Source organism: Centroberyx gerrardi, chromosome 4, assembly GCF_048128805.1.
Source record: "Centroberyx gerrardi isolate f3 chromosome 4, fCenGer3.hap1.cur.20231027, whole genome shotgun sequence".
Lineage (NCBI taxonomy): Eukaryota > Metazoa > Chordata > Actinopteri > Beryciformes > Berycidae > Centroberyx > Centroberyx gerrardi.
In genome coordinates this window covers 26,868,243-26,940,331 of record NC_136000.1, presented here as the reverse complement: position 1 = coordinate 26,940,331, position 72,089 = coordinate 26,868,243, and the positions used below count along the sequence as shown (strand labels likewise).

Sequence of the window (72,089 nt, the reverse complement as noted above, 5' to 3'; positions counted from 1 at the left end):
TTACAGATAAACTGCTGGATGTTGCTGGTCACATGGTGTGTGTAGCATGCGGATTGCAACAGGTTTCAGCTGTAAAGTGAAGTTGTGTGTGTGTGGAAGTGTAGGGAAATAGTGAAATCGATTGAAGTAAAAGATATAAAGCGGCATCCTTCGACTTCCATGGCATGCTGAAGTCATATATATATCGTTGGGTGAAAACCTTGTGTCTCCATAATGTTTCAGTAACTCGTTTTATGCAGTTTTGAGTTCATTCAATGGGGTTTTGAAAGGGTTTCATAAGACCAAGGGTGGTAGAATTTTCTGTAACCATAAAGGAGCATGAAATCCTTCAAGGGAGGTTAAAACATGAAAATCAGCAAGATTGGAGTTACGGGTTTTTCACATGACAGCAATGATATGCTTCCTTCTGGGCCTTGGTCGGAACCAGAGAGAGAGGGAGGGAGAGAGAGAGAGCGAGAAAGAGAGATAATTATGTGTAGATCTAGTCCTTAGAGAGATCTTGGTCTCTCTCTCTCTCTCTCTCTCTCTCTCTCTCCCTCCTGATAGAGGACACACGGGCATGCCATCATGAGGAGGGGACATCTTGATGTGATGAGTGATTGGCCTGTCATACCTTAGAGGGAGCAGAGGGCAATCATAGCGGCCCGAGCCTTATCAGCAAGGGAACAAGGAAGAGAAAGAAAGATAACAGGGTGCCATAGAGGGGGGACAGCACAGAGTGACATCTGAGCAGCATTGGTGTGTGTGTGTGTCTGTGTGTGTGTGTGCGCACCATACGTAAGCGCGTGTGTGTCATATTAAGCGGGCGATGTTGCTGGCAGCTGTCGGGCTTGTTTGAACAGCAATCACAATCAGCGGCGGCAGCAGCAGCAGAGCGTGTGGTTGTGACAGTCGTTGGTGGGGAGAGACGGCGCCATCGCCCTCCCCCTCCGCTTCTCCCGCACCTCCTGCACCTCCAGCTCCTCCTCTCACCTCCTGCTCCTCCTTCCCCCCCTTCTCCATCTCTCCCCCCCCCCCCACCCCCCCCTCCCTGTCTTTTATAATGCCACGGATGAGACGGGATCTAGGCCGGCTCTCTCTGTTTACTGCCACACATGACTGATATTAGCCGGAGATCTCTTTAAATCCGAACTCAAAGAGCGCCGTTGTAAACAAGGTGTTCCTGCCTGCTCCGCCTTGTATGGCAGGCAGTCTGGAATACTCTGTTCACACAGTGTTCCTCTGTACTGCTGCCAGTGTAGCAGTGATGATGGTGACATACAGTAGATGAGATTAGATGGGACTTTGATGGGACTTAGATGGGAAGTTGCAGCAATAAATAGTAGGATACAGCAAAGAAAAGTAGGAAAAATGGGGCGGTACACAACAGAACACAACCAAAAATTTGATGCATGATGAAGTAAAATTAGATGAATTTACAGGATATATGCAGGGTGTGCAAAATGACAGCAGTGGAATATACTGAGGCAAAGAAAATGAAAACAAATCTATAAATAAATAAATAAATAATGTACGATTTGAAAATAAAAAATATCAAATATCAAACTATAGAAAATAGAAACTATAGAAAATAGATGAAAATGTAGATATATATATGTAGAACAAATGAAAAAATATGAGTGTATGGAAAAGAAATATAGGAATTTTCAGTATAAATACAGGTGTGTGATGTTAGTACATGCAGATATACAAGTTTCTGCAGAGAAGAGCGCCACCTAGCCGCCTTAAATGCAAATTCCCTCCTCCAGATGCTCTATATTATTCTTTCCATCCACCACATCTACCCCAACACCCCTCCCACACACACACACCCACACACACACCCCAACCCCCCGTCTTCCTACACCTGGTCCTCACTTTCCCTCCTCCACCCTTCCACCTCCTCCCCCAATTCTCACATCTCCCCATCCCCCCCTGTCCACCTCTCGCTACACCTCTCCTTCACTTTCTCCCTCCCTTCCTCCATCCACACACACACACACACCCATTCCCCTCCATCTGTTTCAGCTTCCTATTCTTCAGCTTCCTTTCCGCCGACAGTGTTACCTCGTCCTCCATCTCCCCCCCCACCCCCCACCCCCCCACCCCCCCCCCCCCCCACACACACACACACTCATCTACTTATGGAGCAGAGCAGGCTAAATCCATTGTTTGATGTGGCCTTTTCATTCGTCGGATGCTGACGAGAGGGGAAGCAGAGAAGAGGAGAGAGGAGAAGGCGGAGGGGTGGAGGAGGGGATGGAGGAGGGAGTGGGGGTTCACTTGAGGATGAGAGAGAGAGAGAGAGAGAAAAGAGAAAGATTAGGAGGGAGGGGGAGTTCAGGAGCAACAGGCTTGTATAGCTGCACTGACAGTGATTCACCAGCACACCGCTAGCTAGGCGCACTATTAGATTTATTCTAATGAGAAAATCAAACACCATTTCAATTTATCGTACCGCATGATATGGTTTTGGGAAATTTCATGTGAAAACTTCCTTTCCACATTTATTTTTTAAGTGGAAATCTGCAAATTTGTGAGATCAGCTGTCAGTCAAACAGTGTGTCCAGCACTGTGACGTCTTTCTCCTTGGATTTTCTGTTGATGCAGTTTGAGTTTCTCTTTTCTTTGTCTGTTCAGCCATGATGGCTATCACTGCTCATGATAACTACCCAGTTCTTCTTCTGTTGATTCTAAACAAATTGGAAACGTAAAACGGCAGAAGAACAGTCCTACCAGACTCCGGGTGTTTCGAACAGCAAATGTAGAAGCTTTCATGAACTGGATATAGGTTGAATCACTGTTGTGTTATAGCAATCAGTGATAGAGAATAGCACAATCAACTTTTATTTATATAAATATATTTTGACATGATGGACACATGGTTTTCTGACATTTCACACGTGAAAACCTGTTATTAAAATATATTTTTTGGTGAGGACATATTTTAGATTTTTTTTTTTCAAGTTAATCGCTCAGCTTTTCAGGGTTCAACTGAAAGGTGAATAAATTAAAGAAATCCTGGACTGACAGATGGTAGAATCATAATTATCGCTCGTCAGAGATGGAAAACAACAAACGACGCCGAATATAACTCTCACTTTCTACTCGGCGAAACCGAGGACCGGCAAACTGAACGGCCATCTTCTATTTAGAGCGAGATTGACGTGTGACAGCTGATTCTCCAACCCATATATGAATCTCCTCATCTGGTCTGACATTTGATTCCCAGCTGTGGCACTTTTTGGGCGTTATTATCCCTGTGAGTCCGTGGCCCCTTCTCCTCCGAGAAACAAAGGGCAGGGCCGAAGAAGCCAAAAATGTTTTCTTTTTCAAAAACAGAAGGAAAAAAACAAAGAAGAGGTAGTTTAAAATCGAGCGCTGTTGAGCTCCAGCTGCTCTGTCTCTGTGACACACAGGTTGTGAGTCACAAGATGTAGAATAAAGGATCCTCTGACATGCGAGCTGTCAGGTTCTCTCCCCGACGAGTTTACGGGAGTACGGCGCTCACAAAGAGCCGTCAAAGTAAAGGGAAATAAGATTATTTAAAAGCTGAAACAGTGGGGAGAAAAAAAGAAAACAGACAGGATCTGTATACGCACGATGCACATGACTGGCTGCTTGTATTGTATGCTATGGAAGCCCATTCCCGCCACTCAGTAAAATAAAAAACTACTTAATTGTGTTTTTTTCTCGTAATTGTGACTTTATCTCTCAGAATTCTGACTTTATTTCAATTTTAAGTCAGAATTCTGAGAAAAAAAGTCACAATTACGAGAAAAAAAACTCACAATTGAGTCATTTTTTATTTTATTGAGTGGCGGAAATGGGCTTCCATAGTATGTATATGTGAGAGTGCATGCAAGTCTCACCCCCCCCCCCCCCACACACCACCACACACACACACACACACACACACACATACACACTCCCCCAACCCCCAGTCATGACTCCTAGTCTAAAAAAAACTTTTAGCTGATTAGAACGCTTTAATCTAATTTCTTTCTCATTCCCACAAGTTATTAGGGGCCGATGGAATAATGACAGTATCAACTAACACATATCTATCAGACGTTGACTTACATTTGATCTAAAATGCTTGTTCTGCACGATTACGTGCATCTTCAGACGGATAATAATGTGTGGAAACAATCTAATCTAATTTAATAACCTGTTGATTAAACAACCTATTTCATTAATCCTGTGCTTATGTGTGTGTGGTGTAAAATCCATGTACGAACACTCCTTCTAGACACAGATGCAGATACATGTATGTGCTGTTAATCTAGCGTTTGCACATACTTATGTATATATATCTGGGCGTATTAGTTGGTGTATATGCTTCATTAATGCAGTGTTTGTACAGTTCAGCATGGGTTAATCTGTGTGAATGTAGTTGCATCGCATTCTCACCATGCAGCGTTATATGTGCAAATTAAATTATGCATTTCTTTACTGCTCACAGTCATGTTTTGGCTGTTAATTATGTGCAGAAAAGACATTGTTTGTTGATCAATTTACATTTCAACGCTTCAGAATCCACAATGCACATACAATGCTGTACATGTATATACAACATACAGAGCAGAATAGCACACACTGTTTCATGTGTGCATTGATGCTTCAGTTAACATTCCTATGTGCCAGGCAATTGGAAGAATGTGCAGAAAAAGCTCTATACAGTATAGACGTATGCAGCATTGTTCGCTTACATACATCTACTTACATCTAGACCAGTCGATCTATAGAAAAAGCCGTACACGTAATCCTGCAGACATTTACGTACAGATTTATTTGCACTTCTTTCTGTTTTGTGTGTGAATGACTATGTTTTTCCCCCAGTTAACTATTCACATTTTCCTCTCCAAGGTCGACGCAGAAGTCTTTTCTTCCCTCGCTCGTCCACCTGTGCACTGTGAGTAACGCTGCCGGCACGTCGGCCACCTGCCATCCCCCGCGCTCCCCGCGCGTCTCTCCGACAGGAATGTTTTCGTTCGCATGTGTGAGGGTTCGAGTCGTTTCTTTTCCTGAATGCGAGATGTTTCTTTGCACATTTCTCCATGTGTGAAGTGTGTTACGAATCAATAGGCAGGTGTGAAACCCGGCATGCTGCACGGTGATCTTACTGCCTTATGATATGGACGAGTTGTTTGTGTGATTGTGTGTTTTTCCATGCATTTCTCCCAGTGGTTCAGTGCATGTGTGTTCTGGTACGTATGATGTGTGTGTGATGTGTGTTTTCCTAAATTTGTGTGTGTGTGTGTGTGTCTTTGCATGCATGTAGGTGCGCGCGCATCTGTGATGTGCGTTTCCTAAGTTTGCGTGTGTGCCTCTATGTGCATTTGTGTGTATGTGTGTGTGTTCATAATCCAAGGCCATTCAATAGCGCCACATGGATCCATCCCATATCCTGGTTGCCGTGGTTACCGGGGCCACTTATCACAGAGGGTCCCGGCAGATCAAACAGGTGTGCATCCTGACGATGCCTCTCCTCGACGACTGTTGCTAGGAACCTTTGTTGCACACAACACACAGGTGCTTGTCACCGCCGGTGAAAACAGCAGGAGCACAAAAACATTGTCTTGATGCCCCAGACTGAACTGGCGTGTGTCCGTGTGTGTGTGGTGTGTATGTGTGTGTGTGTGTGTGTGTTCTTGTACTTCTTGCCTTGTGAGGACCGGTTTTATGCAAAGTGAGGTCATTCATCTTCTTAGTTGTTTAGTGTTAGGAATTGTGTGTGTGTGTGTGTGTGTGCGGCTACATATGTACGTGTGTTGAGGCAAGGCGATCAATGAGATAGAGAAGCAGAGATTTTATGAGCGGAGGCAGAAGGAGGCAAGAGGAGAGGGAAGGAAAGGAGAGGACAGATTAAGGTAAGAACAGCAGAGAAGAGGGAGGGAGGGAAGAAAGGAGAGGAGACCACTGAAGGGGAGAGGTTTCAGTGTAGATGAGATGAAAGGAGAGAAAACGTGAGGAAAGCACAAGAGAGAAAATTAGAAGAGAAGAGATGAAAGGAGAAGGGAGAAGGAAAGGAAAGAAAGGAAAGGAAAGGAAAGGAACCGACAGGAGAAAAGTGATTGAGGACATCGGCCCGGAGAGAGAGAGCCAGAAACGGAAAGGATTGTACATCAGACAGTGAGCGCAGCGAGGGTCCTTTGACTCGCAGAGCCTGCCAGGCGCACACCTCCACCCCCCGCCACGACCCCCCTCCCCCCCTCCATCCACCCCTCTGCCCTCCATCGCTCTCCCTCCGTCCATTTCCCCCCTCCTCCTTCGCTCCCCTACCTCTCCCCGTGTGTCTGCGTCGACCGCTCTGCCGCCACCCTCACCCTTTGGCCTCGTGCCCCGTTGTTCGCCACAGCTCCCCCCCCCCCCCCCCCCCCCTCCTCCTCTACACGGTGCACCTGTTGTTCTATTCGTCTTTCTATCCCGCTCTCCGTCTTCAGCCTGCGCCCATTTGAGGCGTTCCGCTGTCCCCACGGCGGGGCGAAAGCGCGTGCCGCGAAACCTGGGAAAGTCTTGTCATCAAATGGGACGACCCCCCACCCACCTACCCACCCCTTCTCCACTGTATCCCATCTAATTAATCTGAAAGGACATAAAGCTAAAAAAAAAAAAGTGTCCCTACTTCTTATACCTCCTTTGTATCCGTCTTCCATCGATGTGATTCAGCCTAATCACACAGATTGCAGGCGTCTTGCTCATCTTACAGTCGACTTTTAGGGAGAGGTGAGGGGAAACCGCTAATTGTGCGCTATACCGTTTGCCTTCCATCACTTCTCAGTTCATTAGCCGTCTCTCTATTCTTCTGTCACTGTCGTCTCATTTTCGGCGTCGCTTTCTTCACGCGTTTCCTCTCTATACGTCCCTATATCTCTCCCTCACCTTTTTCCATATGTCGCTCCATAGCAGCTTTCCTATTTCTCTCCTCCGCCTCGCACCTCTCCTACACCGCTTCCCTCACCTCTTTTCCCCACAGTGGCACCCCCCCTCCTCCTCCTCCTCCTCCTCCTCCTCCTCTTCCTCCTCCTCCTCCCCCTCTCCGCTGTTCTTTCAACCCGCGCTCTTTCTCCCCTCCTAACCCAATAACCTCGGCTCTCCGAGAGCCTCCCCTCGCTCTCCGCCTCACCTCCCCCTGCTGCTGCACCCCCCACCCCCACCCACCTCCACCACCACCCACCACCCTCCACCACCCCCCACATCTCTGTCTGCGTCTCCCCCTGCGGCGAGCCCTCGTCTCAGGCCGCTGTGTGCAGGATGCTCCCTCAGTGAGAGGTCAGCGGTCTGGCTGTTTTCTCTGTTCTCCCCCTGAGCGATCCTCTAACCCGTGACTGGAGATCACAGACTCTATCACTCACTCTTGAACCGGCTAACAAAGGGCTAAATAAATATATATATATTTTCTCTCTCTCTCTCTCTCTCTCTCTCTCGCTCTCGCTCTCTCTCTCTCTCTGTATGTATGTAGATTGTAACTGTTTTGGACAGCTGTGTTCTGTTCTCCGTTTAATATTTTCTACCTTGGGGTGTTTGGTCGCTGGCAAAGATAGTTCATAGCTATGCTCACATAGTTTTAATCCTGTTTTTAAAGGTACGTGTAGCATTTAAACATAAATATATGATTGCCAAATTAATTGTGATGCCTTGGTAGAATTACTGTAAACAAATGAGATCATGGTGGAGATGACTGGTAGCCTCTGTCTCACACCAGTTGTATTGTTAGTGCTAGTGTTTCTCAAAATCAAGACCACATTTCCCATAAACCCTGTTGCTTTCCTGTCGCTACTTGTCCCTCCTCCCCTCCTGGAGCTTTACTGAAGAGGATAAACATATTGGAAGTGATTTTTCCCATCATCCATTCCTTCCACCATCTGCCATTGCGAAAAACTCTGAAAGCTTTAGCTCCGTTTGCTCTGGAAGAACGGTGCCCTCTTCCTGTTTTGTGCCATAAAGCGATCCAGCAGATTTCCCGCCAAATCCGACCCGGTGGCTCAGAATGTAAAATGCAGTGTAGAGGAGATGCTCTTGTTTGTTTACAGTAATTATACTACGTCTCAAAATGAATGCGGTAATAATTTATTGATGTTAAAATGCTACATGTAGCACCTTGAAAATATACAAATGGAGAACTGGATGTGACTTAAGACCTTAGCTTTAAGTTGGTGATACATATAGATACATGCTGATATATGATATATGATATGGTTCGATAATGTCAGCAATGGATGCAGAATTCTGAAGCTGCACTAACCATTTCTGTTTATCTTTAATATAGAATATAAATGACACTATTTACATTATGACTTTACTGTTTAGGTTTCAACTGGATTTAACATTACAGGGAAAAGTTGGGATGAATTAATGATAGTATAGGGAGACAATGCTCTCTAAATTCTATATAATTAATCATTCTTTTGCAAACCAATTTGAATTTACTTTGATTTCATTTGTGAAGACCTGGAAATATTATCACTTAGCATTTCCATCAAAGCTGTAGCGCGCAGTGACTTAATTGTCCAACCATTTATTTAACAGCTATTTTTCTCAATTTATTTTTGCTCATTTAATCACAATATAAATTATCTTCAGAATTGCAAATCATAATCTATGCCCGTGGCCAGAGAACAGAGAAATCTGTTCTGTCGCCGGGCGAATAATGAAAATGTGTCATCTTGGACGAGGAAGGCAGACACACACTGCTCTTCAGAGAATTCCATTTTCTAATTCTCTGACAGACGCAGAGGGGGAGCAGAACACATGTACCTCCCCCTCACATACACCAATTACCGCAATGAGCAAATGAAAGGCTGTGTCCCATCGGGGCCACCGTAGGGGGTACAGAGTGAGGGGAATGTAGAGAGAGAGAGAGAGAGAGAGGAGGAGGAGAAAGAGAGGTGTACATAATTGCCCCCCCCCCACCAACCTCCCTCCCCCCCATACATTACCAACAATCATCATTTGCTGTCACCGTTGCTGCTGATAATCCCAGAGCGGTTTTACAGCAGATGCTCTCTCTCTCTCTCTCTCTCTCTCTCTCTCTCTCTCTCTCTCTCTTTCTCATTCTCTCCCCTTGTTTTTTCTACCGTGCCCTCGGTTTCTTGTCTCCATTTCTCCATCATGCCATTTTCTCTGCTCCTCCTCCTCCTTCTCGTCAACTGTCACTTTGCTCAGTGACATTTTCACTGACTTCGCTTTTACAATAATAGCAGTCAAAATATGTAGAAAGAGTCTGGCGGGTCAATCAGTGTGATCTCCTGCTTCACAACAGCCAAATGAAAGACAGTGGCTGACTGGTTCTTAAAAACAGTGTGTAAATAAGAGCTTAAAACTGTTCTAACTAACTCACTAGAAGTACTTTTACTACTAGTGCAACAGCTATTATTATTATTATTATTATTAGTAAAAGCTATCATTATTATTATTATTATTAGTCGTAGTAGTAGTAAGTGGTATCTTTATCGCGCCAAAAAACAATTTAAAAACTTTTTTGCAGTTAAAAAAAACATAAAGTGAAAAAAAATCGACCGTCTGTAAAACTGCACTTTAGCTAGGATTTTCACGGTAGTTTCGATGGTAGTTATTATTAGTGTTATTATTAGTGTTTACAGCACAGCGCTCCTCTAAAGAGGGCGGCTAGGGAAGGCAGTGAGCTTACACTTGAAACTATCTCGCCTCATCTAGACCGGCGGGTCTCCCTCCGCGCGTCTCTCCGCCTGTCTCTCCGCTCGGTCGGTGTCCGTGTCACAAAGCCCGGCTGATGGCGTGTTCCGGCGGCGCGGCTGCAGCGCGCCGCCTCTCACGGGCTAATTGAAGTCAACCGCAGGCCACCGCTAATGATCGGCCCTACGGCGGCCCCGGACGGCCTGTCATCCATCTGTCTGCTGCTGCGGCGGCGCGGCGTGGTATTTAGAGAGGAGAAGAAGAAGAAGCTTGAGAGGAAATGAGAGAAAGCCACCGAGCGAGAGAGAGGGAAAAAAAAGAGAGACACGGGAAGAGGAGAGGGGGATGGTGGGGGCGAGGTGTTAGGGCGGCAGACGAGTGACCCAGGTGATGAAACGACCGCCACGCTGTGCAGGAAGTAGCCACGTCCGGCTCTGCTCACTTCCACTCAGTGGCCATTACCCCCCCCTCCCCCCATACCCCCCATCCCAGGCTTCAATCCACTAACACAGAATCAATAAAAAGGTAGGGGTGGGAGGTGGGAGGTGGGAGTCAGGGGCTGAACAGGCAGCGGGGTAGGGTGGGGGTGGGGGGACAGGAACTGTGGATGAGGAGAGGGGGAGATAAAAGGAGGCGGATGGAGAGAGGAGGGGAGGATGAGGACAGTGTGTGGGGGGGTGGATGGTGGAAAACCGTGGATGAAGAAAGGGATGAAGGAGAGAGGAGAGGAGTGAACATGCGGACGGCAGTATAGCAGGAACGGATGGATGTGGATGGGTGGAGGGGAAGGGAGAGGACAGTCAAAAGTTTAGACATGCGCATTTTTCTTTATTTTTACTATTTTCCACATTTTAGAATAACAGTAAAGACACCAAACCTATATGAAATAACACAAATGGAATTATGCAGCGACCATAAAAGTGTTAAACAAATCAAAACCATCTTATATTTTAGATTCTTTAAAGTAGCCGCCCTTTGCCTTGATGGAAAGGCAAAGGCTTTGGAAAGAAATTCATACAAGGATCAACTTCACTATTTATATTTGTCTAAGAAACAAATTCCAAGCATTTAAGCAGAAGCCTTTAGATCAAAATGGCTTTAAGAGAATGAAAAACACAGTACATTCAGTCAGGTGTGTCCAGACTGTTGACTGGTAGTGTGTGTGTTGTTTTACTCCTGAAGCGCAGCCTCTAATGCCCAATTTGCGTCCCTCCTCCTCCCCCGCCTGCGCTCTGCACCCGTTCTCCTGGAAGCCTGCCTCTGCCACGCTTGGCCTCGTGGCATTTGGGTATGCGAGTGGCGGGAGCCCCGTGGTCAGCTCCGCGGGTTACGAGTAATGTAACACTAGCACGGAGCCTGTGGTCAGCTCTGCCAATCACAGCTAATGCACCGTATTATTAACATGAGAGTCGACCCCGGCCGAGCCGCAAGACAGCGGCGAAAAAAAACACCGTGAATCATGGGCTGCTGCCTGTTTTTGAACCGTGGAATTATTTATTTCGGACAGTGAAATGTAAATAAGTCAGTTTTTTCCTCAGTGTTAGATTTGCATTAGTGTGTGTTGGATCTGGCCTCTACTGCCGCTCTGTCAACACTTGATGATTTAAAGAATGTGAAAAAAAAAACACATTTTTCTAACAGACAACTGAGATAAATGCATATTTCTTGTGAAATCAGACATCCTTGCAGCCACTATGGCTTCCTCAAATTGTTTATTGAAAAATAATATACTGAAAAGAAGAGATAAAAATCCTTGTCGGTGAGAAAATGTTACGTTTTACCACAAAGAATAACTGCTTGTTACCGGCTGCTTCAATTGATTTGCTATTTGGGGAAGGTAACAAATGTGTATCATTTCATAAAAGAACATGAATCCAAAAGTAGGAAAGTAGGAAAGATTATATATGTTGTATATGTTTGTGTATCCAAAGCAGGGTTGGGGCCATGAATTGAATTGAGAATGCATGGCAAATTCCAATTCCTGGAGTTGGAATTGGAATTGAAATTGCACCCAGTGCTAAGGAAACAGAATTGGAATTGAATTGGAATTTCAGGAAGCTGAATTTAATTCAATGAAATTCTGTAAAATTACAGATTTTTTTTGTTTTTTCTTACCACATATCTGAGATCACACGTAATTCCACTTCTAAGAGAGACTGTCTTGACTTCATTGACTGTCTTGACTTCAAACATTATAAATCAAACATTATGATCAAATACATTTTGATCATAATGATACGATTACATGCTGTGCATCAAATACCACCTGAAAGGTCCCTTTAACAGTTTATGATATTCAGTATTGATAATATATCACTATATGTGTAATCTCAGATATGTGGTAAGAAAGAACAAAAAAACATGGAATTTCACAGAATTTTCTTAAATGAAAGTCCTGAAAATGCCAATTCTGTTTCCTGTAGGTTTTTTCAAATTCCATTCCTCACCCAAGTGAGGAATGGGATTTGAAAGAGAATTGGAATTGATGAATTCATTCATGAATTGACTCCAACCCTGATCCAAAGTAAACATATTCTCATGGAAGTGGGGGCCTTCACAGCCACTGTTATAGATTATTATAATGGTGTCTTCCACTGTCCTGGGTCATGACATCATGACATCATGGCCATTGTTAAACCTGAGCCCCGATGCAAAATCCCGGGCCAAAAAAAGGCCAATGGCAATACGAAGGCAATTAGAATAAACTCCATTCGCAACAGAGACACTCTTTTTTTGCATATCATTAACAGGAAATCTTAACCCATTTAAACCCACCCATCGCGAACGAACAGTTAATGACTTGATTAGCTTACCGCACATGTAAGAAAAAATTATTCACATTAGATATGATGGAATATGATAAAAGGACTTTTTTTTTTGTTCTCTGTATAAGAATTACATTTCACTAACTGGCCTTGACAACATAATTGAACATTAGTCTAATATAGAACATTACCAGAGCAGAAATGAAAGCCCGCTGTCCTTGAACACTCACTCAGCTTCATTGTGAACACTACTGTCTCCTCTCAGTTATTTCTCTCTTTGGCCCTGAGTGAAAGGACCTTCATCCCAAAGAGAAGAGCATAATTTAGCCTGCTCTAATGACATAGAACTATTCAGCGGGCTGCCCGTAATTGTTGGACCAGGGCTGGAGGATAATAGTACCGAACTGTCACCTCTCAGAGCTTTTCTCCAGCACACGTCTGAGTACATGCAGTGACCTAAGTCCTCCAGAAAGATAGAGAGAGAGATAGAGAGAGAGAGAGAGATAGGAAGAGAGAGAGAGAGAGAGATAACTAGAGTCGGTAAGTTATGTGAACTATGGGGAGCCCATTATTTCTTAATATGATTTTTTAATGCGAAAATTAGAAGCAGACTGGACGTGGAGCTCATTTCTAATGTGTCATTCCGTGTGTGCGTGTGTGTGTGTGTGTGTGTGTGTGTGTGTGTGCGGGTTCATGTGTGTAACCAGGCGATCTCCAATGTTCCTTGGCTAATACCTGTAACTCAATGGCTCATACTGGACGTTAATGAGTACTGAGTAGGGCACACCTCACCAGGAGGAGAGAGAGGGAGAGAGGAGAGAAAGAGAAGCGATGAGAACAGAGAGTGAAAAAAGAGAGAGAGAGAGAGAGAGAGAGAAAGGAGAGCAGTGCTGGTCTAATGAACCCATAGCTGGCTGTACGCTGTCACTCTCCTGCTCACCGCTGTGACCCGGACAATGCCGCCACATTGTTGCCCCGGCATTGCGCTAACCCAGGCAGCCGGCGCCCCCATAGAGAATCAATGGCTCCTGTAACTTAAACTCGGCGGCGGCGCGGGCCGGGGCGAAGGCAGCTGTCATTCTGGGCATTGTTCCGTCTGACAGCAGCCTCTGATGAGGGCATTGTAGAGAGAGGGAGAGAGAGACGCGGCAGAACGGCAGAGGAGCGTATAGACGCGACGTGGAGGATGAGGGTTTATAATATAGAACGAGTAAAAGAACAGCGAGGTCGTTTGACAGGTGCAGGAGCCATGATGACTCAATAATGTAGCGTAAGAAGATAGTGTTCCCATTCATTCAAAATCACAACTATGATAGGTATTTAAAGTCATAATCCGCAAAATCTGTGTTTTACGTTGGTGGTTTGTTTGAAATTAACAGAAGAAGAACTGGGTACTCAAACTCAAACTGCATCAACACAGACGTCACAGTACTGGACACACTGTTTGATTGACAGCTGATTTCTGGGAAGTGCAGTGCAGGAACACCACAGCGATGAGCGCTGAGCAACAAGGATGGAGACAAAATTAACAAAACATGAGGAACATGAGGATTACCGCTTTTTTGTGAATGCGTTTGTTCTTCTGGACAGGTGTATGCATCCTGTTCTACAGTATTCAGAGGCTTTTAAGCTACTCAATAAGAGAGAAAATGATCTACAATACACATGTGCACACACACACACACACACACATGCACACACATACTGTCTGAGAGAGGCGAGGGCTCCCAGTGAGTCAAGTGGTTGGCAGTCGGTCAAATCAAAAGCATAGCCATATTCACTCCTGTCATGCAAAACCCTCTACAGTGTTTCTGAACAAATGTCACAGACCTAGGAACCCATGAAATCCATTTAAAGCCCATTCTGCGATCTCAAATATCCATCATCCATGTCAATGGCAAAATAAGAATTTGTTACTCCCGAGGCTTTTCCTCCAGCGATAGCAGTATCTGCATTTTAAATGATGTATCTAACAGCTCAGCAGCTCCGGGTCCGGCTCCTTAATGGGCTTTAGAATGAGACTTGACCGAGTCCTGTAGTGCCTCAACCCTAAGGAGGGCCCTGAAAGGCTCCGCAGAGCAGGGTACATAGAGAGCGGGGATATGAATAGAAAGGTATTGAAGCAGGTATTGAGGTCTTAAAGAGCTGTGTGTGTGTGTGTGTGTGTGAGTGTGTGTGCATGTGTGTTCTTTTCAGGTCTTAAGAGCTCTTATCCCCGAGCAGTAAAACATGGAGCGCAGCACTCCCCGACCCCGCCGGTCATTTCATCTACTTCCAAATGTCACAGTGTCACAGACCTTTGTTGAGATCAGCGAGCAGGGCACTGCTGCGTGTGTGTGTGTGTGTGTGTGTCCATAATGTCTGTATCGTGTGTGTGTGTGTGTGAGTGAAGTGAAGTGACAGAGAACGAAGGAAAGAGAGAGAGCAAAAAACACTCAAAACTGATAACTTTATTGCTCGGCGACTGTAGTGCTTCAGCCTTGCGCCTCCTCTCTGTCGCATTAGAACCACCAGCCTGGGGAAGATGGCCGCCATTAGACGACAAGTCGCAGCGCAGAAGTCACATGGCGGCTGTAATTAAAGCATGCGCGTCCGTAGAGGCTCGGCGCACGCCAAAATAAGCGTTACAAAACATCAGACGTCGCCGAATGCCCACAACCCCCGGTGCATTTCAGACAAATAAAGTGATTTTGTCCCTTTTTTCCTCCCCCCCCCCCCGCCCTCTCGGGACGATAATGAGGCGGGAAAGCTCCGTCGGTCAGTGTGTGGCGCGGGGCCGTTTACCCGCCATTAAAGATTAATAGAAATAGAGGAACGGCGGAGAGGTCAGCGAGGCCGGAGCCAGCGATATTAACAGGAAATAGGATGGAGCAGAGGCGCTGTAGGCGGGCTGCAGCTAAACAAGCCATTATCATTCATTTACAGGATATTTGTCATTCACAACACAACCTGCACTCAGAGGTAGTGTGTGATGTTCGGCTCGAATAATAGGGCGTGAACGGGGAAAAAACATTTATCTCCCTGCTTTAATCACAGTCATCCTCTCCTCCTCCTCTCCTCTCCTCTCCTCTCCTCTCCTCTCCTCTCCTCTCTGTACAGCTGCAACATGTCATTATCGTTTCAACAGGATTCAAAACATATATGCGTTTAGAAACTCTGTCTGTCACCCGTAACTTTAGACAAGTACAATAACTGTAGTTAAAGTAAGGATTAAAGTTGCTTTTCTCAGCGTGAGGCAACAAGGAAAACAAACCGGAGGCTTTTAAAAGGAAACAGCTGAGATTTTTGGTCACTGATCATCTCTCCTGCATCATTTCCTGGGAGTTTCACCAAGATCTGCAGCTGAATCTGCTCCTCTCCTCTCTTCTCTTCCCCCCTCTCCGCTCCTCTTCATTTCCTTATCCTGTAAGGAAGGCTCCATCTTTATTTGCTTTCTTTGATTTCATGGGAATTACCACAGGTTCAGCCTGACCTCTCTCCTCTCCTCTCCTCCCTCCTCTTATCCTCTCCTCTCCTCTCCTCTCCTCTTATCCTCTCCTCTCCTCTCCTCTCTCCTCTTATCCTCTCCTCTCCTCTCCTCTCTCCTCTCATCCTCTCCTCTCCCTTTCCTTATCCTGCAGAGATCCAACTTTATTGGCAGAGCTTTAGAGAACCAATACCAGGAGATTTAACTTGTGTCCTTTTACTCTTTTCTGTTATTAAAACAGCCGCTCTGTAACAACAGCTCAGCTTTGTGTGCGTGTGTGTGTGTGTGTGTGTGTGTGTGTATTTCTCTCCGAGTGTGTTCTAGAATAGCTTATGGTAGAGTGGGATTCACACCGAAATAGACACGGTGAGACTTGGGCTGTGTGTTTGCATTGTGTGTGTGTGTGTGAGAGAAAAAGAGAACACTTTCTGCAAAGGCCAGTGATGTTTTAGTTATCACTGCATTATTAACCAACTCACAGGCAGCAGAGACGCCCTTAACTTAATACATAAAGGCTGATTTATCCCTGTTCGCGTCAACACACGCAAATCCAAAGTGCCTTAATGCCCCACAATAATAGTTTATTTATATATGTATGTACACACTATTTGTGATGTATGTAATATGATAAAATGAAGTGTAACCACATTTAGGATGGCCATTATATAGTGTCAAGTATATCATGATATATTGTGTGTAATAATGTGATTTGCTTTAAAGGTGCACTATTTTAAGAAGTCAAAATTTACATTTATATACATATATGATCAAAGATGTTGAATGAAGACATTATTATAAGTTGATTTGTTTGAAATTTCAAGTTGCATTTTCAAAACTCCATCCTTTTTTTACAGGCAGTTTCGGACCAGTCAACGCATCACAACAGCACTTGGTCTTGATTGGCTCCCCTCACTAAACAATTGATAAAATCCCTCCAATCAGGAAAGTTTACAGCATTTGAACCGACGCCCCCCCCACCCCCCACCCCCACCCCCCCGCCCGAGCCATAGTCCATTTGAAAACAAAATCATGAAAACTGAATACTGTGGGACCTTGATGGTGTGATACGCTGTGGAAGACTAGTGATTTTGTTGTTGTAAATTCACTTTCCTGACAACAAGTCACAGTCTACCTCAGCGAGTCGCGCCCGCACATCCTTCTTAGGTGCTCCCTTTCGTGTTCGCCTGCTTTCTTGTCTTCCAGCATCTGACTTCTACAGCTGAAGCAAGCAGCATGTAAGTTGTTGCTTACTAATTATAATCTGCTCCCTAGGATCTGTACCTGCTCCCTAGTAACTAGTAATTTTCACAAATAGGATCTAAAGTGGGCCTGAGCCTGTGTGCCTTTCCATTTTTCAAATCAATTGCCCTGCTAAAAAATGTCCATTTTATGGGACATGCATGTAAAGGTAAAATATCTGTGAAAAAGGACAACCCACCCTTTCCCTCCAAATGGTTTCAGTTGTAGGGGTGCCTTTGTTTTTTGTCTTGACCCCGGCCCACCAAAATATCTTTGCACGGCCCTGCAAGCAAGCATCCTGACCTATTCCTTTGGGACGCTCAACACAATCCTAACATCTCTTTTATTGTCTGACATCACATCATTTGTAGTTCCAGTTAGCACTTCTGTTACAGCAACTCCTACTCCTACATGTGAAACAGCATAATCAGTTTCCCATCTCACCTTGTTTCTGAACTTTCATGTGTGTTTTGTTCTGTGTGTCACTGTGTATTTAGAGAAGCGTGTAGATAGCAAACTGGATAGAGGTAAACCTGCACATTTAAAACAACAAATGTTACAATGAAACTGCACTACTTTGCTTATGGTAACACAAGAACTATCACAATTTCATGTATGCATGTGGATATGACAGAACTGCGAGGCAACACGACAACAGGTCCAGGACCACAGAATAAAACACGGAATACTGTTTGTTTTTTTACTGTCTTTTCTTCCATATTACCTGTACTGTATTCATTTACAACTGTACCTGAAATAAAATGCGAGCCTGTAGCCTGTTCGTGTGAGCTGATTAATGTTCTGTGCTCTGCATATTCCACCCCATTGTACATCTCAGCCAGACTCCAACTGTGGCAATCAATTCAATCAGCAGCGCTTATGAACCCATTACAATCTAGCTGAGAGCAGGCGGGGGCTGCATCCTACAACTGGCCTCGGAGTAATTATTATTTAGTCGAGCGAGAAAGAGATGGAAGGATGGATGGATAGATGGATGAAGGGATAGATGGCGGGAGGGAAGGATGGATTGATGGAGGGATAGATTGACAAAGTACTGGATGGATGGACGGATGGATGGGTAGACTAATAAACCGTGTCCCTAATGGCTTGCGTGTGACTATGAATATGCATTACAGCGATTGGGCAATAAGAGTGGGTGTTGTGTTATTTACACCCCACCCCACCCCCCGAGAACGCTGTAGCAGGTTGCCATGGCGACTCACATGTACCATAGCAACCACGCTGAATGTTCCATCCCAATTGTGAAGGCCAGAGGTCTCGCGGTGCGGTGAGGACGTCTACAGGCCTTGAGGGCATAATATATGATGATGAAAATCCATTGTCCACAGCTCTCACATGCAGCTTGCCTTCCTCCCATGCATAATTATCAGCTCGGTTCCCAGTCTGTACAAGAAAAGTACATTGACCAACACCCAAAGAGAAATTTCAAGCAGATTTTCTAACCACTAAAAATAACCCACTTGTTATACCTTATTGATTTGAAATTTTCACCTGAATCTCTTCAAACTCTCCACCAGTAGTTGCACCCTTTGGAGCTTTTTTGGACATTTGAGCCGGAGTAAGCTCAGTTATGTCATCCCTGTTTTTGATTATGCATTTATTGTCTTATCTGTTTTTTAAGTGTACCACAGTGAAGCCACTGGCACATTTGCACAATAAAGTTTCTATTCTATTCTATTCTATTACATGTAAATAGTCCCTTCCACTGACATGTGCATGTAACCTCATCCAGCCACAACCACAAATAGCCTATGAGCCTGTAAGGAACACTGGGAAACACATTCGGTTATTGGGTTAAATCTTCAATATAGCTTTGGAAATGGCATGAGTCACACACATTCATTCATGAATATATTTATGTGTTTATATCATAATATATTGTTTGATCTTGCACAGTTTATTCTAGATTTAAATACATGAACCCCAAGGCTTGTGTCTGTGATGTTATTGAGCAACACTTTCCTAAGCTATTCCAAAAATGAAGAAAAGAGAACTTTGACAGAACCGACACCGTATTTTATGACAATATGGGTATATTTTCTGGTTTATAACTGTTACTGTTATTACAAAATGAAGCTCATCTGGGCGTTAAAGCTCAGTCAAACATTTTTAGATTCCACAAGAGTGAACCCTGTATTCAGTGTCAATGAAGCAGGTCCAGAAAGTGTCACTTGAGGGCATCACAGAGTAGAGTGTTGGCTCTCCAGCTTCAGAAGAGACAGACTTGTTTGTGTTAATCAACATCGATTAACTTGTCGGAGATCATTGGAAACAACACGTCGGCTCTGTTTCAGGGTAGAAAGAAGCCAAGACTTGTGTCTGGGATGTCAGTAAACAACACTTTCTTTGGACAGCCAGAGCAGAGCTGCTATGAGTAAGCGCCTTTTCATTTAGAGTAAATTATTTCAGAACTGGAACACCGCTGCGCTTCTGGGGGGGGTTGTCTTTCTCTGATAAATACCTTAAAGCCCTTTTCCAGAATTTATTTAATGATATAAGTTTTTGATACGTGCTCGAAGAGTTCAACTTTGTACAGAAATGCTTTTCACAGCATTGAAAGGTTGTTTTATGTCTTTTATAATGCACAGCAAGAAACAAGAACACTGAAAACACAGCAGCAACAAACCTGGGACACAATAAACTACAAAACACTATGACAGCTAGACACAAGCCAATATTTGGCACAGTATGCAATAGTGTATATGCAATACAGTATGCTGATATTTTGGACATTCTTGATGTCAAAGAAGAACACAATTATCGCCCTATCTCTTTCCTCCCATGCATTTGAAAGACTGCAAAAAGTTAGTGTATTCTGACATAAGAACGCTCATTCTCAGCAGTATGGAAAAAGCTTTTCAACAGATATATCTATCCAACAACATGTTAGTAAAATTCACTCTGCTCTAAATAATAATGAACATGCTGTTGGAATATTTTGGACCTCTCAAAAGCTTTCATTATCATCATTACACCCACACAACAGCTTTGGGCTAGCTGGACCAACATCAGATAGGGTGACAACAACATGGGGAGTCCCACAGGGCTCCATTCTTGGACCCTTGTTGTTTCTGGTCTGCTTTAATGAGCTGCTGCATCCTTATCAGCACTTACTGTTCTTTTTGCTGATGATTAAATAATGATTAAAGCTTGATCTTGTTACATAGAAACCTCTCTTCACTTAGAGCTTAAAGCAAACATACACAAAAAAAAAACTCCAAATGGTTCCAACTAAACAAATTATCCCTGGATATAAATGCAATTTCATATAATCATTTTCACATAATGAAAGAAAGAAACAAAGTCTTCTGTCAAGTAAATATTCTATGTGTCTTCAACATAAATATATATCAGGACTATATTTTTTATTTAAAAAAGCATAAATAAACCAGACTCCCTTCCCTTGCCCTTCAAAATATACTTTCAACTGAATTCACAAATTTACATTTACAACAGCAGACACAACCAGAGCCATTTGGGATTGTGGATTAGTGTCATTATATCTAGAGGATCTGGACAGTGGGATAGTTTCCTCACTGTAAATGAATCCACATCTTTTCAAATATAAACTCAAGACTTTCTGATGAACGATGAACTGAACTGCGAAAGTTTTCCCTCAGTACCTACACAAACAAATCCTCTCTGTCTCCGTCCTAATTGCCTTCTCCATGCACACACACACACACATGCTAACTCTCTCTCTCTCACACACACACACACACACACACACATTCATTACCACACTCGCCTCCTCAATGATTTCTTTTCCTGTGTTAGGACTATTTTCATTTTCTTATTTCCCTTGTCATTATGGATCTTATTGTGTTCTGTTTTCCATTATATTGTTTCTGTTTCTGTTTCTGTCGTTCTATCAGTTGTGTAGTTTATCTTGATTGATTTTTCTTTTTGAGGTGAGATACATTTTTTTTTAATCTTACCTGAACAGATTATTGATTACATCTCTTCATTCTATGTTTTCATAATCATATTTTGTCAGTGTTTGTGTGGTATAGATCTATGTTTTATCACTGAGTAAATGAACTAGTCTAATCAGTTAAACACAGCAGTAAGCTGTTCCACAGAGGACAGGAAATTTACTATCTAGGTGGTTAACTCCCTTTGTCTGCCAATTTTGTCTTTCAATTTGAAAACTTTAGATTTGTTTTTATTGGTTAAGTAAAGAAATTAAAGAAAAATAAAGTAGCAATCGATAAATAAGAAAATATAGATCTGGATCTCTTAATTAACACCATTGTCCTACGTGCAAAATATGATTTACATTTGAATTTACAAATGAAAACCACATTTTATTATTCTATAATGATAATAATAACATGGCCTATGTGCAAAAATATATCAGTTTTGATATATTGTCCTTAATAAAACCAAAGCCATCACAATAGTGTTACTTTACAGGACTCTATGAAGACTCTCTGTGAATTTTCACTATTTAAAAAAATGCTAAACTGCTGTTAACTTTAAGTTTGTATTAGGTTTTGACTGTAAATTTGACGCAATGATTAGCCTATGTAGAGTTTTGCATGTGTTTTGGTAGTGGTTGATTTTGAGTGAGAATTAATGTATTCATGGATGGGAACTGGGAATGAAAACTCATTCCCAGTTTGGTCCACATAGAACGCTGCTGTGCTAACTGCATGAAGTGTTTTGAAAAATGGAACTCTGTATTGAGAAATGCTTGTAACCAGTAGTGAAAAACTGTAAGACTGTCAATCTCTGTACAAAGGGTAACTGTCTGTGTTGTTTTGTATATATAGATTTTTTTATATTCTTTGTTAATCTGTAAATTCTTCAATATGAAGAGAGTGAAAATAAAAAAAGGTGGTTACTTTCCTCTGAAGATGCCTCCCAATGCTGTGATGGGAACTTATCCTCCAACCTCATACTGCCCTCTACTGTCCAACAAAAAAAATGTCAAGGAAAACAATACATTTTTAAAAATGTGTGTATGTGAAGCTCTGCTATGATCTCTGTGTCTGTTGCACTCCACCTAGACTGTATGCGTCAGAAGGATACTATATCGTAATTATAGTGATACAATGGGAGATTAAAAAATACAATAAAGTTCAATGAGGTCAACATATACTCACTATTGGGTACTACAGACACACTATAAGTCCCTAGGGATATATATCATAGTAATGCTCCAGGAGATAAAGTAGAGTATTCACACCATAAATTCACTATTGAAATTAAATACCACAGATAAGCCTCAATATTGAAATACCACAAAAAGGACAAAATCACAATAAACTCACTATTGAGTACCACATACACACTATAAGTCCCAATAGGAATATCACAGTGATTAAAAAAAAACCACAAGTAACTTTAGTAGGCACACTTAAAGTCACATGTCTCCATGGTAACTCAGGCTAATATTAGCTCAAATTTGTTAGCTGACTTTAAAAATCATATCAGCTTCAGAAAATGACCCCACTACTTCTACAACTTCAAAGTTCCTGGAGAAATTTGCTGATATTTTGGACAATCTTGATGTGAAAACATTTGAGGTTTGCTTGCTATCTAGATGTTACTGTCCTGACTGTAAGACAACCAGCTAACCGGTAACAGCTAGCTACTTAGCTAACAGTTAGCTAACAATAACTGTTTTTGTAATCAACTGATTAGCATACACATATGACACACTGTGAAGATTAATTTTCTCCGACTTAACGTCTGCATATGTTTTGAATCTTTATTATCACAGTGGAGTGAAGACGGGAAATACGTGTTAATCTACTGTAAACAATATGAAAACGACCTGAAGGAGCACCAGGACCTCTCCTCCATCTTTTCTGGAGTTACAAAGGCCGCACAACTGACCGAGTTCCTCAGCATTCAAGGATTCAGGAAGATACAGAGGTAGGTGTGTGTGTGTGTGTGTGTGTGCTGTTTCAAGATAACATACAATTGTACACAACATAGTGGTGGAGAGTCGATACTAAAAGAGTTGATTCCTTGACTGGAACTATGAGACTATAAGAGTCGGAGTTTGCTCTAGCCAACGGGTCGAAACTGAAGATACTCTGTGTGTCGATTCTGCTTTTTCGACTAATGCTTCTTTGAACATAAGATAATTTAACTGGACAAGAGGCATGGCATAGTAAGCAAGTTAACAATTCTAGTTTTTGTTCCATCTTTACTGTTGCACACCTGATCCAGTTAAGGGCTACACACACTTTCATCCTATGTTCAGGTAGATCTGCTTCTACTGCTCAGCCAGTCAGCACTGAGCTCTTAATTGGATCAGGTGTGCAGGAGTAAAGCTGGAACAAAAACTTGGGACTGGATTAGGAAACACTAGTTTCATCTACAGGAGTTGAGGAGTCGATTCCAGCGACTCACACAATTAGAATCGGAGTTGGAATCAACTTCAAAATTTGGGAGACGTGCACCACTAAGTACACACAGTATATGAGAACAGTAGTCACACGTGGCCTGTTCAGGACACTCTCGTAACACTTTATATGGATAGGGTAATGTTGATACTCAACTGAGCATCAGGTGACAAAAAGTAGATGGTCAACAAAGTGTCACTTGCCTATCTGGTGCATCTCTACAGACTATGTAACCCTAAACTGACCCTATTTCTAACATTAACCCCAACCGTAAAATTAACCCCAGCTCAGACACTGAATGTCTATGCAATAACTATCCAGATAAGGTATGACCCAGACTTTACATGAAGTGGCCAAGGTGCATGTTGAAGGTATGACCAGCTCTACCACTCCTCCCCTCCATCACAATAAAAGCACGGCAAATAAAACTTGTTGCTTCCACCATGCAAATGTTACCAATCAGAAAGATGATTACTATGCTGCTCTACAAAGACGAACAGATGATCAGAGGTAATGACTAGGGTTTAGATTTCATATCTGCAAAAAATGATTGCCATAATTACTCGAAATAATACACAATTCACTTCTGTACCAGCAAGACTCAGGAGATATACGTATGAAGCAAATTTTCTCAGTTTCACTACTCATGCAGGTACTCTTCTTTCAGAATAGTAGATCACCAGTTAGTTTATTGAATTTCATGTTAACTGCTGTGATGTATGCTATTTGCATACACGGAAACCATTTCTCTAGATCTCCAGATCAGGGTGGTGTAGTGAGCAGGGAGAACGTTCTTCAATTTTGGTTTTGAATTCTGGTTCTGCTTGGGCTGTGTCGTGGCTTCAGGAGATCCAGGAAGGACTTGGTGGTGGTTCAGCGCCCGCAGTTCGAGAGCAAATCCCCCAGGAAGGTCCCATGGGTGAAGAGGCTGCGGGCCTCCGATGAGAGAAGAAGACATGCAGTGGGAGAGACGGCGGCGAAGAGAGAGGGCGCAGGACATCCCGCAGACTGCAGTTTCAGTGACACCGGTATGCACTGTATCTGCACACCCAGTTCTTCATCTTCAGTCCAAATAAACCGGAAACGTCAAGGATCTTTCCCGGGAAAGAGCAACCAGACTCCGGGTGTTTAGAACAGCAAATGGAAAAGCTTTCATGAATGGATATAGGTTGAATCACTGTTGTGTATCAGTCGAGTGATAGAGCAAAAACAGCAGCATTTATTTATATGATGTCGTGAATCATTACTTTAAATATGCTATTCCGTAGCATGAGTCATCTATACTTCACATTGCATATATGTGTGTGTGTGTTAATGGAGTAAACAAGAGGAATCCCTCTCACATTCTACTCCCACTGGTGTTTCATATTGAGCTGGTGATAATTATGTTCTGGTCTTGGTGTTGTTTTAGTGTCCCATCCTCTGTCCTTCCTCCAGACTCCCCAGTGAAGAAGAGGCCGGTGAGAGAGCTGTACCAGTACATCAACCTGGGCCCGCAGCAGTAGAGCTCCACACTGAGATGGTGATGTGCTGCTTCTGTCTGTGTTTTTATATCATTTCTTGTTTTATTATCTCATGTATTTTTAGACCTTTGTTTTCTGGAAAACAGTTGGTGACAAACAAACCTGTTGGATAGAAGCGCTTTATAAATCTATCTTACTTGACCATTTGTGATTTTCTTTGCATTTTATGACAAACATCTACAACTGTTTTTGTATCCTTGTACCCAACTTTATTGATTTTCTCTTTTTTGTTACAATCCTTTTGAAGCACTCCATGAATAAACGTCACTTGACTTGAATTGGAAATCCCCGTTGTCCCTGCTGTGGAAAAGTAGCGACTAACCGCACTAACATCTCCACTGTTTATAGATGTATTTATCTTATGTGGGCGGTGATGTTACCATGTTTGAGGCAGTGGATACCGCAAGTCAATCCTGCTGGTGCTGTCCTCCACTACACTCCACTTTTTTTGTTTGAGAAACTGATTGTTGCTGTGAAAGTAAAGTAATGAGTCATCTAAAGACCCTTGCTTGCAAACTGGTCATTTTTGTGGATGAAAATATGGTTTCTTGAAGTATTGGCTGATGAATTTCAGGTAGCAATTTTCTAGAATTGATATATACTGTATGTAGTAGTTGCATTTTGAAATGGGACCCATCAACTCTTAGATCTCTTCCCCCATTACTAACACTATTCTCCTACAACTGTCCCCCCCTATCTTTCCCTATGAGTGTCTATAACCTCCTACTGTACTAGTCTATTACTAGTAGTGTACTACCATTTGTCTGTACTCTCTGGCCCAGATTTACTAAAACCTTTAGTAGGTACAAAAACCTTTGCAGTGTTCAAAGTCAGCACTAAGACTTGTGATAGGTGCAAGACAAGTTGCTTGACCAATCAGGATTTATGTCATTGTTTTCTGCACATGCTAAAAGTTTTTGCACCCATGAAAGGATTCAGGGCCTCTGTGTATCAGTATTTCCTCCTTGAATTATTATTATATTTTTTTGGAGCAGTGGTGGATGGGAAAATATTGCTTTAATTTGGCTTGAGTGCAGGTTGCAGCTCCAAACTCTTCATATCTAGATAATTCTCCACATTAACAAACTAACTAAACTACTAAGAAGCATGAAATATCTCCAGTGGTTTAGCCATAAATTCAGAGCGCAAGCATTTTATTGATTCATTGTCTTTATCCGCTTATTGCTATTCAGGGTCACGGGTGGCTGGAGCCTATCCCAGCATGCATCAGGTAAAAGGCAGTTAGACAGCCAGTCCATCACAGGGCGAACACAGACAGACAGACAAGCACTTTCACACTTTAATGTCTTCAATCCACCTGACTTGCATGTGTTTAGACGGTGAGGAGCAGAATAAGAAGAAAACACACCAAATAACAACACAAGACCAACAATATGCTTATGGATGTGTATTTTAATAAAAATAATTCTGTCAAAATTAAACAGAATACAATATTTCTTTTTTTTTTATCATGTTTCCAGTACATAGGTATGTTTTTTTTAATTATCATTTTTCCTTTTTTTTTTTAATATCGTTTTAAAGGTTTTAAAAGTCTCATGCTAAGTAGAGGGTAACTCATTTCACAATTTTTTTTTGTTTGGCTTTTTTTTTTTTTTTTTTTGCTAAAACTCAAAACTCAAAATATGAAATTAAAATCATAATAGAAGTCAATTGTGCACAGCTTGTTGTCTTGTAAATGCCTAATTCCGTTTTCTCCGGCCTCTCCAGACGAAGTCCGCGCGGCTTCGGGGGGCCTCGGTGGGGGCCCCGTTCCAACACTGTTCGCATCCCTCCTTTTCCTCGGACTAATCACTGATCTAAAGTCAAGCGTCCCACCGTGAGATCAGCGGCTAACGTCTACGAAGGGACAGAGGAAGGGTGCGCGTCAAACAGTACTGGGACGCAGCCCGGGTTCAAACACAAAAGGACAAGCTGGGAGACTTGTTCCCTACAGGTATGCAACAGAAGTTGTTCTTTCACGTACAAGTGTGTGTGTGTAACAGAAGTCCTTTACAAGTGTAGAAGCAGATGTTTGTGTGTGTGTGTGTGTGTGTGTGTGTGTGTGTAACCATTAGAATAGCTCCTATCATAGCAGAAGTTTATAAAAAAATTCCATCCCGGGTAAAAAGCTCGACCACATACCCTGTACTAGACCCCACACCGCATACACACGTCTCTAGTATAATAGAACTCCGTATTTCTCTACCATAGAATGAGATTCTCTTATGAATGGGAATATACACTTTGGGGGCGGGCTACGCTACAGTGAGTCCAGAAGCCACTGGCGGCTAAGGGTGACAGCTGGGACGGGCCTGGAGGAGAGGCGCACGGTTGACTCGGGGGTTTATTTTCCGGTGTCCAGAGTGCTGCGCTTCAGTCAAGATAACACGAAGTCGGTGTCTTTTTGGAGCGAGACGTCTCGACAGTTAAAACAAGAGATCCAAAGAAATAAGGAAAAGGTTTAGATGACACTCAAAAAAAAAAAAATCCAATTCATGATACACCCAGAAATAGGATGCAGTTGCAGTCAGAGTTCTAATAATCGGGCTATCATCTGTTGAAAAAAACAACAACACATAAACAGAGAACAGATGATGATGATCTCAATTTCCCAAACAAACTACGTAGAGGACTGTATGAAGGTGAAGGGAACACAATCACGATGGTGCCGAAATAAAGTCCTACTGACGTCGAACAAAAGATTGGTGCTTCTGAAAGAGGTGCGAAGTGGAGAAGTTTTCAGAAGAAGCTCTGGCTGTAATTGCTGTAAGTGTAATTGGTGGTTTTGTTCCTACTGATCTGGCTCCGAGCCGGGAACACTTGCACAGAGAGAAATGTGATGACTTCTATCAAAACTAAAATCCTTAGAAGTAAAGTTGCTGTGTAAATCTCATGGTGGCCAGCAGCTAACCTGTATAATACAATACAATTCATCTTATTATTATTATGTCCATCTATCCAATATTGACCAGGAGGGAACACCAACGGACAGAAGTAACCTGATGGTCACTGTGTGTGTATGGAAGACAGAGACGACATGGTGTGTATCAGCATTATCTGTGTGTAAAACTCAGAATCTTACAGAAGTGTGTGAGAAACGGAACGATCTGTGAGAAAGAAGAGAGAGAAAACGCGTGTTTAAATGCTGATATGACCGAGAGCGATCTGTAACTACACTATTATCCATGGACTGATTTGACTCAACAATGGACGAGCTGAACTGGTTCTCACTGGCTTTTTAAGTGTCTAGAAATCGGCTACGGCTGCCCAAAACGCAAGAGAGAACGATGTGAAGTAGGGATACGTGGGTCAGCGGCTAGATGGTAGGCGACACGACACAGCTCAGTTCAGCTGGAGCCTGGCAACACATTCTCAAAAGGGCACACGCAGCCCACATGTGGTAAGAATACGATTTAGTTATCACAAAGGGGCATTCTAAAATTAAAATCCTCGCCGTTTGATTTCACCTCTTTATTTGAAATTCTAATGCCGATAATATATGCACAAAAAGTGACTTAACTTCTAAATACAAACCCTCTGCCTGTTAGTCTATGTTTTGGATACTTCCTTACTCTATGTTAGCATTAAGGTGGCCATGATAATAGTGTACAGTCCAACATGTCACCCAGAATGTTAAAGTGGGTGTGTGGTGGGTGCAACTGACGACCACTGCCATAGATTTCAATGTAAAATTAAGGCTCCCACACCTCTAATATTCCAATTTAATCTTTGGTTGCCCACTAGTTAGTATTTTTAATATTTTTTCCAGGGGACTCATGTTTTTAGAGGGGGAAAAAAAAGTGTGTAGCTTCATTTAACAAAACGTGCCTTGTTCTTTGGCTACTATCCTATTAGCCCACAGTGTTTTATTCAAAATACCTACTACCATACTACAATATCGCCACTAAATTTTAATTTCTGGAATCATTCGGTGACCCATTTTTATCTGACTTCAATCCATTTTCTATTTTGCTGCAGATCGACTCGACTGCCTCAGCCTTGACCCGAGCTAAAATCTGCTCCGCACAGTCAGAGAATATGTTTTTCACGCTGAGGTACGCGACTCCTTGGCTCCCCCTCCTTCATGTATTTAAAATGGTAAAACTAAGTCCTGCATCCACTAGGGGAGATGAGAGAAAGTCTGACAGGTGTGAGCAGCATCGTCCCGGCTAGAGCTTAAGAGTGTGACAGCAGCAGCTATATCCTGCAGTAGTACGGCTACAACGGCTTTTGAACCCTGAGCTGAGTAGAGCTGTATTGGCATATTTATGTATTTATTTATACGTCTCTGCTTCCTTGCACCTTCTGACAGCTGAAAAGAGAATCATTTTCCAAACGATTCCACAACAAATGAGCAATAATTCACTGCTGCGGTTCAAAGTGGTAACGGCTTTGTAACGGTTTTATCTGTATCTGTTTCCATAGCAAACGCCTGCTTTGCATCCTGGGCAGGGAAACCAGTGCACTTCCAAGTGTTTACTTTAGAGGGAGCAAGGGCCCAGAATTAGTACTTGGCATCTGTCTGTCTGTCTGCTGCATTTTCTCAGTGAAGACTTAACATTACTAAGATACTGTAGAGATGACCTATAGTCCGGGGCACCAGAGCGTGTTACCGTGGAAACCAGCCATGAGTATTGTGGTCTGTGATATGGTGAACAACAACAACAACAACAACAACAACAACAGGTGAGTAAAATACTGAGTCGTAGGGAATCAAAATCCACCCATAAAAACAAAGAGAAAATAAAAAGGGAATTAGAATCTTTCGTCCAAGATGAGCACAACAAACTGACAAAAAAAGAACTAAAAAAAAAACAAAAAAAAAAACAAAAAAAAAAAAAAAATGGCTAGATAAACAGAATAATAATTAATTATCTTTAAATAGTGTCACACATTTCTGTATTTGATAATACTAAATTAAAAAGAAGCTTTCTTCTCTGCTCTCCGCCGCTCCTCTGTCTGTCCCGCTGGCTCGGCCTGACGGACAGCCAAACACACCAATCACACGCATGCTCTCTCCTCCGTCGCCATGACAACTACCTGCCGGACATGCCTCCTCTCAGCGCTGCTTAACATTAACCTGCGGAGAGACGGGGAACGGTTTGAGCCAGGTAAGGAGCCGTGTGTGTGTGTGTGTTTAGATGTTAAAGCCTGTGTGTTGTTCATTACATCATTGTAGTGTGATTATAAAAATGTATAATGTCTGGATATTTTCACTTTATGTTTGTGAGTAATTGTTTTTTTCATTTCGTTTATGTATGTGCAATGCATATGTCATCATGTTTTTTTAATTTTATGTGTGTATATGTATGATATATCATATACTAGATGCATATCGTGATCTCCACTCACCTGGACTTGGGCTAGTGCAAAAAGTTGTCTACTCTGGCAAAGGAGCAGGACCCAGAACGGACCCGGGCCATGAGCTGAACACACTCTGTGGCCTGGCCCAGCGCTAGCATCAGCGGAGGCTGCTTAGGCAGGTTCTGGGACTCTGTGGCGGAAAACACACTATGGGATCAGGCAGGGGTGCAACACATGGGTCACAACAGTGTGTGTGTGTGTGTGTGTGTGTGTGTGTGTGCATGGGTGCATTTTTCCAAAAGTTGGTATCAGAGGAGACACAAAAAAAATCTGTAGTGCGTGCATTATGTATGTATTATGTGTATTATCTTGCGCCCAAATGATAGAGAGGAGGGAAGACACAGGTATACTCTGACCAGGCCAAAGAGAAGACTGCTGGCATCGGCGGTGGAGGCAGAGGAGCCAATCAGCTGCCCATGTAGCATGAAATCCCACCTCTTCTTTGATGTGATTGGCCGGCTCACAAAAAAGTAGTGTGCTGTCCTCTAAAAAGTTCACCTTTTCTTAGCTTTAGAAAGCACTCGGCTCTGCTTAAAGGATGATACTGATGCTTAAGTTTGTGCCAGTGGTCTATGTTGCCTCTCTCCTTTACATTCTTCCTGGTTTGTCTGCACACAGTCAGCATAGTTGGAGAAATCAGTGCTCCTTTTCCTCCCTTCAGAAGAAGAAGCCATTTGCTGCCATTTATTCTTGTACAGCAACTTCCACAGAGCGAGATAATCCATCACATTTGGTTTGGTCAGAGTTTCTGTTTTTTCCGTATTTCATTGTGCTGAGTTGAGTGTTTTCAATAATCCCTAAAAACATCTTACCTTACAAACTTTACTGTCACATCCATGTCTTTTTATTTAGGCCGTCTTTATTAGCTGGGACAGCATTTCATTTCGGAGTAAAAAAGGTGGTGGCAGTTTGAAAACAGTGGAACAATGTCAACACACCCTTAAGTGCATGTGTGTGTGTGTGTATGTTGGTGTCCCTTACCCAGAATGGCGCTGTTGAGTGCGGAGCAGAGTGATTCTCTCTGCATGGGGTCTAGCTGCTGGCCCACGGGGCAGTTCCACGGGTCTGAGTACGCTAGCAGGCTGAACGCATCCTACACAGACAGACAAACAGAGAACCGTATGCATAACACACAACTGGAACAACATCGCTCTGCACAAACTCTGCAGCTCGCTAAGTTGGACTTATTATGTGTCAACTGCCACCGAAATGTCCAAGCCCGCCTGTATCCATTAAATTCCTGGGGACCAAGTGGAGCGACGGCCGACGACTGACAAGACATTATTATTTGGTCAAAATAAATGATTAGCCGCTCATGTTAGAGGAGCATTGTCCTGAGTGCTCCCTGATGTGATTTTTTCTTTTTTCAAAACACATGTCTGGAAACATTTGCTCGATCGTTTCTCTCCATTATAACGATACAAACCTTGAAATCGAATCTGGACTCAGGTCAGGTGAAGGGAGGGCAAGTACCGTCCCTGCTGAGACCATCGCTGTAGAGCGTTTTCTTTTTAATAAATGGAAATTACTTGGTCAGTCTGACTAGAGCATATGGTATTTTTTTGTGCACTCTTTTGCTTCTGAGACTTGCAAATAATGAAAAGGTACTTCCCATCAGCATTGGACTTGTCTCTCTATTGATAGCTTTTCTCTCTGCTCTCAGTCAAATAGTAAATAAATATTCATTTGTTGATTGTACCACGCCTCTATCAAGAACGTGTTTATGATAGGGGCCTCTTTTTTGCCTTCATGAAATTAGCAAAAAGTTGTTTTTGCCGAACAAACAAGAAGAGTCGCAGAAGAATCCCCCGGCAGAACTTCTACCGCTCCGATGCAGGTTCTATTGTTCTGCCACAGACTCCATTGTTCCCAGAGAGATTGCTTTTTTAAATCAGACGCCACAGCTTGCAGTACAGAGTAATTGGGAGCCTCTCCTGTGCACTGGGGCGTCGGGGCAACTGACTCACTAGTTGTCAGACAGCGGGGACTGGATGTGCCTCTCCGAAATCAAAAGTCTCTCCGACGTCTACAGCTTGTACAGAACGCAGCGACCAGGATTTTAAAACTGCTGCCAGCGGAAAGAAATCTCATCACCCCCGGTTCTGGCATCACTTCAATGGTTACCTGTTGTAGCACAGCTGTTTGTGGAGTGCAAGTGTGTGTGTGTGTGTGTGTGTGTGTGTGTACCTGTAACATCTTCTTGTGTGTGGCGTTCTTGCCGTACTCGCGGCACAGCTGTTCGTTGAGCGCCTGCAGCTCCCTTCCGAACTGGATCATCCTCTCTGTGGCTGCCTGGTTCCCTCCGCAAAGCTGTCTACTACTGCTGCAGCCCTCATCTGGTGGCAACACACACACACACACACACACACACAGACGCAGTTGGAATACACACATACAAACATGTCCTACTGTAAGCTGGGTGTAAGAACAGGGAGAGACAAATCAAGAAGAAAGAAGAAGGAATACGAGAAAGCATGAAAGGACAAAAGAAATAAAAGGATAGCTGTGTGTGAAGGCTGTGTGTGTGTGTGTGTGTGTGCGTGTGTACCTGTGACCCCGTTGCCCAGGCTGTTGTCGTCTGGCTGAAGGATCTCTTGGTGTTTGTACGTGCCGTTCATGATCCGTGCTGAGGAGCCCTCCACCACCCCGTTGGTATAATGCTCTGCTTCGATCTCCATCTCGCTGTCACTACACACACACACACACACACACACACACACACGAGACACAAAGGTTACCACACAGGAATGCTAAGTTTCACAAAATCATAATATGAGCATAATGTAAACATGTCACACTTATATACTGATGGATCAAGCCTTGAAATTCAGAACTCACAGGGCTTCAAATTCAGGTAAATTTGTAGTAAATTGTGCAATTGCATATCAGTTAATTTTGACATGAACAAAGGTGATGAAAGGAAAATTTTAAAATTATTTAAATTTAAATTTATTTAAAAAAATTAGGATGGAGCATTTTGTGTTTCTCAAAATTAAAATCACATTTCCCATAAAACCTGTTGCTTCCTGTTGCTAAGCAAATGTTGCTACTTGTCCTTCCATGCTGTTTGTCAGGATAACAGCCAATAACAGCCTCTGACAGCCAATAACACAATAGCATTTTGACAAAGTAATCCAATGTGAAGCTGAAACTGTGCTGTTAGAATGGAAGAAGTGGAATAAACACAGTCTTGGCTTTGAAGCCTACCGGCCCAAGTTGTGGCCCTCCCTACCTGGTTTCCTGGGTGCTGTTGGCGCTGTGTGGCTGGCTCTTGGTGGAGTCGGAGGAGTTGGACTCGGAGTAGTTGACGGAGGAGGGGGAGGAGGAGGAGGAGGAGGAGGCTGAGGAGGACACGCCGGGGTATTTGCCGCCGCTGCCGCTGCTGCCAACGCCGCCAACGCCAGCGCCGCCGTGGCTCTTTGACTTGTTGGGGGGAGTCACCCCGTTACTGCAGGTGGGGCTGTCTGCTCCTGGGGTGGCGGGCGGTGGGTGGTGATGGGGTGGGGGGGTCAAACACACATACACACACACACACACACACACACACACACAGGTGAAACTCATACAGAGGCAGTCTGGTTTCATTAGGCAGTTTCATTTCTTAGGGTGATTGGAAAAGCCTTTCTTGTGTGGTATAGGCATTTTGTTTGTGTATTATCTTGCTCCCCAGGGAGGATAAAGTTTGAGACGATATGAGTGTGTGTGTGTGTGCGTGTGTGTGTACCTCCGGCGTGCAGGTGTGTGTTGGTGGCTCCGTGGCGGGGGCTGAGGCTGGGCGAGCCGGGGTAACTGTCCTGGGACTTGGGGGAGCGAATGCTAAAGCAGCGGACCTCGCTGTCCGTACCGTTCACCATCTCCACAAACTGACGACACCTGGGAGGCGGGACACACTGCTGTTACTGGAACTGACCGGGAAGCTGCACCGGGACACTCTGCCCTGCCTCCAACATCACACAGTAGACTTATTCATAACTCTACAGTCATCTGAGGTAAGATGAGCTGAAACTTTAAGGATCCTTGTGGGGAAATCGGGTCGCAACAGGATACAGCAATGAATAAAAAACGGAAAATTAGACATATATGCAGTATCGAGGGAAGCATTATAAAAATATCAATATATATGGAACAAATGACCATGACAAGGATACAAGAATTCACATTAACAAGTCGACAGAGGCGATACATTTTTACAGAAAGTGTCTAGACGTGTTGACGGGGGAAAAAATAATAGGTTTTCGTGATGGAGTGAATTCGCTAGAAGTCTCCGACGTGAGAATAGAGCGATCACACCCTGTGCAATATCCGGGAGAATGGGTGCAGGTCATAGCAGAGGGACACGGTGCTCCATCGCTGAAAGCAAGTGGAACATCTTTGGTATGAAAAAGACAGGATGAACTTTTTAAAAAGAGAGTGAAGGTAGAGCGTCAATGCTTTGGTGTAAGGATGCTTTATGAAAAAAACTGCACTGTCATTGTATTTCTGTCCTGGATTTGATATTCTAATCTTTAAAACACGCCCAGTTTTTTAAAGCATTGTCATGGCATGGAACTGAGGGAAACATTTAGTGACACTGACATTATAATCCAATTGAGAATCACATACTACAAGTGCTAGTCATAATGCAGGGGAAAGATGAAGGGAATTTTTCAAGGTTGGCTACAGTTACAGATACTCTGAAAGTGTTTACCGTTGAATACTGACGTTAAAAACATACCACAGAGCCGGTCTAACTGGATGAAAATATATGTGCAGTAGTGTAGATGAACTTTTCCCTAGGCTACCTCGTAAAAACCAGCTGTCAAGTTTTACAGCTTGCTTTAACACGACAAGAATTGAGTTCTGACTTTGTTTCAACATGGAAAGTACTGTAGGTTAGGTTTGGTGATTTAATAACTAACTTACTTCAACATGAATAGTAGGTTGGGGTTGTGTTCTAGCAGGCCGGGATAAAGCTGCTGAGTGGCTTCTATGGCCTCGCCCACCCGTCCTGCCAGCACCAGCTTCTGTATTCCTATTGGACGAAGGAAACAGGAGCTCATCACTTAGACATTCGTACTGGTCAAGAGGAACCACGCTATCAGACGGCGGTGTGCGGTAGGAGGCCGAGTTCGACGTCGACCCAAACGAGCACAAAATCTTCACAAAATTATGTTATGGCATGATTATAATTCATACTAAAACAGCTTTGGAGACGGTTTTGAACTGATATCAGAAAGATGTTTAGGTGCTGATGTCACAAAACGATGCAGGTAGTAGCTATGGACGACTATAAATCCTGTACATTCTTTGGTGCTGATGTGTGTGTGTGTGTGTGTGTGTGTTTTCCTCACTCACTCTGTCTGTTCTTTATAGAGGTCTGGTCCTCTTGTATCATGGTCTCCGTGGCTCTGGCGAAGGCTGTTGCTGTGGCGCAATACCCATGGTGCACCAGGTAGCTGGACACCATACTGAGAGAAAACAGAAAAAATGGGTTTAAAGGTTTAATTTATTAAACTGATTTAAAGGTATACACCAACACAGACACCAAAATCATCCAGATCATTTGTTCCGGTGCTCCATGCTAACACTTTAGCTACACTATGCTGAGTGATAGTAGGCGAAGTAAGAAGACTGACCTTTTAGTAATAAAAAGTTGTTTGTGTTTTTTTTTAATTATATGACGTGTAGATTCATGTATTTTAAAAATGAAATATCATCAACTCAATATAGCTGATGTAGCCAGGTTTATTTTTGGAACTATTTCAGGTGAGCAAGCACATATTTATCAAAAGTGCAGTGATTTTAACTGTACACAGTCTCTCATTACCCACCACCTTCACATCCTATGGAAACAGGTAAAGTAGTGCCTGGCAGTTCAAAACACTATGTTATTTTTGTTTCATATTTTGTGTCAATTTGACCAATCTCATACACAAAACTGCCAGACAAAACTTTTCCTCACTTTTGAGATAATGCTAGTCGCCTACTATCACTCAACATAGTGTAGCTAAAGTGTTAGCATGGAGCACCAGAGCCAGTGGACTATCTACCAGGGACACATTAATTATTTTGGTGTCTGTGTTCTCGTCACTTAACAGGCAAGTTGAACAGGCCAATCTCCCAAAGACTCAGTTTACTCTTGTGTGTTTCTGACAGTGACATCAACTTCAAGAATGTTCTATTGATACATCTCTCATGCACACAATGTGGCGGCAGAATATGGTAACAATTCAGTTTATGTGACCGTGAATATATCAGGGCGTCTGCAAGTTTCATCAAGGTAAATCTATGACTTTTAAAGACCTTTTTAATGCCAGTTAGAATGGAAAATAAGACCAATGAAATGAACATGAACTTTTGTCCTATTACAGTACAGGTTGGAATGACCGACTCAGGAGAAAAACAGCACACCAAGAAACCGGAATGCTGTACTGAACAGTATTCAAGGACTTTTGAGGCCTTGAACATAGATCATTAAATTCAAGACATTTGAAGATTTTTGTCACAACCTGTAGACACCCTGTGCATGTCTGTGTCTGCTTGTGTGTGTGTGTGTGTGTGTGTGTGTGTGGGTCCAGGCGTCTTACTTCTGCAGGACGGCCTGCCACTCCCCCAGCCTCTCTCCTATGGGGAAGCGAGCGATCATGCCGTGGATCTTGGCCCGCCATTCGCTCATGTAGTCCTCGATGTCGAAGACAAAGGGCTGCTGGCCAAAGTTAGCGTCTACAATCTCGCCGGGGGTCTGAAGCCCCACGGTAGGGTACAGGTTGGGCTGGCGGACACGAAAGACAGCAAAAATATATTCACTTAAAAGGACCATTTAGGGTTTTTTTTAAAGACACTGGAAGACGACCAGTTGTTGTTCTAACCACTGTGGCCATTGGACAAAAACCTTAGTTTCCACCAACATAAGCTGCAGTCAGACATGGACCATGCAGTTTGTCAGCCCCAATATTACAAGACTGGCATCACAAGGATCATGTGGGTTTGGTATCACAATATTAGTGTAAAACTAATGATATATACTAGGATACAATCATGAACGATGTATGGTAAGATATACATAAAAAAAATTACAAAGTGTAACATACAAGGAAAACAGTGTCTTAGTGTCTTATGTGTCATAAGTGTAATTTGTTTAGGGATATATATTAGGATATATACTGTATATGTGTGTGTATATATATATATATACATATATATATATATATATATATATATATGTATATACATACATACACACACACTGTATATACATATACATATATATACCCATACACAAATAATAAAACACAAATAGTACATTTTAGACAAAAATGAGGGGAGAGAAGTTCAGTTGTCTTTAATTTTGGTTCAACAGTGCTGTCATACTGATCAGTATAAATATCTTGGCTTGACGCTGGACGAGCACATGACATTTAAAGAAGCTGTCAGTGTTAGCTCAGTCAGCGGGTGGAGCTCTGGGATCTGTACTGAACAAAGTTAAACAATGTGGTCATCTGGGATTCCATACTTATACACAACTCTATAACTCATGTGTGTGTCCTGTGTCTGACTATGCTTCTGGTGTTTGGGGTTTCCGTGAATATACAAGTTGCAACACTTTGCATCACAGAGCTATTCGATCTTTTTTTGGAGTCCATAAATTTACTTCAGTTTTGGCCATTAGTGGAGATATGGGTCAAATGCTTCGGCTTTGGAATAGACGTGTGAAGATGTCTGATCAGAGATTCACTAAAAAGATATTTAATTGGGACATTTCGCATGGTCATCCCTGGGCCAATGAGTTGAAATCCTTATTTTATTTGAACGATTTGTCATTCATTTTCCAGAACAGGTTACTTTGTGATATTCAGGAGATTAGGAGTAAAATGTTTCTCATGTATAAAGAAAAATGATCTGTTGATATATGGTATAAGCAAAAATTATGAACTTATTGTCTCATAAAGAGTAGCTACAGTGTAGAACCTTATGTGAAGTATAATTTAAACAAAAGACAAAGATCCCTATGTGCACAGTTACGTTCAGGAACATTACCATTAGCCCTAGAGACTGGCAGGTTTAATGCCACTCCAGAGGAGGACAGACTTTGTTTGTTGTGTGAGTTAGGTGAAATTGAGAATGAAGTTCATTTCTTGCTTTACTGTTCTGTCTACGAGGACGTAAGGGATGTACTTTTTAGTAAAATGTCCTCTATTTATGTTGATTTCTTTGGGCTGGATGATTATGAAAAACTTGAGTTGTGCTTCAAGAAGGGAATCTTTTCTGTAGCAGATTTTATTTGCCAAGCTTGGGAGAGAAGGCAGAATATTTTGTTGACCGAGTCAAGACCGAGAAGACCGAGCTGTATAATAATCTGTAATTTTGCAATGAAATGAAATGTATAACCACTGCAACTGTAACTTTGGTGTCTTGTAAACCCATGAGGGTTGGGCACTTTGTGTGCATGACACGAAAATAAAAAAAAACAATCAAAATATATGTATGCCTGAATATATATAAATCAAATTTTCCTCCAAAAAACAAACAAGTTGAAGCCAATATGTTGATTGTCTGCTGGAAAGCACTTTGAGCTGCCTCTCTGCATGAAAGGTGCTATACAAATAAAGTTCATATTATTATTATTATTATTAAGCCCACTAATTAAGATGAGCACTTTTATGAAAATTAATTCTCCAAATGAGAACAGTTTTAACACTGCCAAGCTGCAGCAGAACCAAAACTGGGGCCAGAGGTAACCGAAATCAAATGTATCCCTGACACTATGGCTATAAAGAAAATTATAGAAGAACATCATGCATATTATGCTATGATAACATGATGCGCATATGTTGATACTCACAGGGAGGTCTGTGAAGGCTACACCTGAGGGATGGGACGAAAAATATAGTAAGAAAGTTAGTTGGTCCATAAATGTCTACATGATGGTAACAACAAGCTATGAATTAAACATTCTATCAACTAAATAACTAAACAAGTAAATAAATGACAATGAAGCTGTTATATCATAAATTCTAAATGTTATAAATTCACCTATCTATACAATACAGAACATGTTGACCAACCTAAGCTGATGCCATTTTTGGTGTAAAAGCAAGTGTTGTTAATGAGGTTAACGCAGCAGCCAATCACGTCGCCCGTGGTGAAGGTGGGGCCGTACGGCTGGCCGGTCCCCGAGGAGCAGAAGGAGTGGCCGTCGTCTCCGTGGTAACCGTACGAGTGCTTGTCCCATCCTGAAACGGGACAAGGATTAGGATTAGGATTTGGTTCTGATCTTCCTGCCTGTGACCCTTATGAAAAATTGAACCTCTTGACTCGGGACCCCGTGACTGACTGACTTTGGCCGACAACACAATCGATTTGCGTGACCTTTACTTATGAAAGCAAAGGGTTTTGATACACATGCATGCTGGTTTTCCCCGCACCACCCTGCTTCACATTCATGCAGTTGCACACATGGACTAGGAGCTGCCCAGTTGGGGGTTAAGCGCCTTGCTGAAGGACGGGAGAGAGTTACTCATTCACCCCCGCTGCCCAGATCGCCCCGGCTGACTACCGCTGCCCCCGGGACATGTCACGAAAATTCACACAGCGCCGTTTCCGACTATTTAAATGCAGCCTTCTGTGGCATGTTGTGCAGCGCTCTGGGTGACCAGCAGGAGGCTCTGGTCTATGAGCAGAACCTGGTGAGTCATTGCCAACAGGCACAGCAGCAGCACATGAGGCTGAACTAGGGAGAATAAAGGGAACGGGAGAGAGAGGAGAGGATGGCAGGTATTAGTCATTAAACCATTTGGTTTCTTGTTCTTTGGTGTGTATGTGTGTAGCTGTGAGCCAGCCAGTGTGTGGGGTTAAAAACCTCATGACTTCAGCTGTGCTTCATGTGTTTTTATCTGAAGTAACGGATAACCCGGTCCTTTATCTGCTCAACAAGTTTTACGACCTTAGGGACCATCAACCCCACTAAAAACATTGCACTGCAGGCCTATAATTTGCATGACCTTCAACCTGAAAATAAAAGCTGATTTTGGAGATAGGAGGTTTTCATCTGATGCCGGTGATGCACTACATGCTTAACCATGTCATCTTTTCTATGTGTATAAAGCCTCAAAGGGTTGCGCTGTACTACTGTGCAAAGGAGTCAATAGTTGCGGGCATACAATGCTCAGTCAATAGAACAAAGTGTTACAGGCAAATAGTATTCTGCCTATACGAGAGAAATGCACTGACAATATTGGGCTCAATGGGCTGAAACCAGCAGTGTCTGAATTTAACTTTGTGGCTTACAAGGACTGGCAAACTAATAAATCATTACCTGCTAAGAATACATTTTTACCAGCCAAAATAATTCTCAAACATTATGCAAAGACATAGCAAATAACTTCACTTGCTTACACAGATACAACGCATCAAGTTTATAATTCATAACAAAGTGCAGCAGAATTCAAATCATAAGAGAGCACTTTGATGCATTATGCTATTGAATAACAGCATTTGGTGCTTGGTTATTTCGGCCCCTGGATACCAGGCTGGTTTCAGGCGTCCTTATGCTCCCCAAAGCTGAAATCCAATATCAACAACCACCACTTTTATAGAATAATGGAAATGTCAAGGCAAAGTGACTTGGCTTTCTGCCTTTTATTCAATGTTACATCTCTCTAATGGAGGAAAAATGATGATATATCAAAGAGCTGAAATATCTATATAACTAAGTAGAAAGTGTTCAATGCGTAACGTATTCAGTCTCTACAACAGGATTCTCAGTTCAACCGGCTCAGAATGTAAAGAGGAAACCATTTCTTTTCATTCAGTTATTTGGAAGGGGACGCCAAAAGTTTCGCGCTAATTGAAATTTGCAGGAATTCCTCTTCCTGAATTGACGGAGCTGGAAGTGAACTGAACCCGACCCGTGCTTCAGAGTCGGAGGCGTTCAGCTTCAGCTTGCGGCCGGTCTGTCAGTGTCTCTCCTCAATCACAGCTTGTCTGCCATTGCCAAAAAGCAAAGCGGGGTTAGTGAAAGTAGGTCGTGGGTGAACTGAGATATTAGACGCGTGCTTGTATATGTGTATGTGTGTGTGTGTGTGTGTGTATGTGTGTGTGTGTAATGAAGTATTAGCCTAAGCCGAGATGTGTGCATTTGTGTTTATGTTTATGTTGCCGTTTGCTTCTGTGCGTCTTTTTGTGAGTGTGAGTGCATACTGTTGTGTGTCTCTCCGTGCGCTCCTGTGTGCATATGTGCGTGTGTGTGTGTGTGTGTGTGTGTGTGTGTGTGTGTGGTGAGGTATTAGATTAATCTGCTGACAGGGATATTGCCTCTAAAGCCAGGCTCACTGCTCCAACATGCTAATGAAATGGGCAGGCCTCCACAGCAGGATCAGACACAGAGGTCAGCATTGGAGAACATTGTACTATTAAGGGACACACACACACAGACGCATGAACACACATATGAACACACACAGATGCATGCATGCGTGTGTCGTCACACTCACGGGCAGATGGACGCAAATGTGTGCGCGGACACACGTACGCAAACACAAACAAGTACGCTCACAAACGCAATCGGTCAGACACCAACACACACACACACACATACACAACTGAGTCCAGAACACACATGCACTGGCACACAAACACACTGAGTCAGTCAGAGTTAAGGCAATCAACAGTAATCTGTCTACCAGGGCTACAGACCATCTGTAGTGGAATCCTAGCAACCAAAAATATTTTCATAACCGATGTGTGAGCGGGCTTTAAAAGCACGGCCGTCCACGCAGCCCCGTTCCACTCTGTTCCAACCTTTGTGTGACATTTGACACGTGTGAATCAAGAAGAGAGGAGAATGAATGATCTTTGTGTGTGTGTGTGTGTGTGTGTGTGTGTGTGTGTGTGAGCACGTATAGGATCTAGAGTCTGGTGAACCGGCTGGATGAGTCCACGGCATTCCACGGACCTCGGCCATTGAGCAAAACCTTGACCGGCCAATGGGCAGGTCACGTAGCCCCGGACTGGGGTCGGCAGCCCCGGCGCGCGATTGGTCAGACCGGAGCAGAGGAGTCGTCCGATTGGCTGGGAGAGGCACGGGGCTTTAGTCGGAGTTTCTGCTGCAATATGGCCGCCACGCTTCCTCCTATGTCATCAGAGCCCACTGAACCGTTCACTGATCTCATTGTATATATGTGTGTGTGTTTGCTTAGAGAGGTTGTGTGTGTGTGTGTGTGTGTGTGAGGGGTGGGGGGGGGAGTGAAAGAGTAGAAGGGAGGAGAGATACCTTCTTTGTGCTTATTAAACCTTTGGACCTCTGAACCAACTCCCCCCACCCCCACCCCCATCCCACCCCAGTACATTTTTATTCATCTGTAAACCCATAGCAATAAATAATAAAATGACAACACGAGTGACAATCTGCACTGCCAACCATCTGCTAGCAAATTAATTACAGATAGTCAAAGCACGGCGCGCACTGAATATTTATGTTTCGGTAAACAGGGGCTGAGATAGCCGTTGTGAGACTGTCTTGTCCGCCTGTTAACAAAAATCTTTATAGTAGCATCTTTGTTCTGTGAGTCCTGGCAGTGGACTCGCTGATCATGATCTGAGTCCCACTGTATTCACACGTTTAAACAAAGGCATTGGAAACACACTGTATCACTTGAAATGACTGATGTGTTGGGTAATAGAAAGTGGGGAAAAAGGCCAGTGATGAAAGCAGCATGTTAATGTTAAAGCAGCATAAGACCGATAACTCACCACAGTTCTATTTAATCCTTAATTTGGGTATAAATTGATTCCCCCGCAAAGACTTTGCTTTGGTCTGGCTTTGTTTTGATTTGAATTCCGATTCTTAAAACAACTCTTAAGTATGTAAAAACAACTTAATAACTTAAACCTAATAACAATATCCTTCGCTGAGGTATTGGGTTTATTTTTTTACCCACATAATTTCATGCAGCTGTTATTAACACGGAAAAGTTTCAGGGTAAGATCGCTTGTGGACAATTTCATACCCAGAAACTCTCTGTAACTCATAAACCAAACCAAAACTGTGCAAGACTTTACACTTCTGGGCTATGTATGAAAGAATGTGGAAAATATATACTTTGTTATTTGGTGAAGTAACCCTTTAACATAGGCTCGTGTTGTGAAATTGCATGTGATGACACCCTTCGTTACGTGGGAAAAAAAACTTCCCTAGCGATCCGTTTCCTTCTTTGGGCTCGAGCTCGGGCTCAAAAATAGTTTTCGGGAAAATAATGTTCTGAGCAATTCATCATTAGAAAATAATAAGCAATTTTGGACTTTAAAAGCGATACTCCTCCGTCTGGGGTCGGACAAGACTAAAACAAAAAGAGCCCGAGTCAATCTGTAATGTCATTGATCCATATGACTGCACACACAGTGACATGCCCAGACATGTTCCCTCTGCAGCTGTCAGACTACTCAGGCTGAATCCACAACCCACATCCAATTACTGTAGCGACGTCCTCAACTCGTCCTGCTCTCATCCCCAAATCCCATACATGCTGGCACGTCTCCAGCTACTTGCATACTTTGCACTTCAACCCACAAAATCCATCCCTTGTCCCCTTTCCTTGCCTCCGAGGTACCTTAGTTCCTTCCCTCCACAAGCTCCAACCGTCCATCATCCATCCATCAGCTTTTCCTCACACTATTCCAGTTCCAACACATTTGTACTGACCTGAATAAAAACGATATATAATAGCTAGTAATTCAGTTGATTAATCCCTTCCCGCTATTGAATAAGAAAGCTCTCTATGCTGTGATGTAAAGGCCTACAGTAAATGTTATACCCAAATTTACAACGTTGTCAGCATGGTGGTTTCATTACAGTCTGAGCCAATGCGGTCGGAGTTGCTGGAGCTATGGGCCAAAAAGTAATTATATGAGTTCGGGGTCAAAGTGCTGGCCAGCCCCTCCAGAGCTGCTTAATTGTACTATCCATGAGTATGCAGACTGTCCTATGCGTAGCCAGAATGGAACAAAAGGAAGGAACGTTGCAGGATGTTTTTCTCCTCGGCTTGCCAAAGCGCTGGCCCAGTCGGGCCGCTGAACGGCCGAGATTCTGGCTCCAGCCCAGCAAGCCGATGTTATTGCTGGATGGGAGTGCTCGCCATACACGCTGTTCGTGCCGAGTGACCTTGGGAATCCTCACTTCACCCCGTCTCAGCCGCTCCTCCCGCCACAGACGCCCTGTCCTTTTTGTTCTACCATCCATTCATCCGTCCATAAATCCTGGCATCCGCCCACACACTCTAACATCCTTAATTTCATTCGAGCATCGATCCATCCAATCAAGCGTCTATCAGTCCATCTACCCCCCCATCCATCTATTCTGTGGTTATGTCACTCCCTTGTTACTCACCAGGCAGTCTGTTCATGTTGACTCCCTGCGCAGACAGACCGATGCCCATGTACCTGCACACAATGACATGAGAAGAAATAAGCAACATTGTAATACATTTTAACACATTAGTCAACATGCAGCCATTTTAAAAATGTCTGTAATCACCCAAAAGTATCATCCTCCTTCGACTCCCTAGTATCTGGATAATTTAGGGTGTCATATCAAGGCAACTCTGAAAAATATTCAGCTGAAACTTTAGATTATGTTGTCGAGTCAGGCAAAGGTAACTTTGAACATATTGTTTTCTGATCTTTCTTTATAATCCAAATGTGTAGGCTAGTTATTGCACAGTAAATTGCCTCCAAGGGGAATAGAATCAACTTCACAAGCAACAGCAAGAGTTAAAGCACGGGGGTCGGCAGTGACATCATCAGGATAAGTGGTTGGCCTGAACGGGAGAGGTTCAATTCAGAAACTTTTTCATGTAAGCAAGCTTCCGACAGCGCCGGGACAAAACCTCTTCGCTCAATCGAAAGACTCATCAATATTGTCAGTCGAGCGCTTTTGGCATGAGCTCCGCTCGCTCTCGGGACACATGCCGGGCTCATCAATCAAATCAAAGCAATAAATATCCAGGCTGAGCCAAAATGGCTGCCCTTGTTAGCTGGTTTCCTGCTTTCCTCTTGACAGTTTGGACGGGAAGAGGGGGAGAAGACACTGACATCACATCAACCAAGGCCGAGGATTGTGAGATTGAGGTTTTGAGGGACTTTGAGTTTTGAGGACGTCGACAACCCAATGAGCTGCTGTAGGACCAGCAGTCTCAGTCTCTCACAGGTTCTTAGGTTATTTCTGGGGATGGCAGGCTGACAAGAAACATGAAGTTGAGTAACGGAAAGAATTGTAAGCATGCAAAGTACTAAGTATTTCCTGACATGGTGTCTGTCTGAATTGTAAAAATGAATTTAAAAATGTCCATTTTGCAGCATTTGCGATGCACATATTTAGCTCTTTCATATTGCAATATGAATTCAATATATTATTAAGTCCTGGTGCTGGTCCAGTGAACCATGCACTTCCTGGATGTGATGACGCTGCTGTCTGGTCTTTCTCAATGGCTCTAGAAGTCAAGCAGCCAAGTTGATTTAGAGCACATTCCTGTTTACAGCTATGGTAGCCGTTACACATACACACACTCCCACATTGGAGTTATCTATTACAACCACAGTTTTGTTCTGTCCGCATCGCGCCGCTCAGCTGGAACTGGTGAGAGCTAACGGGGCATTAAGTAATCTGAGATGTTTATTGTGGGCTTGGAGGGTGGGGGGATGTTCCGAAGCAGAGTACGGGCCAAAAAGTGAGTTTTGAAAGCCAGAAATCTCAGCACCTGGAAAAGTAATTGCCGAGTCATTGGTACTAATCAATAACCCTATCAATCCCTGCAGATGTATTATGCTCGTTTGTTACTAAAGGTACTTACTGGTCCTTCATGTGGCTTGCTCTAGGACACAATGTGAAAAGGAGGAGCTACTCGTGAACTCTCCCCACACAGCTTATCCTCGCTGCTTTGGGAACTGAAGTGGTGAACTTATGGTCCCAAGCTCGCTTCTCTGACCTTCAGTTTACCTGCTCTGTCCCCTGTAGACTAATGGTGGAGGTTTGCACTGTGGCAGTTTTTCTATGTTAGCTTCAGTGAGCTGAGAATATCATGGCATTTGTAGGCAATGCAGCAGTCTGGGAATGCAGCAGTCTGGGAAATAGTCATTCAGATCCTTCCAGAAACAGCTGGGCAAATCCATATGGGTAAATCAGAACTGTTCATGAATGTTCAACTTCTAAGATTCTCTGATTGGTTAGTAAAGGAATCCCATCACTGCTGAACTCAGTTTGAATAATTCAGTTTGAACTAGTAGTTTGATATTATTGTGAGCTACTCCAGGGATCACAGCTTCAAACTGAATAGTAAGGCAAAGTGAAATACTAATTCAGGATGAGCCTTCATACCCCTAGAGTGATGGTGTGCCAGACTAGTATGATGTCACCACTCTGGCTGCCATCTTGGAGCATACAATGCCTGAACTGGATTTATGCTGGGGGCAAGCAGTGGGTTAGCACTGACTGTTTATAAATCTCGCACTGGACACTGGACTGAGTTTTCACTGACATTTCATTTCAAGCAATAGTATGGTAACAGCAGTACTATTGTGAAGCTAGCTGTCGACAAGCACCAATTGTTGCACTGGTGCTGGTATATTATAGGTGTTATAATTTGTCAACAAAATACATTTTCACTAAAACTTAAAGTCAAAATTCACCTTAACGCTTAACAAACTGAAGTAGTTGAGGCAGGTTGAGCGAAAGTGGGTACACCAAAAAAGTAAATGTAGGGATGGACATTTTTCACGAAAAATGACACAAGAATCTCAGTCTCAACAGATCTCAACAGATGAAAAGGTAATGCGAGGAGGATGTAGGGTGAAATTCTTCAACTCTACGAATTTAAATCGGTCATTTGAAGATCCGCCATCCCCTGGTGTTTGAGGAATATCAGGCAATACAAAGTTGAAAACTACAGAAGAGAGGAGGTGCCTAGCGTAAGTGGTAGCCCTATACAGCAATCACTCAACTGTGATTTCTTCAACTGTGAAGAAGTCTGGCAAGTGCAAACAGTGCAAAAGCCAAGGCTATCACAGATAAAGTTATGGAGGTGATTGCACTTGATGACCAACCCTTTCCTAAAGTGGAAGACAGAGAATTCCGTAGGCTTATTGAGCACACTGGACCCAGCTACATCTTCCCTAGCCGAAGGTATTTTTCCAACGTTTCCCTTCCCGCTTTAGCCGCACATATCTGCAAGCTCTTGGATAGTAATGTGACCAACATAAGTTTTACCAATGACATGGAGTTCCAACGTTAGCCAGACGAGTATGTTGAGTCTTACTGCTCAATGGATCGACCAAAACTTAGAAATAAACGGAGCCGTGTTGCAAGTGCGAGACTTTGCCCAAAGAGTTTGCCCAATAGAACATGGGTAAAGAAAGACATTGTGCTTCGAGACAATGCACACCACAAGATACAGAAAGAGTTCGGCATGATGACAAAAAAGCTTCAACAAGACGTCCTAACACGATGGAATAGTACATTCTGTAAGATGAAAAGCCTGGTTGAACAGAAACGAGCGCTTGGGGCATACGGGGCAGAGTACGTGCTTGCTGCTTCTCTCTGGACCAGTGGCGCCTCGATGAGAACATGATCACACTGCTATCTCCATTCAAACAGCTGATGAGGGACGTAAGTTCATTCACGGCCACCACTGCTGATGCGATTCCCTCTTTTGTGGCACTGAAACATTTGCTGAGCAAGGCAGCCGATACAGATTGTGGCGTCAAGACAACTGAGAGCACTCAGAGCAGATTCGGAGGCTCTTTCTCAGAGTCTCTGTTTTAATTAGCAACGATCTTGGACCAAAGATGTAAAGATCGCTATTTTGACACGGACTCTAAACAAGAGGCAAGGGAAATGCTGCAGAAGCAAGTGGCCACCACAGTGACATTTGACACCAACAACACGGAGCCACAAGAAAAGAAGATGTGCACAGAAAATGACGGGAAAGCACATTCACTTCTAGAGATGTTGGATGAAATTCTGGTGGAAAAGGCGACCATGGAACCTGCAGGCAGGCCTAACCAGCCTGACAGGACGTCAGGTGTTAGAGGCATGCCTGTATTAAAATAAATATTCTAAATACATGCAAAATTCATGTATTTGTAATGGTGCTGTCAGTTCCACAATTTTACTCCTTTTCTAGATGTTTTTAGTAATGTTATAATGCCCTGACGCATGGCGAACGTACAGTTTTAGACCTGTCAGTATCCATATAGGTGTGTGGGTAATGGATATCTGAGTGAGCCCCTCATCTCCAGACACGAGAGTCCACTGCAGCGTTGGAAGAGCAACATGTCCCGTTTTCCTGGCCTGGCCCGAGCTGCACGCAAGTTCTTGTCAGCTCCTTGCACTGGTGTTGGAAGTGAATGTCTCTTCTAAGCTGCATCCAGTGTGGTTGATGAAAACAGAAATAGGCTCACATGTGAGAAAGCAGAAATGCTTCTCTTTGTAAAGAAAACCTTGCCTTAGCTCAAGGGCAGTTCTTTTGAAAATAGCCTATAAGTGAAAGCAAAGCTTGAAATGCATGATAGTTGTTTACTTAAGTAATTCTGAAAATGTGCAATTCAGCAGAATAAACTGTCCGATTGCCCTTGGCAAGTTTGTAGCTCTTCAAATGTCACCCAGAATTGAGTTCAACTGAACTTCAGGTCAAGGAATAATGTTGTTTAATTTCTAGTTGAGCAGCTAGAAGTAAAATTACTCATTTTTATTAATTGGTTTGTATTGATGGCAACTTAGTGGTAAAACTTTGGTTTATATTTTGTCCTGGTCTAATTGTGTGTTTTGATGTTTCACATCATTTACAGTTTGTCAAATGCTGGATGACTGTATGAACTTATTATTCAGAAGTAATTGAAAAAATGTTCTTATCAATAAATGAACACACTTCATCACAAAATAACTCCTGGGCATCACAAACTGATGACATATAACAGTGTAAGAGTATCCAAAGGTGGATTTTTCCTTTAATATCACGAGTAACAGAGGGTCCAACAATAAGGATGTCCCACTGGGGCTAGGAAAAAGTCAAGTCGGGTCAGTTACTTTCTCAGTCACTGTTATGGTTATACCAACTCATGGCAGGACTGTAGGTGTGCACATTTTGTTTGCAACTGCCCCAAAAATTATTAGCATGTGAATGGGGAAAAAAATTCAACTTTGTTCTCTTTATTGGTCTTTTTTCTGATCATATTCTCAGAAAACAGCCAATGCTGTGCACTGGCCCATGGGCCTGGTTATGAAGCTTAGACTTCACAGAATAGAGATGTTAAAATCTTGTAGTAGTAGGAAACACTGACGTAATTATTGACATGATTAATTTGAATCAAAACACAGTTTAATTTTGTTCAGGGACAGTGCAAATTGAATTCTGACCTACTGGCCCGACCGGGCTAGAAAAGGAGTTAACGTTGGACCCTGCACAAGTACTACAACTCATAGTCATAGAGTATCCGCTTACCCATCTCGCCCTTTGCTGACAATCTTGACCTCAAAGTAGTAGATCCCACAGGCAGCGGGGATTGGGTGTGTGGCGCGCACTGATGCCGCGTCCTTGTGGTTCTTACCATGGCCTGCAAGTGGAGGAACACAAGGTGTATAAGGACACAGCGGGAACAACAGCATGACATATCAGGGAAGTAGTAAAGTCTTCTGCCTCTTTCACACAGCTGGAAAATGCATTGTGAAGCTGAGTTTGTGGTGACTTTGTGTTCCGCTGGAAAGAGTTAGACCGACCGTTTAGGGACGAGCAATAAAGCAACTTGTGAGCATGCCACTCACCACTTCCACTATTTAACCAGCCGCATAGATTTTTAGAATTCAATAGTACCTCCATGTGATTGCTGGTTACTGGCCAAAGCTGGTAGAGTAGACAAACTTAGCAGCTACAGCCAAAGGAGTTTGGCCGGTGACTGCTGTTGATTCTCCGACCAGCAGAGACAAAGGTGTTCGCAAAAATCCGACATTTCTGCACTCAACTGTCTACGTATCGTCATGGGTTTCTTAGGATAACAGACTTCTAGCAATGGCTTTTGTGTGAAACAGCACAAACTGGCATTTTAGTGTCTTCCAAATGATAGTGTGAATGGGTCTGACAGCAATGCAGCATTTTAAACTGCCTATTCTCTGTGAAATGAACGCAGGCCAACTCATCCTCGATTCAAGCAGCGGAAAATGTCAAAATTTAAAGCTGACAGAGTATCAACTGCATTCCTAAAGCAGCCACTCAACTCTGTCCTCATTGTTTTATTACAAGGTCATTTTTATGGAAAAAAGTTGTCTTTTTATTTCTGATTTTTTTATGTGCCCTAAGTTGATTTAGCCTGAGGGAAAGCTAAATGATCCAAGCTTGGTGTCCACTTCGCTTTCCCACAGATTCCCTAGGCTGAGATTGGCATCAGATACCGGACTGGTGAGTTCTAGGTTTGATTCATCTGATCCAGCATGAAAGGCAGGGGTATCATAACAGCGCCGGCCAGCTCCTGAGACAGACTGACCAGAGTTTGACTGACCTCTGCAAGAGCCAAAGCACATAGCTGGCTGGGTCACTTGTCAGCCGTGTGACAGCGCTATGCCAGAGACGTGACTTTACTGATCCACTTTTATCAGCTATTATTTTTTTCATCTGCATTTGCCCGAGGAGGTCAATTAGGAAGTTCTTTGTAATGCTTTATTTTCTCTGACATCTTATCAACCCAGAAATCAGAATTGATTATTAGTCCCATACATTCAGCCTATAGCCTATCTACCAGGAATTTGACTTGATGCACTGGGGCTTACAGTGAAATCCATTAATTGCTCAGGCGCGTGATAGAGATCGAGCAAAATGTTTAACACATAAGGACTGACTTTCTCCCAGTAATCAATACGTTTCATATCAGCTGACTTTTCCATAATATGAATATAAATGGCATTGTCAGACAAAAACACACAAGTAGGTTAGATAAGGAAGGCATGAACTGGATTGGATAACATAACATCCACACGTCTTTTTTTTGTGTGTGTGTGTGTGTGTGTGTGTGTGTGTGTGTGTGTGTATGTATATGTGTGTAAAGATGTAAACAACAGGGTCATGGGGCTCATGGACTGTGTCTGGACCAATCAGATTCAAGCAGAGCAGTCACTACTGTCCATCATTTTATATTCATATTGCTGCTTATGTGTGTGTGTGTGTGTGTGTGTGTGAGAGAGTGAGAGTGAGAGTAAGAGAGAGAGAGAGAGAGAGACAGTTAGGAGTTAAGTGTGTGGTATAACTGCTATCTGGTTTTTATGGTATGCATGTGCATCGTTTTGTGAGATATGCAATCACAGCATTGACTCATGCTATGAGTTGGCCTGTCTTGATACACAACTAGCCTAGTGAGTTGTGTTGGTGCATATGTGTGTGTGTGTGTGTGTGTGTGTGTGTGTGTGAGCATGCATGTAGATAGGCTGTAACCCTAAACGAAGCAGCTGGCTGTCAGCAGACACCTTGAGGCCGTTGCTGTGTGTGTGTGTGTGTGTGTGTGTGTGTGTGTGAGAGTGTGTGTGTGCGTGTGTGTGTGTGTTTGAGTGTGTGTGTGAGTGAGTGAGAGAGAGCATGGAGGCTCTAGCCATTAACCAGGCTAATAATACTGATCAAGTGTACTAGCTGGCCAACCTACTCAGTGACACTGATAATACTAAATAAGCAAATATGACCTTTGGTGTATTGGTATATCTTTACCTGCAACACACTTAACTTGGATGCATTTTACATTTTGTGTAGCATTTGTACTGGTTGTGATGGTTGTTCTGGTTCATGAGCTGCCCAACTAGACACTCATTCTGTTCTACATCTTTGAATGTGAAACCTCATTAACATGTTCTATCAGATAATGTTACTGAAAATGAAAAAAAAGGTCATTGAAAGAGTGCTAGAAAGTCTGATAGTATATTCAACTTTGATATTGTATCACACGATGGGAAATTATTTTCCATTTTTACTGTTGTTTAACTGAAGAAAAAATGCAGCATCACTTATACTTATTATAATGCAGTGATATTGAATTTAAATGCTAAAGATTTGGCATGAACTTCAAGAATCTAAATATTATCGTTTCATCAGTATTACGATAAAATCAGGAGCTCTTTGGCATTCCAACCCCAATGACACTGGATTGCACTGATACTGAAAAACCTTACTGTCTGTTGTTAGTCTTATATTGTCTCTTTTCATTGTATTTGAGTGGTATACCATGCTCTATGAGTCCCATAAGTTGTTGACATTTACATTTTAGGCATTTAGCTTTTCATCCAGAGCGACTTACAATGAGTGCAACAGTAGAACAAGCTTGTGCACCAGTGTCACTGAGGCAAATTCCTCTGTATTTATTGTGCATGGCAAATTAAGTGTTTCTGACTGTGATTGTAATATACTGACCGAGCAAGCAGGACAAATGGCAGTGAAACAACCTGATGAATAAGTACAGTAACTACAGCAGTACCCATGATGTGTGATAACACCCAGCTTTGCTCATTCTGACTGGACAAATCCGCTCTGGTCCCTTGGTTCGCTATTACATGCTCATTCATTATCACCACTAATATTGCCTCTGTGTGTGTGTGTGTGTGTGTATGTTTGTGTGAGATCTTCCAGTCTGATGGTTACAGTAACATTCATGCAGTCTATTTTTAGCTGCTCCTCTTTGTGAAACCAGTCCTCAGTAGGCCAACAGGTCTCTCTGCAACTGCATGGATAGATAGGAGAAATGGCTACCACACACACACACACACACACACACACACACACACACACGTGAACTCAAGCACACAAGAGCCTTCAGGGTCCAACATACACACCCAACCAAGATCCTGTTAATACACACATACTGTAGAGTCTGTTTAGAGTCTACACACACACACGTCCTGATATGAATACCTGACACACAGCACACAGTTCTCATGACAGCCACACTCATGCATGACGCATTCAAGCGCGCACACACACACACACACACACACACACACACATTTATGCATGTGAACACACACACTCCAGAGTGTATCCTTATGAGAGGGTGAGTTTTGATAGTTGTTTCATACAGACAAGGGCCAAATGTTGTGTAACAACATAATAACTACACTTTTGTGATTAGTAATGCCTTGTTAAGGATAAATGTACATGTAGTTCATTACAATTCCAAAGTTTTCCCTGGGGTCCAGACAATCTTATGGGATACCAACAACAGGCAGGGGGTTACATGCCAATCACACCAGGACCACAAGCTGCAACAGAAGCAACAGAAATGTTGTCATGTAATTCAATCGACATATTGAGAAACAGTCCGCTGAAAAACGGCATTGCCAATGCGGTGTCATACGTTTAGGCTTGTGGCAGTTGTTTGACATCGACCCTATCCTCCAGAGGTCAAGGGTCAAATGTCAATATCCTGTTCTTGTCTCACACCATGATGAACCCCGAATTGCTGACTAGCAAATCAGCAATCCCACCCCGTTTTCTATCCTTGACCACTAAAGTGCAAAATCTATCAGGTCAATATCAGCACCAAGGGCCAAAGCAGCAGCAGAGAAGACATAAACGCCGTGACACCAGTGAAGAAGAGAGAGATCCCGGAGGAATTACAGGACACAACCAGGGCACCAACAAAGAAGATGCCTGAGGAAGTACGGAAGTGCTGAAGAAGAGGTTCCAGAGAAGATACAAAACACTACAACTGCTTGAAGAAGAGATGCTGGAGGCGGCAGAGATCAGCGGTGGCGAACACTGCGACATCACTGTTTCACCAGCAAACAAAGGAGACTACACTGCATTATGCCCCCCCACCCCCCTCCTCCAAACACACACACACACACACACACACACACACACACACACAACACAGTACAACTGATGAGTGAACATGGACATCTACAACACAAACACAGTCGCACATTGTTGGTTCACGCACTAACTAAAAATACATGGTATATCGCTGAATCCAACTCAGCTGATGTTTTTGTGATAGCAATTTCTATAGCTCTGAAGTTGAAAAACATTCAAATCAGATACTTTTTTTTTTTTTTTTACCTCATCTCTTTCTGAAACCTATACCTTAGTTCTCACATCTCGCAGGCAATCAAACTGTAGCCGACATACACAAGATGACAACCTCTTGTTTTGAACACCACCCTGGATTGTGATTGGTCGAAGAAACACAAGACACTCTCTGGAGTTTGCCTTTAAGTGAAATGAAGTGAGCAGAAAGGCAAGGCTACATATCGCCTATCCGCGTGTGCAGATGTACGCTCAACACTTAGAATGCAAACAGCATTCCCCCCCCCCCCCACAGGCTATTATACAAAAACATGTAAGTATTGGGTTACAACAACTAACAAATAATCAACAACCAAAATGGAACTGTCTGCAGCTCTACTCAACACGCTTTTGCCAACTGATCTGTTTGGCAGCACTGAGCCAGGCTATGCTATACTGCAGCATGTACACAGTGCACCCCCTTATACAGACAACTGGCCTAGTTCAGCACAGGTCAGGGCAAAGGTCACATCCCCACACTTAACCCTTTAACTAGAAAAATGGAACGCTCACCTCTGAGAACCTTAATTAAGTAGTAGTATAGCAAACAATGACCATAATACAGTATATCTGGGGGAGTTGATAGGGTTGTTGATTAATACCAGTGACTCAATGATTACTTCACCAGGTGCTGAGATTTCTGGCTTTCAAAACTCACTTTCTGGCGTGTACTCTGTTTTGGAAGAAAAACTCCCCCACCCAACACAGAGCAAGAGCTTCTTTCTAGACTCTCCATTTTGTACAGACACTCAACAATCATACAGGGAGAGATCCACTGTAGAAGAGGCAGAGAGACCAATGTCTGCACCAACAGTAGCCTCAATAGACCAGAATGCAATGCGGCCATGAATGTTGTGTTTTGAGTAAGGGCCGCAGCTGCGATCACAGACACACCGCAATGTTCATGGACTAGTTGGCTAGCGAGCTACAGTATATTCCTATGCCCATACACCCACCTTTGATTGAAAACAAGTCCAGGCATGTTCTCTGGGGGTTGTCAAAAGGCATTCTGGGAAAATTAGGAAATCACTACCTGAAGTAGAAGTAGACGAGGCAGGTTGAGAGAAAGTAGCTATGACTAAAAAGTAAATTACAACCTTTCATCATAAAATAACTTTTGAAATGCAGTGAACATCACAAGTTTATGATACCTAACAGAGTATCCTAGGGTGGATTTTTCCTTTAATGCCCCTTTAATACTCATTCACCTCCACTTCTTTGCGGTGGATAAGGTAATTCAATCACTTATAAATCAATCAGCTTGTAAAGGAAGGCTAACATCAAGCCTAGGCGTAGACCTGACAGTAACATTTCTCACTAGGTGTATTAATAGGCACTAAGTTGATAGGCTAGTTGTAATATGACACTACCTAGCCCTTATATTACTCAAAACCCCAACTAGGTTAACTAAGGTTATTTGGGCATGCTGCATTAGTCTTATAACAAGTATATATACAATATATGAATTCAGTAAGTCAAGCCTGTAAGCCTGTAAGTAGGCTACAGACCTATTCAGTCATTTTCATGTCCATTCAAAAAAATAATAATAATAATCAGCATTTAACAATTTAACAAATAGGATGCATTTGCCTACTTAATATAGGCTACAATTGCTTTTGATTATGAGTTCTTTATGTCAAAGACAACATAGAAATGTAAATAAGAATGAGTTCTTACTTGGCCAGCCTTTTTACACAAAATTGCTGATTAATGTGTACAGACAGCTTCTTGTTTCTCTGGCATAAAGCGGTCGTAAAGCTATTTATTTGTTTTTATTAATGGTTATCCTTTATGGGCTATTATGTTTGACAACCAAGTAATTCTGGAGGACAAATCTAAATGTTAGCCTCAATCACAAGATACAACATTGGATGCCGGCCACTGTATTTTTGTCAGCAATGTTAACTCACACTTTACAGCAGCACAAACAAGACAAGGGGTATGCTACATTTGGTAAATGGGCTACCGTTTTTCTCTATATATGTAGCCCTTTCTGTCTAATTATCCACTGCATCTATTTGTCTATCTATCCACTTATCCATCCTTAAAGCCTGTTCAGACTGCAGTAAATTAATCTCTGCATCAGAAAACAGAAGAGAAAACCTTGACAGGCCACAGCGATGTAGCTTGGGCCTAATCAAAAAATAACATCAGCCAGTGGTTATATTAATAGGCAGTAAGTTGATATGCTTGTTTCTATGCATTTCAAGGTTTGTTTACATATCCATCTATAAAGAGTGAGTTCATTTATCTGCGTCAGTGCACAACAGGACTAGGTAGACACTGTGGCCTTGAACAGAGAAAATTGGCACACTGGTCAAAATAGCATCCAAACCACCAGGGTGAGGGAACAGAACAGGAGCGAGAACAACCAAGAGGAGAAAAATTATCCTACACACCCAAGAATAGGCCTATTTATATGTCATCACTGTGCAATTATGCAGTGTCATTTAATCCAGGCACATTTCATAGAAGTAAAGGCTCAATATCCTACATAGCTCCGAATGGACACCAAGGTTAACTCTCATTACAAATAGCATATGCTATGTCTTATTATCCTCAGACGTAGGGCTATTCATCATTTTGTGCCAATGCACAACAACAGTGACAGGTGCATAAATAATTACGAATAGAATGCAAGAGCCTAGTTAACATTGATTAAATGGAAAAGAAGGGGAAACAGCCTTAGCCACAACTCTATTTTGTCATGTCATTAGCAGAAATCCAAATGGAGCACAACTGCATCCACAAATAACCATGCATCCTTTGAATAGCTGCAGCCACTAAAAAAAAACGAAATGTAGGTTAATATTAAATTAGACCACTGTTCACATCAACTGGGAGCTGATCAATTATGTATTAAATAACAATCTGCAGGCTATCTATGGCTGTGAGTCTACATTGAAATAAATATAGGTTAGGCCTGCCATTCACAACCAGCAGGACCACCACTGAATATGAGCCAAATAAGGCCTTCAGATGGTTACACAACCTGCGTCCTCATACTCTGCATGTTCCAGTGGTATTAACAACAGCCAACAGGGCCCAGATTGGCCTTGCAGGATTTCTATGAGGATTTTTACTGGTCTGGCTTGAGAGAGAGGATCCAACATGACTCATTCACACACATGCAGGACTAGCTTGTCTGCTACTGGAGGGCTACTCATGGCTGCCCAAACATGTCGCCTGACGAAAAAGCACAGAACACGCAAAACACTGAGAGCAGGACGTTACACAGATGTCACCTTGTTTTGATTTAGGAGCTGGCTAGATAAATTAATCCAGTGACAGGCCTGGTAGCCCGTACTGACATGTTTTTCTCGCCATCCGAGTTAGTGATTGATTTCACCGTCTGATGAACAAGTTGCTGTTTATTGTCAACGTGCCAATGTTTGCCGAAACGTCAGATTTATTGCAAGATCAATGCATTTGGCCTAATGTAAAGCGCAGAGGCCTCCTCCGTTGCAGCAGCTGTTGAAAACGAGCTGGCTGAGCTGCTGGAGGTTAGACATGGAGCCTGTTGTTGTGCTCTGGGTACATAACGTTACAGATCTAGATGGAGTTGGACCGGCTGCTTCCAGGCTGGAAAAAATGATTTACAAATTCTGGAATAGACTTCTAGAACGCTGCCACTGAAATCACGCGAGAAAACATAACACAATGCCATTTTTATTCTGTTTTGGTGCTTGCTTCCACCAATAATTAAACATTTCTAGCATTACATTCAGTTGTGCGACATACTGGTTTCGTGTTAGAGGATAATAACAAGTTAGACCCGTGTGAAACCACATTTTGTAACTTCGCATACTGTTGTCAAAACAATAACAAAAGGCACAAGGAAAGCTAGGTTAGCTAGCTCGTTAGCTAGCAGGCTACTGTATTTGCTTGGGAGATAGCTTGCTGTTAGCTAGCTCCTATTTGTTGGATATCATTAGTTAGCTTGCTGGCAGCCAGTGGCTATGCGTCGTTATTGCTGCCACTGCTACCTTCCACTGTAAACTATAGAGAACGTGGCATGTTATCAGTATAAGATATCACGGATAGTTTACTGCCCACAAATAACGTTATAAAACAATAAACAAACAAACAAAGGAAGGCCGTGTTGTTGAAGGTTAATTTCAGTGAGGCTGTAAGACAGGCTGTCAGGGTTAGCGAGTTCAGTGTCACCCATTTGGGCATTCCTCTTTCTCAATTGTGAAACAAAGCAAGGTTACATGACGGGAGAAGCAGCTCAGACTAGATTTACCAGGACTGGAGATTGCACACATACATACATAATCGCGTACAGTGTGTGTGTGTGACCCCCCCCCCCCCCTCCGCAGCACAGTGACAGATTTGAGCTGAGACCCTTTGGGCCCGATGCCGTTATAACTATACTTGTTAAGACACGTCAAGGCTGAGCCAGCACGCTAACCTTTGTAATGGACCCGCAGGTTGTTCTGTGACAGCCCAATATAGCTGTATTTATCCTTGGGGCTCCAGGATCGGGGTAAAGGGGTCTCTTCCTCGTTCACGGCCGGGTAGAGCCGTTTCAGCCGCTCGTTTAGTTCGTGCTCCTGGTAATTAAAAGCAGGATCCCCTAACAGCAGGCTTCCCGCTCCGAGCTCTGCCATTTTTCGCTCGGGAGATGTCTTCTGTTTTTATTTTATTGTTTGTTCCTCTCTATCCAAAGCTGTGTGTCAGTCCGTTGGAGCTGTAGGGAGAGAGTGAGAGGGACTGAGAGGAGAAAATAGCAGTGGTATGACATCCCCGGATAAGCAGCAGTGCTGTGTACTGTAGGCTGGGACAGTGCCGTGTGGGTACTGTAGTCAAGCTGCGGACTGTTGCCTCATTACTGTCTCTGGAAAGGACTACAGAACGCCACTCCGCCTGCTCGGGTTTAGGGTTTCCACTGCAAAAGGTAGCTAGGAAATGTAGTTCTTTCAGGCTGTTTAATTCATAGACACTTTGGGGTGTTTTTTTTTATTCATTGTAATTTTTGTTACATTCATTTTACGTTTTATTCCATATAGTACACCGACTTGTACATACACTGGCCTGCGCCACAGAGAAAAGCACTGAATCAGAGAGGAAGGAAAAAAATGCTATTAGTAGCCTAAATATAAAATTATATATATAGCTTAAAATATTTGTCTGAACTCCATTAGCTAAACCAAAGTTCATGGAGTAATTAGACAAATTACTGTTTGCTTTTCAACAAAACTAAACGAAAAATCAATGCAACATTTATATTATCAATAGTGTGTCTGTAGTACTGAGTTTATGGTGATCTGGTCGTACATGGTAGGCTACTTTTTATTTTTTATTTTTTAATCTCTTATGGTATGACTTCATACAGAGTTTTATAGTGTGTGATACTCAGTGTTGACTTTGTAGTAACAACAACGTACTTAATGGTGTTTTTCTTAACTTCCATACTATCACTATAATATCCCTTTGCTTCTGTATTATGGGGACTTTGCTGAATTTTGCTGTGATACTAATTTATATAGTATCCTTTTTTAAAATTTTGTTATAGAGTTTACTATACTATAGTACAGTATAGGGTTACTATATTATAGGCCTATTTTTGGTAAGGGCTAATTCACACAATGTGGAAAAAGCTGCAAAAGTTCACAAATACGGCATCCCTAGATATTCTCTCGATCTTTTTTTTTTATTTGATGTAATGTTTTTAATTCACGTAGAAAGACCAAAATAGTTCTCCGCTTACACAACTTGAAAACTAGTTAGGCGCGCCGTGGCCTACTATGGGGGGTCTTATTGCGTCCCCGTCGTCGTTACCATGGAAACCATATCACAGCTGTGACTGGCCATAAACATGCTGTGATACGGAACCGGGCCAAACCGAAGAAGCAAAACATAAGAAAAGCTCATTAAATTATTAGCCTGTAAATATTTGAGATGTCGCCACACAAAGATATCAAATTCCCGCCGTTATTACCGTCGAAAAAGCAAAGGCAAGTGAAAGACAACTGCTCCGGTTTACAGTGGAAAGTTGACTGTAACCTGAACTCGTAAAACTGAAACGTTAAATTAGGTTACCTAACGCTAATTCTTTCAATTTTTAGCCCACAGAGTTACATTGGCCAGATGTCAGCAGGAGGGCAAGAGGGAGAAAATACTGTTGCTGTTTCTGTCAAACCATCTGCGAAAATGGTAAACAAAACCGTTAATTTTGTCCTGTATTCCTGTATTTTCCTGTATTCTTAAGCTTATATCTAACTGAATGAATAATCACTCACTTATTTTGGATGCTATAGATGATGTGTCAGAATAGCTAGCTCAGAAGCTAAGTTTCTTCAGTTTTTTCCAGTTAGAGACATATGCAATGTGCTTGCAACATTATAGTTTGGAGTTGGGCTCACAGGCTTTGTGAGGCAATACCTCTCCCATCTTAATTCAACAAAAGTCACTATGAAAGCTTTGTTCCATCTGTGTGTGTTGTGAATGATTAACCCTATCTTGCCAGGTGTGCTGGACGGGAAGTGATTACCTGTATGCAGGCCCGGGGAGGAAGCCCCGCTTTCTGAGGCAGCTGGAGAGCTATGTGAACAGAGAGCTGCAGACTATCAACCCCCATGAACCAGAACTTCAGGAGCTCAAACTGCAGGTGTTATGTGGTCCACTTGCACATATAATACACATCCATGTATAGTGCACACACATACACACACACTCATCATTTTGTCTGAGTAATCGCCTGCCTTCTGCTTTGTGCACAGGTCTATCGAGATGTCTTTGGTCGTTTCATTGAGGAGTTCAAAACCTACCAGCCCCTCCTCTGTGCCATCAAAAAGGAATATGAAAACACTTTAGGTCTGTAGCTTTCCAGTAAGCTGTCCTGATGTTTATGACTCTATAGTAGTAATTACAATAAATCTATAGCACTTTTCATTGTTGATTTCTAAAGTTAAAGGAACAAAACAAAGTGAGCTAAAAAAAAAAGGACAAAAAAAAACTTTAATGGAGAATCAGCTATATATATATATAAAGGAAAAAACTGCATTTATGGCTCCATTAAGGCAGAGCAGAAATAGCAGACCACTGTGTAACATTTTGGAGAATTGGGATGCATTGCTTCAAGAGAGGTGCATAGCAAGGAGGTGTGTACATTGTTTACTGCTGTGCCTGTTGTGTCTATTTAAGGTATTCAGCCCATTTTTTTTTTGAGACAGAGAGAGTTGGGGTTAAGAGGCTAATGAAGGCAGTGCCATGGAAACAAGTAGGCAGTGGCAACAGAATTAATTTACAGTAATGTCAGTGAATGTGTGGGAATAAACACCCAGAGCCTCAAGCAAATGCCATAGATCATTTATGAAGTTGGAGCAGAATTTATGGACAGTTAATGAAGTTAGGTATTACCCCAAAGTGGCACTGGATAAGGTGAAGTTATCATTAGCTGCTGTGGCCCTGGAGCGTGACCAGTTATGATGCTGAGTAAACATCATCACAAACATACAAACTACATGCAAACAATGTTAACATCGCTACAAAAACAGAGTATTTATGATGCAATGTATATCTGTTTAGTGTATCAGCAGCTTCAGATCCGGGATCTGGAGCCGCTGCGGTGCCATCTGAGGCTGGTGACAGAGGAATGTGACAGGAGGATTCGGGCTCGCTGGGAAGAGGAGCAGGCCCTGGAAAGAGAGAAGCAGCAACTGCAGAAGGACGTGGAAGCCATGAGGGAGAAAGAAACAGTCATGCAGACACTGGTATGTGACTGGATTACATGTTCCTCTATGAGTTGAGAAATTTCTACAACCCTTGGGCTTATGAAAACCCTATTAATAAACTGGAAAATCCATGAAAACAAGGCTGTTTTTCTTAGTTCCTGAGAAGTTGACATTTTGGAGATATTTTCACCAACAATATCCATCATATTGGAGGTGGACGACACAGACAAGTCTGGTATCTCTACCCTACTCTACCCTCCTTTCCCAGCCATTTCTCCTCTTCTTTCGCCGTCTTCCTGTCCCACCCACCTGCCCTATTTTCCATTCCACTCCAGGTGGCCCATCTGCAGTCCGAACTGGCCGACCAGTATCTGCTGTACCAAGAGCAGAGTGATGCCCACGAGACGCTGATCGCCAAGCTCAACGACCTAACAAGCTGCTCTGTGAAGGAGGAGGAGCCTGCACATGAAAACACAGGTGAGCCACGGCAGGAGATTGCATCATGGTCTACATATTTATATATACAGTCAGTCATATTCCTCCAAAGTCAGTGATATAATGGGTAAAAAAAGTCAGGGAAAGGGATTATACATAATCCTGGCTGTAAGTCACCCTGGATAAGAGCGTTAACCAAATGTGTAAAAATGTAAATGTAGGTATTATGTTCTCTCTGGCACTTTGTCCCGATATAGAAGGGGAGGATAAGGACCCAGTGATGCTGCGGCTAGCTCTGAGAGTGTGCAGAGAAGACCTGACCAAAGCCCAGGTGGAGCTCAACAGGATTCAGGCGGAGTACTGGGACGTGGTGCCTCGACGCAACTGGGAGACCCTGGAACACACGCACCAACAGACCCTGCTGCAGGTAGAACACACGCACGCATATACATACAGTACATATGTTCGCCTCTTCATGACTTGTATTGTTTACTGTCTGCACTGTCTTCACTATGTGGTGCCTCTGTCGTGCTTTCTGTGTGTTTCTTGTGTGTGGTTCAGTTGGAGAGGCTGCAGGGTGACTTTGACCAGCTGAGGAGTGAACATGACACTCTGCTGGAGCTGCATAAGAGAGGCAGCATGCACGCTGAGTCAGACCGCTCCATCACTGAGCAGGTAGATATTGTACCAAAATGTCAAGGGCTTTCAGGTCTTTTGCTCCGGGAAGCCACCTTTTCAATAACAACAACAAAAAAAATACTGTGTATGATAATTTAGCAACATTAACCCTTACTAGCCTTCAGTGTTTTGGGGATGCCTCAGCCACCATTCATACAAAATCTGAATTATCTTGATAAACAACAAGAACCTGCCAAATAATTTTGCTGCTACCCAACTTTACCTCAATCAGTGTTTTCATCTCTTGTAATTGTATATTTAACCTACAGTAGTTTAACAATGTACTTTTAAATGCCAAGTATTTCAGATGGTTCACTTCTTCTGCAATTTGTGCATAACAATAAATAACTAACAAACAAACAAACAAAAACTTGAGTACCTGACCCACTATGTTTAAACCGGGGCTGTACCAGATAAACAGCACCCTCCTGTCTTTACAGTATCTGTGCTCTACTGTACAGCAGTAGTTCACCATCATCTTTCACAATTCAGTTGCACAATGCTCCAAAATGTATGACACGCCTAAGAAAGGCTGATTTTTTTGGATTTTAATTATTATTGGCAACTTTATTAGGTATACTTCACCATTTACGCAAACAATGAGTCAAGAAAATATAACATTAAGTATAAAGCATGCAGACAGGGTCAAGCAATTCAGTTACTGTTTGACTAAATGTTAGGATGGCCAAGACCCGTGATTTAAAACACGTGATCCACTTTGAATGAATGAATCACCATTGGTGCCAGATGTGCTGGCCTCCTGGGATTTTGCCACTATGAGAATGGTGTGAGGAATAAAAAAAATATCCTGCGTTGATGAGGGAGGCCAGACGAAAATGACAAGACTCATTCAAGCTAGCAGTGGGGACACAAGTATGCAAATACCAGCTCAGTACAACAGTGGTGTGCAGAAGAGCATCTCAGAACACACAACTCATTGAAGCAGAGTGAGATCAGGTGCATCATTTCATATCCACAGTCTTTTTCAGATAGATATTTCCAGCAGGCTAGAGATGCATCCAGAAACATGACAGTGACTTTAGTCCAGTCTCCAAATGAGGTGGAACTGGATGTTCGCAGCATGAATGTGCCGCCGAAAAATCTGCAGGGATTGCATTACACTATCAGGTTAACAAGATCCCTGTGGATGGAATTCAGCACCTTGCTGAACCCATGTCTTGAGGGATTCAGGCTGCTCTGGAGGCAAAAGAGGGGTGATATCCAACGCTAGCCAGGTATACCTAAAAAGTGGTTTGGTGAGGAAAGCTAACATACTAAAAATGAAAATGTCTTATCCCCAGATGGATGAGAGTGTGCATCACCGGCAAAACCAGCTTCAGTCCAACCTGCTGAAAGTGCTGATCCACTCCGATGCCTCGGAGAGCGGCACGCTCACTGTCCAGGAGTTTAGGTGACATGCAGAGATACAGAAACACCCACACACACTGTCATCCTCTGTCTGTTTCTGCTTTTCTCTCACCCACTCGCTGATAAACACAGTTGCTAAAGTCTGTGTGTATGTGTGTCTATGCGTGTGTGTGTGGGTGTTCAGGGCGGCCCTGAGGACAGCGCTCCCACTCAAGTCAGACCAGGCCATAGATGCGCTGGTGGCCTCGGCTGAGAGCGAGCTGGACAGCAGCAACGACACCATCGCCTACCAGAGACTCTACAGCCTGGTAGATACTGTCTATATACTCTATAATTCACTCAGTCTGATTCACAGCTCCCATCTGCGACATTTATGCAGTGAATTGCTTTCACTGAATGAGGGCAATTAAGATGAATGAATGTCATCACAATACATTTGTTCTGTATTAGTGCTTAATGGTTTTTGAGTAAAGGTGCAGCAGTATGGAGAAATTGTGACTTCTGTGATGGATGTTTAAATGAAATCCCATCCATCGGAACAAATGATCCTGACTTCTGATTATGGACAAGTCAAAAAGGGAGAGGCAGCAGACACTGGCACGAACTCAAATGCCGGTGACCGCTGAACGCAGCCGAGATGGAGAGAAAAAGGGACAATGCTTTGGGAACAGAACAAAAAGAACAGAGAGCAGAAGGAGAAATGGCCATACTGTAGAGATCAGAGAAGACAAATTCCAGTCCTGAAGCTTTCCAAGAAGCCATAACTGGAGCACAGAAATTGCTGCGTAGTAAGGGATTATTTCTCTCCATTACCTAGAGCTCTCAAATGCGACAGCTGCATCAAATAATCTTTATTTTCCCGCAAAGGGAAGTTTCGGTCACAGACAAGGTTAAAAAAACACATTACACATTACATAGTACACCACAAGTACAATAATACACTAAAACACCTGCTGCTGGTCGCCACAAGAACACCGCCTCCATTTAAAACGTTTCCCTCCCTTGCCTTAATAGATGGTGTAATAAGCCATACAACAATTGATGCCTCTGATGATGGAGGTAAAACAGATGTGTCTTACTTAACCCCAACCGCTGGGATGTTCTCAACACTGTCTACTTTCATCCTGAAAAAGATCTACATTTGAAAATCCATAATGCAAAAATCTCACCCCTGAAAAAAAGGCGAGCATGAGAAGAATGCCAGCAAAACTCACTTTTGATATTAGAGCATTGCTGTCGTAACTCTGAGACTGTCCAACACCTTGGACATTCTAGCTCCTACCGACATCTACTATGTGGTCCGGTTAACACAATTAAATCAGAACTTGCCAGCATGCTACACCATGCTCTTAATCCAATCTAATCTAATATCCTGCTACCTCCTTCAATGTAATGTAATGTAATCTAATATCCTGTTCCCTCAGTCGTTTATGCTCTTCACGAACTTCATAAAAACCCTATGCAGCCTCCACTCTATTTCTGATGGTCCTGTTATTATGAGCCTGATGTATCCCAACATCCTTTATGGTCACCACTGGTGGGTTAGTACATCAGTATTTTAACATGGGCTTCTGTACAGATGCTCACCTGGATTATGGCACTAGGGCTGATTACACAATGGCCAAACATTATCTGGAAGCAAAGCACAGTTCTCTCTCTTCTAGTTGCCCGTTTACTACCTACATGATATCTATTTATGTGCAGGAACCCAGTGATATGTTTCCTTGATTGTAACCTATGTGTGTTTTGTTAGCCTGATGTGACCATTAATAGAAGGCAGGTCTTCGCTAGCAAAAAAGTGTTTGGAGAACCGGATATTTTAAGCGCCCAGTCATAAGGTCACACAAAGCATTACATTGTCCACTGAATCGGGTCTCAGTATGGCATGTGATTTTATTTTGTATTCTGTAGGGTGCAAATGGTAAGAATGGAGAGTTCCTGAGTCTGGTGATGAGACAGTCACTGGAAGATAGACAGTTGTACATCAGCCAGCTCAGAGTGCAGTTGGGGGACAAAGGGTAGGCACACACACACAGACACACACTTACACACATGTACGCACACAATGGCCAAGGACTTTTATTGTGAAAAATCAGTGCAAAGTTCATACAGGGCAAGAAATAAACAGAAGCCTGGTTCACTTTAGAGCCTCTGTACCTTTCTGCTTGTCTGGCCTCTCCAGCTGGTTTACCTGTAGTTCTCCCTATTGCCACCGGATGGAGGCAATGGGCAGGAATCGAACACACTGGCCCTCCACTACAGTACCTCTACCATAGCGCCATGCAATGCACACACACCCCAAAGTTGCACTTATACACACTTACATACTGTAGATAGGTACATAACATATTTGCACACACACTACAGTGCTCCTCCTAAAGAAGATATTTTGTATGCTGTCTATGTTTGACAGGGAGGTGTCGGTGTCAGACCTTCGTGCTGCCCTGATGTGCATCGACCCAGCTTTAGACTCAGATGCTCTGGACTGGAGCCTGAGCCTGGCCTTCCAGGTGAACCAGTGGGCAGACTATGGCAAAGTAGCCCTTAAAGATGCTGTTATGTGTTGAATGTTTCCATCGTCATTGTGAAATGAGTTCATAGCAGTATCTCTGTGATCTACTTGATGCTTTTATTTGGACCAATTTTGGAGTTCTCCGGCTCGATAGGCCATGAATCCAACCTTTTCCCAGTGAGTTACGTATCGAAAGCAGTGGGTTAGACCACCAACATGCCCCCTGAGACAAAATGCCTCCCTGTAACATTTTCATTTCATCTGTCTTTTTCCCCAGGTGAAGAAGGAGGAGCTGAACCAGTGTGACACACTGCTGGACAGAGAGACCGTCCTGCAGCGGCTTGTATCAGTCTTGCCCCGACAAGACTGATACAAGCCCCGCTCCCCTATCCCCTCCAAATTCAAATCAAAAACAAATCCTGCTCCACTGCATAGCCTGCTGTAGAGACTGCTGGCTTTGTTGAGGATTATTAACAAACTGTCCCTTTTAATCGCTAATAAAGATGACTTTTAGCACTTTCCAAGACTTTTCATGTTTTGATAAATTTGGTGGCAGCCTTTAAAGATTGATCCTAAGTAGAAACCATTGAATTTCAGAGTTTGTGTTATTCTTATAAGGTCTAGGACAGTCAAGTTAATATTTGCGAACATTAACAACTCTCTCCAGAAGCCAGACAATAAAGAACTATGGCTTGAAGCTGGGATGTCATTAACATGTAAAATCTGAAGCTGCTCCACAGACAATTAATTAATTTAATTAATTAATGATTACATTAATATTTTATACCCAAATGGTCTTTATTCTACAGTCATGTTATCAGCTGTGAACCATAAAATATCCCTTTAACTCCAGAAAGTTCTCCTGGCTGCTTTCACAGTCACCATGAGCAGAGAACGAAATTTAAATTCTGTATTATGTGTGGCTACAGTCTGGGAGGCCTTTAAGGCTACCTGCAGGGGCTGGTTTATCAGCTTCTCCTCAGCGGAGAAAAGAAAGTGTGGTGAGGTAAAATCCGATTTAAACATTAAACTCAAGAGATTAGAGGAGCAGCACATGCTGGATCCATCCAACTTAGATCTGAGGAACTCACTCCTCACCACTAGGGCAGACTTGCAGAGGCTCATACATGAGGAGACAGCATTTGCTCTTTTCCGTTTGCGTAGATTGTATTTTGAAACTGGAGACAAGGCAGGGAGGATGCTAGCTCATAGATTAAAGCAAATAGAAAATAGACAGACAATTCCAGCAATTAGAGACGAGAATGGTATGTTACAATGTGATGCAGCTATAATTAATCAATCTTTTAAAAATTATTACTCCAAACTCTATGGTACAGTAAATAATGCAAATGAAGCTGAATTGGACAGTTTCTTTGAAGGCTTTAGCCTTCCTAGAGTCAGTTGGGTTGATAGGGATGTGCTTGATGCCCCTGTTACACGGGCTGAGATTGAGATTGCAATCATGGAGATGGCTTCGGGAAAAACTCCAGGGGACGACGGCCTGGGAATCGAATTCTACAAGTGTTTTAAAGAGCAGCTTTCTCCATATTTACTGTTGTTATTTAATGAAATATTGGAATCTGAATCCATGCCTCCCTCTATGTGCAGGGCCATTATCTCTTTGTTGCCAAAACCAGGTAAAGATCCAGTTCTGATGGGTAACCACCCTCCTTTAAGTTTGTTAAATTGTGATTATAAGATCCTGGCTAAGATCCTGGCACTCCGTTTGGAGAAGGTAGTCCCATCTATAGTGCATCTAGACCAAGTAGGTTTCATCCCAGGTCGTCTGTCCTCGAATAATATGCGGAGGGTTTTCCAGATTATGCTAGAAGCTAGTTCCAGTAAGTCTCCAGTCATTGTAGCATCATTAGATGCTGAAAAAGCCTTTGACCAGATAGAATGGCCCTATTTATTTTATACGTTTAAAAAATTTGGTTTTGGTCCCAAGTTCATTAGCTGGGTAAAAGCTCTTTATAGTGCCCCATTTTCCTCTGTTAGAACTAATGGATTACTCTCAAAACCCTTCTCTATACAACGAGGCGTTAGGCAGGGTTGTCCGGTCAGCCCCCTACTCTTCATCGTCGCCCTCGAACCATTAGCATGTGCAATCCGCTCTAGTGGTGACACATGTGGTGATACATGGTGTGAACTTCCATGGACACAATTTTAAATTGAATATGTATGCTGATGATATTTTGCTCACCTTAAGCAAGCCAGCATCCTCTATACCCGCAGTTCTTAATTTAGTTAATTTATTTGGCAGTTTTTCTGGATACAAGATCAATTGGAACAAGAGTGAGGCAATGCCACTTAACTCTCACTCATTTAAATCTGATCTAATGGGCACCCCTTTTATTTGGAAAACAAATGGAATGAAGTATTTGGGAATCAACATCATATCTCCTATTACTAAAATCTTCAGCCTTAATGGCCCTGGCATCCTCCAGTCCATCAAGGATGACATCAACAGATGAATAGCCTTACCACTGTCTCTATGGGGTAGAGCAGAAATATTGAAAATGAATGTTCTACCAAGACTTACACATTGCATCTATTCCTCTTAAATTTCCTCAAAACTGGTTCAGAGACATCAAATCCCTTTTTATTCGATTCCTTTGGAACAAAAAGCCCAGAATTGCTTACAAGAAATTAATTATACCCAGATCCATGGGTGGTCTAGGAGTCCCAGATGTATTTCAGTATTATCTTTCATACAATGCAAAGTATCCATTGACTTGGGCCTACAAGCCCAACTCTCTGGTAGGCAGCTGGGAATGGCTGGAGAAGAGTATCATATCTGGAAATAATAAAATATCCTCTGCATCATTGTGGTACTGTCCAAGACCACCACCTCTATTGGATAACACTATTATTAGGTTTTCATGCTCTTTTGTGAAGCAGCTGCACAGGAGATTTAGCATCGAGGGGCTTTCTCTTCCATCATGTCCCATCTGGTGTAACCCCATCCTTTCAGCTGGAGGATGCACTTTAAGTAACAAAACTTGGCAGAGGCTTGGCATTACAACAGTCGGACAGATCTTTAGCGATAAAAATCTTACCATTTCAACAACTTAAAAATCAGTTTGGCCTTTTTTAACATATGCACAACTATCGTCTGTTATAAATAGGAAATGTAAAGAGGGAGCTGTGCCTACCTCATGCTCGGAGTGGGATCAGCTTTTTAAGAAGGCAACCTTGTCAAGAGGTGTGGTCTCAAATATTTATAGCTTAATGTTTAGGGCTGCCCCTAATGCATATTCTTCTGTCCAGCTGGCTTGGGAGCATGACCTTAATATATCCTTGACTGCTTCTCAGTGGAATACAATTTTGAGGTCGGCTTTGAGCTCTTCTAAATGTGTGAGATTTTGGATTTTACGATACAAGATTCTGAGTAGAGCATATATTACCCCTGTTAGATTATCCAAGATGGACGACAAACACCAAGATTTATGCTGGCACAAGTGTGGCAGTCGAGGTTCATTACTCCACCTGCTTTGGGACTGTCCAGCTGTTAAAACAGTCTGGTTAGAAGTAATATCCCTAATGTCAGAGTTTTTTCATGTTAATTTCCCTGTATGTCCCATAGCATGCCTGCTGGGCCTAAAACCAGACAATAGTGTTGGAGTTACTGTTGACCGGCTCTGGACATTGGGTTGCTTGTCTACTAAAAGACTAATTCTTTTAAACTGGAAGGAACGTAAGCCAGCCTCCTTCTCTAGGGATTCGTGGCTGGAGGAATACCTGGACTTACTGAATATGGAACGGGCAGCCTGCCTGTTAAAAGACTTTGATAAGGGCCTGGAGGACCACCGGGACACTGTCTGCAAGTTCCTTGTTTGATCATATAGTAAATAGTAACTGATTACATTCGCCCTAGCAATTAAGCCTTGTTAAGTAACACAACCCTTCTTTCCCTTCTCCTCTCATTTGTTTTCTTCTCTTGCTTTGTGTGGCCTGTAGTAAAACCCTTGCTTATTCTCTGACCACTTTCTATATCTCCGCTTGAGAAGGCTTGTATAAAGAATGTATAAGAAAGAAAAACCTGACGAATGCTGTTGCGGGCTCTGGGTGTCACCCTTGCACCCCCCACCCCCCCCCCACCCCCCCGTGTTATCTTTATTTTTATTTTGTTGTTTTGTTATGCAGTGTTGTCTTTTGAATTTCCTTGTCTATTGTGTGTTTTGTATAATGGTGAAAATGAACAATAAAATCTTAATATTAAAAAAAACAAAAACAAAAACAAAACATGAGCAGAGGAGACTTGAACCTGTATTGTTGTCAAAATGTAAAATCTGGAGCTGCTCCATAGAGAATGAATTAGCAAAGATGCCTTGTCATTCTCTTTGGAGCAGCCTCAGTTCAAGCTTCAGTTCTCCATTTTCTGGCTTTGGGAGCAAGTTGCTAATGTACATAAATATGGATTGGACTGTCTTAGACAACTCAAATCACATGAAATCCTGCACTTAATTGTATTCCAAATTATAAGGCTATTCTTTACAGTATATTCTGCCCTAGGGCTGAGCATGCTTTGAACTGACTACCAGTGTAACAAATTCCATATTTTATAAGTCTAGAGATTCCATGTTTTTTTTGTTTTTTTTAAATCAGTTATAGGAGGAGGATACTATCTTCCCAGATCAGCCTGAACCAATGTGGACTCACTCCACACCACTCAGCCACACAGACGCAGCATGCAGAAAGAATAGCCGCATCTTTCTCCTTTTCCCATCCTATCTAGGCATTCGCTTGGTCTTGCTTTCAACTGCGGCTGAAGTGTTGCAGCCACAGCCAACGCTGCACACACACTTGACGCAGCAGCGAGACCGCAGAGACGGAGAGCCTGTCTGTGTCTCATCTTTCTCTCACACGCATTCTATTGATTTGTCCCCTTCTGTAGTTTCCGCTGGTGAAAACTCCTGTCCTTAATTGATTTATACCTGTGCTTCTCTTACCTATTGATTATATGGAACATAAATGTTTTT

At 42.8% G+C, this 72,089-nt stretch overlaps 2 protein-coding genes across 2 annotated transcripts; one reads left to right on the top strand and one right to left on the bottom strand.

Annotated features, from left to right (window-relative positions):
• Positions 1 to 28,891: 28,891 nt before the first annotated feature.
• Positions 28,892 to 59,157, bottom strand: ranbp10 (RAN binding protein 10). Its single transcript, XM_071921605.2, has 15 exons — positions 58,850 to 59,157; positions 49,843 to 49,954; positions 44,736 to 44,788; positions 39,418 to 39,585; positions 39,195 to 39,217; positions 36,940 to 37,124; positions 35,708 to 35,820; positions 35,276 to 35,384; positions 34,098 to 34,246; positions 33,606 to 33,843; positions 32,922 to 33,061; positions 32,561 to 32,709; positions 31,355 to 31,466; positions 30,362 to 30,503; positions 28,892 to 30,089 (listed from the first exon to the last, which is right to left on the bottom strand). The coding sequence occupies exons 1-14, from the start codon at positions 59,046 to 59,048 to the stop codon at positions 30,373 to 30,375; spliced, it is 1,881 nt and encodes a 626-aa protein (XP_071777706.2). The 5' UTR covers positions 59,049 to 59,157; the 3' UTR covers positions 28,892 to 30,089; positions 30,362 to 30,372.
• Positions 59,158 to 60,528: 1,371 nt separating this feature from the next.
• On the top strand, positions 60,529 to 67,477 carry tsnaxip1 (translin-associated factor X interacting protein 1). Its single transcript, XM_078283283.1, has 12 exons — positions 60,529 to 60,594; positions 60,908 to 61,048; positions 61,161 to 61,254; positions 61,969 to 62,153; positions 62,450 to 62,591; positions 62,807 to 62,976; positions 63,111 to 63,224; positions 64,529 to 64,638; positions 64,780 to 64,903; positions 66,507 to 66,613; positions 67,009 to 67,105; positions 67,385 to 67,477. Exons 1-12 carry the CDS (start codon positions 60,529 to 60,531, stop codon positions 67,475 to 67,477), a joined length of 1,443 nt encoding a protein of 480 aa, XP_078139409.1.
• The last annotated feature ends 4,612 nt before the right edge of the window (positions 67,478 to 72,089 follow it).

Excerpts from the sequence above, each read along its gene's own strand:
- tsnaxip1 (XM_078283283.1), top strand. The coding sequence starts at position 60,529 with ATGTCAGCAGGAGGGCAAGAGGGAGAAAATACTGTTGCTGTTTCTGTC. Across the intron at positions 61,049-61,160 it reads TTCAGGAGCTCAAACTGCAG|GTCTATCGAGATGTCTTTGG; the intron begins GTGTTATGTGGT and ends CTTTGTGCACAG. Across the intron at positions 62,154-62,449 it reads AAACAGTCATGCAGACACTG|GTGGCCCATCTGCAGTCCGA; the intron begins GTATGTGACTGG and ends ATTCCACTCCAG.
- ranbp10 (XM_071921605.2), bottom strand. The coding sequence starts at position 59,048 with ATGGCAGAGCTCGGAGCGGGAAGCCTGCTGTTAGGGGATCCTGCTTTT. Across the intron at positions 35,821-36,939 it reads TGGCAGGCCGTCCTGCAGAA|TATGGTGTCCAGCTACCTGG; the intron begins GTAAGACGCCTG and ends GTTTTCTCTCAG. Across the intron at positions 32,710-32,921 it reads CCTGGGCAACGGGGTCACAG|ATGAGGGCTGCAGCAGTAGT; the intron begins GTACACACGCAC and ends TGTTGCCACCAG.